Genomic DNA, 61,396 nt, shown 5'->3' with positions numbered 1-61,396 from the left:
CAACAAACGCAGCAACAACATGGGGAGTTAGCGTTACAGGTGCAACAACTCGAAGTGGCATTGCAACAACAAGGATCAAGTCCCCAAGGATTTCATAAAGAGCCGAAGATTGGACTTCCTGTGAAATTTGATGGAACGCGATCGCAATTTAGGGGATTCCTTAATCAGGTACGATTAGTCCTCCAAATGCATCCTTCCCGATACCCCACTGATGCATCCCGAGTCGGCTTAATAGGCACGTTGCTTAGCGGCTCAGCCTTAGCATGGTTCGCTCCGCTTCTAGAAAAAAAATCGCCCTTGCTTAATAACTTTGAAGATTTTATTAGTGAGTTCAAAGCCTGCTTTGGAGACACCGACAGCATCAGGACGACGATCAACAAGATCCGGCGATTGCGTCAAGGCGATCGTCCAACCTCTGCCTACGCGGCGGATTTCCGCCTACTCGCTTCCGACATACCCTGGGATGATCAAGCACTAATGGAGCAGTTTCGCTATGGCCTGCGAAATGATGTCAAAGATCTACTTCTAACCTTCCCCGAAGAACCAAAGTCTCTTACGGAGGCAATCAGTCGAGCGGTCTGATGTGACAACCGCCTCTTCGAACGGCGTTCGGAACGTCAATTACAGATACCACGCGCTAAGCCGGAGCCCACTTACGCCGCAGTCGCGGCTAGACCGTTTGCACGAGACATACCTCAAGCAAATACTTCGACACCGATGGAGATCGATACCATGCGTCGACGCGGCCCGTTATCGGAAGAAGAGAAGCAACGACGACGTGCAAATCGATTATGTCTTTATTGCGGTGGACTAGGGCATATCGCAATCAATTGTCCCCATAGGCCAAGAAGACAGGTAAATCAAATTGTAGCCTGTACTAAACCCGAGTCAATTCTTCCCTTAGGAGTGTCTGATAGTATTAATGGTACTAATAGAGTGTTTGATAGTATTCATAGTACTAATAGCCCAAGTATCTCAAATAAATTTGAAATCCTTAGTCAATTAGATGAAGAGTTAAACAATTGAGTCCAGCCAAAATAGGAGCCGTTTGGTTGGACAACAACCTTAGATCTGTACAACCCATTAGTGGTTCCATTCCTTCCAAGCAAGTTAGCAATGTGTTCCTAGCCCAACTCATTGTTAGTACTAAAAGTACTCCCCCAATACCCGTCCTAGCACTTTTAGATTCCGGAGCTAATTCCTGTTTCATGGATCGAAATTTTGCCCAAGCTTCTCAGATATCCTTAAGAAAACTTCCTTGTCCCGCATATGTAGTAGTCATTGATGGTCGTCCCATTGCTTCCGGGAATATTGTAGAAGAATCAAAACCCATTCAAGTTGTCCTAGGTAGTTTTGTGTGTGTAATATCATTTAATATAATTAGTAGTCCAGAGCATCCCATTGTCCTAGGATTACCTTGGTTTGAATTACATAATCCAGCCATAGATTGGAGAACAAGAGAAGTCCGATATCGCCCACCCCAAGAATCAACTCACCAAGTTTCGACCATTTCACTCCATCAACTACGTGAAGAAGGACCCAAGGAGGCAATGTTCCTATTTGCAATATCAGTACATCCTTCCAGCACTATTAAGAAGGACTCCTCAGTACAACTTCCAGCAAAATATCATCCTTATGCCGATGTATTTGACAAGGTAAAAGCCGGTACCCTTCCTCATCACCGTCCCTATGACTGTCCCATCGATTTACAACCAGGAACTGAGCCACCATGGGGACCAATTTACAACTTGTCACCCACCGAGTTAGAAGTCCTTCGAGCCTACATAGAAGAGAACTTGGCAAGCGGGTTCATCCACCATTCAAAATCTCCGGCCGGTGCACCCATCTTCTTTGTCAAGAAGAAAGATGGCTCACTTCCTCTTGTCGTTGATTACCGCGGATTGAATAAAGTCACCATCCGGAATAGGTATGCACTTCCTCTTATATCAAGTCTTTTAGAGCGAGTTAATGGTGCCAAGTTTTTTACTAAAATCGACCTACGAGGAGCGTATAACCTCGTGCGGATCCGACCGGGAGATGAGTGGAAGACCGCCTTTCGCACGCGGTATGGGCATTTCGAGTATACTGTTATGCCGTTTGGCCTAACCAATGCACCCGCAGTCTTCCAACACATGGCAAATGATATATTCAAAGACCTCTTGGATATCTGTTTGATCATTTATTTGGATGATCTATTGATTTATTCGAAGACCCAGGAAGAGCACGATTCTCATGTACTATTAGTACTAAAGCGACTCCGCGAGAATGGTCTTTATGCCAAGCTAGAAAAATGTAACTTTGACTGCAAGCAAGTGGAATTTCTAGGCTACGTCATCTCCTCAAAGGGCATCGCTATGGATTTAGCTAAAATCCAAACTGTACTAGAGTGGCAAATTCCACGGTCGGTACGAGATGTACAATGTTTTCTAGGTTTTGCTAACTTCTACCGTAAGTTTATACAAGATTACTCGAAGATTATTTTACCTCTCACACAACTTACGAAGAAGGGCCAAGCATTTCTTTGGTCCATAGAAGCATATATGGCTTTTCGGCATCTTACGAAAGCCTTTACATCAGCACCGATTCTAGCTCATGTGGATACAAGCAAACCATTCATCATGGAGGCCGACGCATCAGATGTCGCCCTCGGTAGCATCCTTTCTCAACGAGGCGATAAAGAAGAGTTGCATCCGGTGGCTTTCCATTCGCGCAAATTCGATGTCGTAGAAATCAACTACGAAATACATGACAAGGAGTTATTAGCCATCGTGGATTCATTTGTACAATGGCGGCATTTCTTAGAGGGCTCTCCACATCAGGTCATTGTCTTTAGTGATCATAAAAATCTTGCTTATTTTCAAAACGCTCGCGTACTAAATCGACGGCAAGCTCGGTGGGCGCAATTCCTCACGCGTTTCGACTTCAAAATCACATATCGACCGGGGAAGCAGCAAGGAAAAGCAAATGCACTATCACAACGTTCATATCTTGCACCTTGTCCTGGTGACGCAACATTTGATAATCAAAAGCAAGTAATCTTGGGACCAACACGATTGCACACGACGCGGATTTTTCACACCCCGATGGATTCACGGATTACCGATGACATACGTGCAACCTTGAAGACGGATAGTTTTGCTCAAGACATCCTGGCGCACATTGATACTTCTCGGGCATCCTGTTCTCAGTCTCAACAACCAGGTATTGACTACCGACAATTTGAATATCATGATGGTTTGTTATTCTTTAAAAAGCGTGTATATGTCCCCGATTGCTCCTGTCGCCTTCAAATCGTCCAACATTGTCACGACACCCATACGGCGTGACATTTTGGTAGTACTAAGACGTTGGAGCTAGTGCAACGATATTTTTGGTGGCCCCACATGCGCTGTTTTGTCGACGACTACGTTCGGACCTGTGATGCTTGCTGCCGAGCAAAGATGGCACGACACCATCCATATGGCTTGTTGGAACCCTTACCGATTCCAAGTAAGCCGTGGTAGTCTATTTGTCTTGATTTTATCACAGATCTGCCGGTCTTGAAGGGGTTCGATGCTATCCTAACCGTTGTTGATCGATATACGAAGATGGCACATTTTGTGCCGTGTACTAAAGCCATCACTAGCAAGGAAACCGCTGCTCTTGTTATGCGTGAGGTATTTCGGCATCATGGCCTCCCAGACAGTATTATCAGTGACCGAGGCCCGCAATTTGTCTCCAAATTTTGGCAGCATCTCTACAAGATGCTCAAGGTCTCCTGCAACCTCTCCTTCGGCTACCATCCTCAGACCGACGGGCAGGCGGAATGAACAAACCAAACGCTAGAGCAATATCTCTGGTGTTTCCTGAGTTATCAACAGGACGATTGGGCCGAGATTCTCCACTTTGCGGAGTTTGCGTTGTCGCGTTGTTACGCGCGTGCGTGGAGAAAGGTGGGACCACGGGGGTCATGGACTAGGGAGTGATGGAGCGTAGGAAGTCGTGCTTCACTGTTTCTGGGGCATCCCAGAGGCACACCGGAACCAACCGAAGGGGAGAGAGAGAGAGAGAGAGAGAGAGAGAGAGAGAGAGAGAGAGAGAGAGAGAGAGAGAGAGAGAGAGAGAGAGCGTGCTTAACACCGACTCACGCACACGCACACACGCACAACCCGACTCACGCCTTATGTACAGAGAACGCAGGAAAGGGTAAGCACCCGACGCCAACAACGACGCGAATATACACAGAAAACGTATATATATATATATATATATATATGAAGGGAAGAATATATTCCCGGCGTCGAGCCGGACCGAGGTAGGTTACAGTAGTCATCAGCTGCCAAGCGGCCGGTCGGGGAGCTCACGGGCTCGTCGCGCCGAGCGGGGTCTTGCGCAGGAGGCCGAACCAAGCAAACCCTAAGCGAAACACGCAGAAGGAGAAGAAGAAGAACCTAACTCTAAACCTAACGGTATACCCTCTAATGCAAAATGGGCAACCCTTTCACAAAGGGCGTTCCCTTCCTTTTATTGAACAAGGAAAGGGATGCGTTACAATGTGGGACAAATCTCGCCTTACATGGGATCGTCTGCCCCGACTTGACTATTCTTCGGCGCCATAAAGGCGCCCTTGATGTTCACACTAAATGTACATGGGTGCGTTCACACGCTGCACCCTCGCCGATGTAGCCAATGTTCCCGATTTCTGCCTCTAGCCGAAATTCTTCACGACAACGTATAATAATGCTATTCACTCCTCGACTCGGGTCTCCCCATTTTTCGCTTATACCGGTTTCCATCCTCGCTGGTTGGTGATCGACACTCCGGAGCTACCTACCAACCCTCGTGCCGAGGATCATTTGGAGAGGCTACGCAAGATCCAGATGGATCTCTCTACTCACCTTCGTCATGCTCAACACACACAGAAGACTTATGCGGATCGTCATCGGATTCCCTCCTCTTTTGCCATCGGAGATCGAGTATGGCTCTTACGTCGTCACATCAAGACTACTCGACCGTGCGACAAGTTGGATTATCGACGACTCGGTCCCTTCCGTATTACGGGTAAGATTAATGATGTCACCTTCCACCTTGATCTCCCTCCGCAGCTTCAGATACATCCGGTTTTCCATTGCTCTCTTCTTGAACCTTATAAAGCAAACACCATTCCCGATCGTGTGACACCACCGCCGCCCCCGCTGGAGTTGGACGCCGGCCCGGAGTATGAAGTTGCTGCCATCCTCGATTCCAAACTTGTTCGCAACAAACTTTATTACTTGGTCGATTAGCTCGGTTATAGTCCGAGCGAACGTACTTGGGAACCCGTCGAGCATGTTGCCAATGCACAGGATGTTCTTGCTGATTTCCACCGAAAGTATCCGGACAAACCTGGTCCGCAATTAGCGCCGATTCGTTCCACTCGTCGTCTTTAAGGGAGAGATAGTGTCATGATATGGCAAGACTCGAACCCATGACCTTATGCTACATGGGTCGAGCTCTTACCATTAGATTATGAATTGTAATTTGTAGGATATTATTTTCATTTATGCTTTATCATAGAAAATTGATGTATATTCCAGATCTCTCTGGAACATTCTAGAAGCTTCAGGATTATTCCTAAAAACACTATAAAAGGAGGCACAAGGCATTGTTTTGAACCAAATTGGTTCAACACCAGTCTTAAGCCTCTTAGCCGATTTGTACTTATCTTTCATATAATATAAGAGCTGTTGTCATCATCCTATCTCTCTCTCTCCTCTTCTCACTTCCTCTCTCTCGGGAATCTTACGCAGTCCCATCCTCTTAGTACTAATAGTACTACTCTTCTTAGTACTAATTCCATCTCTGCTTTAGTACTATTCTTGACAATTACCTTCTTTGAGTATAATGCATTGAATACTTTTTTCTTTTTCTTTTTCTTTTCCCAAAATGAAGCTACTTTCCCATTAGTTAGGAAGGATTATTACATAGAGAGTCTACAAGGAGACGTATACACACATCGGGGAGTCTTCCTTCGATCAAGTAAAAGAAGATGAGCCTACTTACAATGCCTTGCGGCCTAACTTAATGTAAGAAGCTACCTATATCTAAGGCGATGCCCTTCAATGTTGCCTAGTACGAGTCGGGTCTTGGGGCCTACAACGAAGAGAGGGTGGCAGGTGAGTAGGAAACAACCAGCGTGGGGGCTGGTAATTCCACCTCGGGCAACTCCCGCCTTGCATCACCATAGGTGTGTTCCTCCATTTCTGCCAAAAGCGCAACCGAGCAGAGATCACGTCGTTGGAGTGGCTGCAAATCTCTTCCAGTTGCCCTCGTAGGCAGCTGATAATCGTGAACCATATGTCCATGATCACTTCCTTCGGGGGCCGTACCGTACCTTGGAAAACCTTGAGGTAACGCGCTTTCCATATGTACCATAAGGTGAAACTTGCGATTAGCATCTAGATTTCTGGAAACCTAGGGGATGCGGGCTGCAAGCCTCTTTCGAAACGGATCTTGACAATTTTGCCTCTCGTGCATACATAGCACCAACTATCCGCATTGACGGTGTCTGTCCACCCTTCGACCAAGTGACCAGTCCATGCCGCAGCGCTCCACGAGGCTGTTCCTTCAACTTCACATGCTACAAGGAGGCAGGTCACTCTATCCGAGATCTTTTGAGCTTGAGGGCAATCCCACAGACAATGTCTCAGAGTCTCAATAGGTCAAGAGCACAGTGGGCAGCCTAAACAGGCCGCCGCGTTTATCTAGCCATTTGCCAACGGGCACCACATTATGACCGATCTGCCACCAAAAGAGCTTGATCTTTTCAGGCATGTGGAGACGCCAGAGACCTTTCCAAAAGGTAATGAGCGCCTCATCGGGGATGCCCAATGTTCGCCAGCCATTGCGAAGGGGGCTGCCTAGCTGCAGCTGCAAAGTCCGACCCAATTTAGTGGTGTAATCGAAGAAGTGTTGGAGTCTATCATCATGTTTCCATCTGAAATCCCCTGGGTCCCAATCCAGCTCGACAAGGGGGCGACAACCATATACCCTTAACCTCCAATGGGGTTCCACCTTAGCAACATCCAGGTCTGTCTTCCAGATGTTGTCAACCTGTGCCACCACTCGGATTGGGTGCCAAGAGCCCCTGCTCTGACTGTCCCCAAAAACTGTATCTCTCCCCGATCCGCTCACACCCTTTAGCGACTTGACCATTCCAACCTCGTCAAAGAGACCGAACCATGCAGGTTCTCTCGCCTCCCCCATCGGAACCCTGTCAACTGCCTCAGCTATCAGTCTCCGCATTTTCGTAGCTCCCTTGAGGGGAGGGAAAAGGTCCTCTTGGGCTCTTCCTGAAACAGCCATGTGTCTCCAATCGTCTATAGATAGGAGGCCTGTTTGTGCCAGTTTTCCCCATGCTAGGCCCTTAAGTTGCCCTAGCATCGTGTCGTCACTTGTTCGCACGTGAGGATTCCAAAATAGTTGCTATCTAGTCCATTTGGTCAATGTCTCCGGGGTGTGTTTGACCAAATGCTGTCGTAAATGGCACCATGCCCGCAAGATGGAGTTCGCGACCCTGTCTTCCGGATGGCAAGCTAGCTTGGGTGGGACTCCGCTCGTGCAGCACCAATTCAAGGAGTCGGGCCAAGGCCTACCATACTTGGGAGTCCCTGCTTGCAACCTGTTGCGAAGTAGTACCTTCCAGCACCCCTTACCTGGCAGGAGGCAGCGAACCACCATTTTAGCCAGCAATGAACGACTTTGCATTAAGGGGTCTATGAGGCCAAGCCTCCCTTTGGCCCGCGGTTGCGTTAACCAACACCATGACACTCTGGCAGCAACCCTTGGGTTGTCCTTACCTGACCATATAAACCCCCTGATGGCAGCCTTAATCACGTGCAGACCTGCAGGGTCCATAATCCAGCAGGAGACTGAGCGCCACATCGTAGCAAGCAGCACTTGGTTCACAACAAGGACCCTACCAGCGAAGGATAGTTTAGATCTACTCCATTGGTTCAACTTCCTGTTTATTTTGGCTTGTACGTGGGCCAATTGCGCTCCCTTGGGGATTGACCTCCGCATCGTAAATCCAAGGTACTTGAACGTTGTCCCATCAGGGACCCACATAAAATCAGCATGGGGTTGCCATCTTGGTTTCTCTTGTTCGCTGAACCATAGGCCTTGGGTTTATTCCAATTGATCTTGGCACCAGCCGCCTGACAAAAGTCCTCGACAAGATGTTCAGCCCGTTGCAGATTCTCCTCATCACCTTGCAAGAAAAGAACCGTATCGTCGTTATATTCAGATAACAACAAATCTTCAGTCGCATTGGGGATGGGCAATCCCTGCAGGCCGCTGGTTAGTGCTTGTAAGTAGGCGGAGAAAGCCTCGGTTACAAAGAGATAGAGATATGGGGCTAGGGGACAACCTTGCCTCACTGAGCATTGTAGTTGGAAGGCAAGTCCCCTAGAACCAGCCAACAGCATGCTACTCGTAGCTGTCCAATAGAGTGCAAAAGTGCAATTCCTCCATTTTTGAGGTGGGCCCAAAGCTCGCATCACATTTTCCAAAATGGGCCATAACACCCGGTCGTAGGCCTTCTCAAAATCTAACATCAGAATAGCCGAGCTCGATACGGAGCGGCCGGCCAATGCCATAGCTTCCCAAAGAAGCACCACATTATCAAAGATACACCTGTTCTTGACAAATCCAGTTTGATTGTCATGTATGATGTCCGGTAAGAAGCTTGCTAACCGTCGAGCTAGGACTTTAGTGAGTATCTTGTATGCTGTGTTAAGGATCGTGATTGGACACCACTGGCGCAACTCTAGGCTTCACTCTGACGCTTTGGGGATGAGATATATCATCCCCTCAGCCAAACCAATTGGCATCTTTCCTGAGGACCAAATCTCTTGAACTCCGGCTTCCAAAGACGGGATGACACATTCCCAATGAATCTCGAAGAAATCTCGTGAGAGACCATCGGAGCCAGGGCATGCACCCCTTCGCAATCCCCTAAGCGCCTCCGAGAGTTCTAAACGAGAGATGGGGCTATCGAGCACAACTTCCATTGCCTAGGTTACCTTGGGGTGAATGCAAGACATCACTCGATCAGCTAGCTCCGTGTGTTGCCTCACCTGCATAGGTGCGAGGAGGTCACGATAGTATTGTGTTGCCATTTCCAGAATCTCAGTCTTGTACTCCGTTATCGAGCCGTCTGGTTTTCGCAACCCTTGTCTACGTCCACCACCACCCTTGGGTGCCTTGTAGTGAAAGAAATGTCGGTTGACCTTGTCATCTTTTCTAGCCCACCATGCTGCATTTCTTCGAGACAACATTCGGTTCTTCTCCAAAGTCCTTTCCTGTACCTTCATCTTTGCTTCCTCCAGCTTAGCTCTAGACCAAGTGCAACCAGGGTCTACCTGTAGTAGCCGTTGCGCTACCGCAACGACCTTCCTTAATTTTGTTTCAATGGCTCTAACCTGCTGGAGGGCGCGCTTGGTCTCCTGTTGTAAGAAGGAGGAGGAGAGGGCCAATTTTTTTTGCAAATCTTCGCTGGCTGATTCACTGCCCATGGTGTCCTGCCATATACTTTGTAAATCGGCCTTCACCTCTTCACTCTTCATGATCTTTGTGGGGATCTTCACATTGAGACTGCCCTTGCTATCGTGGGGTGGGTTAAGGTCTAGTCTCACCGGTTGATGATCTGAAAAGGTAAGACCTGCCAAGATAGCAAAGGCGCCCCCAAGCTCTTCGAGGGATGAGCTGATGTATATGCGATCTAGTCGTGCAAGGCTACCGCCCCTAGCATTCCCGACGGCTCTGGAAAAGTGCAGCGAATGTGAGCTTCTCCTAAGGGAAGAGCCCCATGTATCCTTCACCCCGATTTTGCCAATTAGGAAAGCCCATGAATCCAGCTCCGCACCATAAATAGGCCTCTGGGTCCCTCCTTTCCTATCTCCCAGGTGTTTAGTCATGTTGAAATCACCTGCCATTACCCAAGCCTCGGCATCAAGTAATGTTGTCGCTAACATCCTCCAAAAGATTGCTCTCTCGGGGGTTGAGTTAGGGGCATAAATGTTTAGCACCCCAACCTGTAGGTGATTCCATTTCAGAAGCACGTATAAGGCCCAACCCTCCACCAGCGTGCCAGATGATGTTACTTCGTATCGGGCCTTATCGCTGATCGAGATGCAGACCCCTCCTCTTCGGTGGAGGTCACCATGTGCAGCTGACCACCATGTGGTCCACCCACCCAACAAGGGGTTTACTAAGCTCTGAGTTCGCTCTTGCGAGAGGTGGTGTTCCTGCAAAAGCAATATGTCAATATGGCCCCCTATATTAAGGGGATTCAACTCCTCCTGAAGTCTTCTGCACTCTTGGTGTTGTTGGCCTCCACCAAGGCCCTGTACATTCCACGTTAGGATCCTCATCCGAAAGCGGTGACGCTGACGCCCATGTTCGGGCCGATCCCCATGTTATGGGGCAACCTAACACCTATTTCGGGGGGTATGGTCTCCACAGCAGGCTGCAAATCCCCTGCAGGATTCTCAGCCAGTCGTTCCCGACCTGCTTCAAATAGATCCCGCGATACATTTGTGCTCCGAAGCAGTGGCACCTCTTGCATCCCTCTATCTAAGAGAGTCGTCGCCAAACTAGGTGTTGGTCGGCCTATCTTACCCTTTCCCTTGTCCTTGAGCTTGCCCGTCCGGATCCACGATTTCACTAATCTGAGGCCACTACCACATTCACGTTCCAGCGGGAGGGGGGCCTTTGCCAACTTCTCTTCCGGGGTGGACGGTACGAGGTGGGGTTGCATCTCCATCGGGGTAGAGAACACAAGTTCAGGCTCTCGTGGGGGAAGGCATGAGGAGTCGCATGGGGACAGCATTGCTGCCAACGCTTCTGGGTCGCCATCCCCTAACCCTTGAAGAGGTGTAAATCTGTTGGTAGCTCTCACCTGTAGGTCGGGTGCATCAGCACTACCGGAGAGGATCTTTACCCGTTTCTAGGGTTGCTCATCCGCGCTTGCTGGTGACAAGGTAGCGGGACTACTTTCAAAGGGGTGGTCATGAAAAAGGGTGGAAGAGGATGCACCTAGGCCTCCAAGTTTCCCCTTCTTCTTAACGGGTATCCAAGGAGCCTCGTCACCCTTGGTTGGCCCAACTTTGCCCGAGGGTCGAGGTCCCGAGCTTCCCTTTCCAGTCTTGCGAGGACACGCCTTAGCTAGGTGTCATGTCTGTTTGCAAATGAAACATTGCCACGGGAGTCCCTCGTAAACCACTTTCACCACTGTGAGACCTAGCTCCTCAGAGTAGAGTCTAATCCTTGATGGAAGTCCATGGAGGGAAGGCACCAAGATGCGCAACTTGGGCACCTCCGCAACTATGTCTGCCATTGACACTTTGAGGACATATCATCCCTATTTGTTCGCCAAAAAGAGGGAGCAGATGGCACAAATGAGGAGGGAGGCCGGGAAATGTTGCGATGATCACCCTAGGGTTGTTGAGTTTCCGTAACTCTTCAATCGGATTGAACCCTGGTGACCATGGCTGGAGCAACACCTTGCCGTACTTCAGTTCGAGTACCTTGAGCTTGACCAGTGGTTGCGCCAGCGAGCCATTACCTAATTCGATGTGGAAGGAGTTTTTCCCTAAACCCCTGACACTCTTGATCACCGGCATGTTCTCCATCACAACCACCTGGAACATGTCCCGAACCATTCCCCGACTTGGTCTACCTGCCAGAAACCTACATATGAAGGAGGTACGCCGTAGACGTTCGATTTCCTCCGATAAGAAACGATTGGCCTCAGGGGACAACGTAATGTCGAGATCTGATCCACCTTCTTCATCGAGCAAAATGGTCGTTGGTGGAAGCTCGATTCCTCCCTCCATAGCGAGTTATGTGTCTTGCGAGGCTATCTATGTTGGTCTTCCCTTCCCCCTTTGTTTTGTGTGTTTTTTAATTAATTAATTAATGTGCGTTTTCTGGTTGGCGGAGGGAGGGAGGATTGTGGGTGTGGGAGTACCTGGACAACAGCTGGCGTTGTGCTCTTGCTCCTGCTCTAGTGGACAATGCGCGCGTTCTTCATCGTGCACCTGCGCCTGCTCCTGCTCGCCCTGTTCTGCTGCTCCCACTCCACGCTCTGCTGCTGCTCGCGCTCTCGCCATAGTTCTTGGACTTGAATACTTTATTTTATGTTCTAACATGAAGTCTTAGCCTTGTTGCAATTACAATAACTTTGAAGTTTCAAACAAAATATTGGAACATTTCTTAGGCATCAAGAAAGGCAAGAAGTCCACAATGATTGTTGTCATTTAAATACCGTAAAAAACAACTTATGAAATGCACCAACTATAAGGCTCCAATATCAACAAAAAAGGTAAAAAATGCAAATAAATCTTTAACTGAGGAGGACAAAAATGTTACCAAATCTTCATTATATATCTTCAAATTCAATCTTTAGCTCCAACTTCTTCGAGCTTATAACTTGTAACTACATGATAGAGATATGACAGGGTTGTGTTGCTTCTTTAGAGATACAAAAGAGATGAAAAAAGAAAAGGGAAAATATTTGCCAACAAGGAAGTTGTAATAGTTGTGACTTGTAAGTGTTAGGTGTACATTTGAGTTTTTATTTAATAATTATGATACTTAGATTTTTTTTAGGTAAATAGATAGAATATGTATTCTTTGCACAAATATATTGACTCATGAGGAGCGAGCAACACATGTATTGCCTAACAATTTGTATAGAAGACCTCATGCTCAAGTACACAAGGGGCGTATCTCCGAGTGGATACCATTTGGGATATGAAGTCCTATGCTAGAAGCTAGAGGAGCATGGATGGATTTATCATGCTTTCCTTTTGTGTGGATCTTGTGGAAACGGGCAACCTATTAAGTGTCTTGGAGAAAACAACAAATAACCGATGTGTAATTGGACTTCGCTCACAACTACAATGGTGTTGTCAAAAATGATATGTATTTAGAGTAAGATATCCAAGATTGTTTCATAGGCAATGTGTGATCAAGCCCAGAGGAATATAAAAGGATTCCCATTGTATGGAAAACCAACCACCGATTTGGCCATAAGTCAATAAGTTACATTGTTGTTATTCTCTTTTTCCCTTCTTGGTGTCTCTTTCTTTCATCCAATTCGCCTATAGGCCAACGGACCTTGAAGGTGTGATCCCCCAGCTAATGTTGAATGCCAAGTGGCCAGTCACCCCACACACACACACACACACACACACCGAGGACAAGGTACACTTGAGTTAAGCTACATAAGCACATAATGCTAGGTTTGAAACCACACCATGGCTAGAATGTTACTTCTGTGGGAAAGTTTCCACCGTAGACAGTTGACAGAAAAGATGAAGCCCGGAAAATGTCCGGAAACTTCTCGACACACCGAAAATGTCCGGAAAACTTCTTGTGTCGTGCGATTGGTATCTTCTTCCATATGAACCCACCCTAATTCTCCTTTGCCAGTAAAAAGAAAACATCATCTGCAGCTCCCCCTTATCCCTTCTTCTTCTTCCTCCTCTTCTGCTTCTTCAATGGCTTCCTTCTCCCCTTCTCCTCTTTCCTTCCATGTCCCATGTTCCTATCCACAGAAACATCACCTTGTGCTCTGCCAAGCTTCACCATCAGAGATCAAAAGTCACCAAGCCGAGGGGCCCTCTTCATCTTCAGCTTCTGTAGAAGTGTCCAGGAAGTCGATTGGTGATCATATGAAGAGGAGAGATTTTCTTACTTCTTCGGCTACCATCTCTGCTTCAGCATTGCTTCTATTTGCTCCGGATCGACTCAGCCCTGCTGCCATGGCTCTTCTTGAAGCCGATGACGATGAACTGCTTCTTGAGAAAGTGAAAGAAGACCGGAAAAAGAAGATCAAACGCCGTGGTGAAGTGAATTCATTCAAGGAAGAAACAGGTACCAAAAGAAGAAGAACTTCATTTTGTCATAATGCACATAGATATGCATACGTATATGTATGTATATTTGCATAAAAACATATATGCGCCATACACATATGTATTTGCATACATATGCATTTATATATGTTTGTATATATATGCTTATTTATACATACATACATACATACATACATACATACATACATGCTTATTGTTGGTAATACTCTTCATACTATGTTTGGCAATGTTAACCCAAAATGTTCTTTAAATTATTGTTAATTTTTTTTTCTGTATATTGCATATATATTGTCCTTGCATGTAATGATTTTTATTGTAGCGAGAAGATTGGGCGAAAATGCTCTCTGAATCATCATTTTATCGATGCATGGAAGAATCAGGTTCTAAACCCATAATGTACATGTATTGGGTTTACAAGTAATTGTACTGAGAAATTTTGGTCAAGTGCTCTTTAATCATTATTTATCCATGGCTTTTTATATCAAATGATAGTTAATCATCGAGACATATATATGAATGGGCCATCCCCACATTCCATGCCCATATATATGGATGGCCAATGCATATGGTCTATCAACTCATGTCCATGATCATACATATGGCTCACTTCGCGTTGCTTGCCATTCCCACGTATCCATGCCCATATCTATGAATGGTCCATGCATATGATCTATCAGAAATATAATTACTGATATAGAATTGTAAATCAAGATCAACCCTAGAAAGACATGATCGCAGGTGGATCCCTGGCAGGGACCACCTTACTGGGTTCTTTTAGGGAAATGGGAACCAAGATTGCTTTATCGAGTATTAGATGGGAACTGCGTTGAATTCACGTGCATAAGATTTTTGCATTCCTGAGAAATCCATGCAACAGAAGTTCCCAAGTTTGAGACTGTTACACATGGAACTGTACCTCTTTCTTTGAATGCTTATATTTTCCTCTTCCGTTCAAAGATGCACAAAAATAATGAATTGAAATGTTGAAGGATGAAAGGGACAAGTGTAAAATTCCAGTGACTTAATTAAGATTGCTGCGTTAAAGCGAAAAGAAAAATGCTGCTTTGCTATGCTGAACTCCAATGTGATCTCGCCTTGACGTAGGAGGTTTGGCTTACAGAGAAGAGACCAACTGTTGTTTTCCCCAACCAAGAGGTGCACCAAAATAAAAATATTGCACTTGTGTCTGTTAGTTGACATATATTGGAGACGTAACCTTGATTGAAAGATAGAGCTGCTTGGAAAGGCCAACCAAGATCTGCAACAGCTCGTTTTCCACGAAATCTATCGAAGTGATGTAATATTCATGGCTTGAGGTAGAGCACTCAATGGGCTAGGTCATGACTTCAAGATGTCATTAGCCCAGTGCAAAATTATTGATCCTAGTTTCTGTGACCTAATATAACACAGTGATAAAATGTATACCTAGTAATTTTGGGAGATAAATCTTTATAATATCCTTAATGGTCTTTTTGGGTACTTTCAGCATCATTACAGATTGCTATTTATCAGTTGAGCAAGGCAGGCCAGGCTTTGGATGGAGATGATTTCACTAATGCTAGCCAAGTACTTGATGAAACTCTCAGTAAGGATTGGATTGCAAATGCAGAGAAAGCTCTATCAAAGGTATGAGTTTGGGAGACTATGTTGCTCTGATTCATGTGCATATGTTTGCATTTTGTGTGACTGTACTATGGTGTATATTCAAAAACTTCAAACTAAGCCAAACTTGTCGGGTACCAGCACCAGAATACCCCTCTGCAGTACCAGTTGACTTGCCACAGAAGTGTTTTGTAGTAAATTTTGAATCAAGTGATGTTCTGGTAAAACTACCCAACAACTGAGAGGTGTTTTGCCCTACTATCATGTTAAAAAAATGCGTTAATTATTTGTTACACAAAATACGTGATTAAGTATGACTGAGAGAGTTTCATGATGAAGTAAGAAGTAGATTCTGATGTAGGTGAGCTCGAGTTCAGAGGAGCAAAGTGAAGCTGAGACATTTTCTTCAGCCTTGGCCTCATTAAAGGCCGCTGGTAAGAAAAGTCCTGGGCAGACCTGGTTTTTTCTCTTTAGATTCTTACTTAGGCTTAATGGATGTTAAAAGACGTGCTTAACGAGTTTTAAATGGATTAGAATAGGAAAAAATTCACCTTCGACCTCGAAAAGAGAGAATTCTGATGGGTTAGAAACCACTTAAATTCCATAAAGCTCATGAAAATAGAATTTGTTTTTAGAAAAAGTTAGTACCTTGACAGGGGGTGAATATACTGATGCGGTTTACTAAAAAAAGAAAGTGAGGGGTGATGCAATATTTTACTAGAGTTTAGAAATAGAAATGTGGGTCTAAGGAGGCTTAAATGTGAGACTTAGTTTTTGCGTTTTGTTTTTTTGTTGTGGTTAAATAGTGAAGCAACAAGACTCAGTGCTTTCGAAGGCAGCTTTTGCCAAATCTGCGGGTGCATTGGAAAAATGGTCCTATTTGACTGGGTTTGCTGAACAGCTCAAAGGGCTGTAACGTGAAACAAAAGATGCTTTGGACCATGTGATGATCTGTAAGAATCTCTCTTTGTTAGGATGACTACATGGAGAGGGTCATCGAACTCGAGAGGAAAAAAACCCATTTTTCTTTTACTCATTGCATTTTCATTTGCAATTGCGATTGCATTTGCATTGAGAGGAGGGCATTGCCATTCATGATGTCGATGCTTTTGTGATAATCATTGTAAAGTTGGAGCAGTAAAATGCTGCATCTTGGAGTAATCATACATTTGTATTATTTTGGTTAATTACCACCTTGTGTTTGTATAATTTTTCTCAAGCCATGACAAGCTATTGATAACAAGCATGATTGTTCTTCTTTCACCTGAACATCAAATGGAATCTGTCTTTTTAAGTTAAAAAATCTCAACACCAATGTTCATCACCTATGCAGCGATATTCATCACATATGCTTCTGGATTTGTCCATCTACAAGGCATTGTGAAGATGGGTGAATGGCATGTATTATTATTATTATTATTATGAGATTCTACTTGCATTATCCAACGATGGCATGCTACTAGCTATCCTTGATTGTTGTAGGTTAAACGAGTCGTGAAATTCGTGAACCAATGCTACCTAAACAGAGGCAAGCAATGCACCACATTGCTACATCGGTCATACAACCAAAGTGAGGTGATCTACCACATTGTCATATTAGTCATATAACATTTTCGGTGTTATAAATTTCTAGACTCTCGTAAGCATATACAAAAGCTTCCACGTTTTGAAACAATCTCCCACTTTAAACTATGTGAATTAAGCAATCATCTATGCAATGGATAAGTTTAAATTTAGTGATATAACAAGTTTCTTAGGCTCTCCCATGTATATGCGAGAGGGAAAGAATTTCTAGCAAGTATATGTACTTGCCAAATGAGTTGGGGGTTTCCAGGCAAGCCTAGGGTTCAAAGACTCGAAGAAGGCCATGTATAACAACATGTTGCAAGGGCAAATAGAGCCAACCAAGGGGGGGTGGAGGTCAATTTGTTGCGTTTCTTCTACTCGAACCAAAATCGCATGAAAATTTACGAGCTTCTACATTTGATAGCCTAGCGTGATGATCATGTGTTCTACATTCCCCCAATAACATAGGCAGATGAGTGGGGGTTAAGGGAGATTTGAACTGAGGTGGATTACTATGAAACACGATTTTTGGCATGAGGAGTGTGAGATAAATAGAAGAGAATTAAAAAAACAGTTAACGAAAAACCAACTTAAACCTATAAACCCGAGTTTTAGAACCAATCGAACTAAAACCAAACTGATTAATAATAATTGAATCAAACCAAATCTTTTTATTATACTGGAACCGTTAAGCCGTTAAACCATGGATTAACGGTTCCGTTCAAGCCGAAACTGGGCCAGCAAAAGCTTCCTGGCAGAAGAAATGAAGAGAAGACCCCCGCCCCAATCTTTTTCTTTGCGTTTCCTTTCTTTCTTTCTTTCTTTCTGCCTCCTCTTCTTTCCTTCTGCTTGTCGTCGTTGGTTTTGCTCTTCTTTCCATACTGTTGTGCCTAGGGTTTCTGAGAAGGTTCGTTCCAAGAGGCTCGGACATGGCGACTAAGACGCAGGTTCAGGCTCAGGCTCAGGCTCAGGCTCAGGAAGAAGACACCGCTAAGAGGAACAGAATCCAAGTCTCCAACACGAAAAAGCCTCTCTTTTTCTATGTCAATCTCGCCAAGGTACGCCATGGATCCTTCATCATTTTTTTCTCACACTCCTGAGCATCAGAGTAAACCGTGACGGATATTGAAAATCATCTCATATCTGATGCTTTCCTGGCCATCCCTTTTTTTTTGTCTTTTTTCTATCTCAACCTCTCCACGGGACCTTTGTCATTTTATCTCACATTGCGGAGAGAACGACAGAAATCTTGAAGCACAGTGGGGAAGGTTTCTTGATCTCCTTCCTTGCTTTCTTTTCTTCCTGTCACACTCCTGTGCACCAGAGTAAATCCTGACGGATTATGAAAAGCATCTCATATCTGATGCTTTCCTGGCCGTCCAGTTTTTCTTTCTTTTCTATCTCAACCTCTCCACGAAACCTTTGCCATTCCCTCTCACATTGTGGGGAGAACGACAGAAATCTTGAAGCATAGCGGCGAAAGTTTCTTGACCTCTTTTCTTGATTTCTTTTCTGCATTTAATGCCGCATGGCATCTCCTGAAGTTTTTCATAGTTTCTGAACGTTCTCAGGACATTATTTACTTGATTAGTTGTTTTTTAAGTCCAGAACTATCTTTGGGTGAGTCCTTGGTCTCTCTTTTTTTCGTCAATCTTATCAATCATCTTTTCTCTCGCATCTCTCATCAAAAGAAATAACCAGTATAGATTTTTTTCTTCGAAAGAGAGTCTATTAGTACCTTAACTATTTCTAATACTAGCACCATCCTTTTAATTTCCTGGAATCTATTTCGGAAGCTAGAAAATGGTATCTTTATTTCTCTTCGAAGTAGACGTTTTCTGACCCGAAATATTTCGGGTTTTTTGCAGACGCATCTTCGTTTTAAATTCTTGGCATCTACTTGTGAAGGTAGAAAGTATATATTTGTTTTCCTTGTTTCTCTCCAAAGTTCACGTTTTATGAGGAAAGTGAATGAATTCTGATTGTTTCAAGACATGCCTTCTTTTAAAAATTTTGGCACCTACTAGTGAAGGTAAAAAATGGATCTTTATTTCTCTCCAAAGTTGACGTTTTCTGAAAAGGAATGTCTCTGGTTGTTTCAAGAAATCCGTTACTCACACAGTCCTTTTTTAAACAAGAAACAGACTATTCTTTCTGGTGATATCAAAAGATATACTGGCACGTACCTTCAGTCCTCATATTTCCACATTTCTGAGAAGGAAGAATTCTCAAGGAACTTTATTTCTCTCCAAGTTCACGGTTATAAGAAAATTAGAATGGTGAACTGTGTCAGTATTAGAAAGATATACTTGTGAACAATATGGAATGTTTCAAAGAAGGTTCTAGTCCTATAACTGGTTTTAACCAGGCTTCATCTTCATATTGTTTCATATCAACAGATCAGGAAGCTTGTCAATAAATAACAATGGCAATTGTGGTTCATGTGGATCCTTTTACTATATTCTATAATAAACAAGAATGGCAATTGAGGTTCATGTGGGTCCTTAACTTAATGCTTTCTCATTATGTTGATAGAGTGAAATGTAGCATTTGAAATGGCATGTTTAAATTCAGCTTAGCTATGATGTTCGTTTATAACTGTAAATGCCAAAGACTGATAATTCATCAAAATGATATTTGTACGTTTTAATTTTCATCTATTTGGTTCTGTATGTAACATGAAATTTATTAACCTTCTGTTAAACTCCTATTTGTAGAGGTTCTTGCAGCAATATGAAGAAGTAGAACTCTCTGCACTTGGAATGGGTATGTGGTAACAGCAAATCGTTATGAACATCACCAGATTCTGTTAAATGCATGTAATAATGTTTCACTTTTTCTTTCCAGCAATCTCAACCGTTGTGACGGTTGTCGAGATTTTGAAAAACAATGGGCTAGCTGTTGTAAAAAGTAAGTTTTTCTTGTGAACTGTAGGAAAATTTCTGAATGATTAGCTCACCGTACCTGCCAGGATATTGATCTTTAATTCACGATGAATAGGTCATGGTTTGGTTTACTCTTTTCACGAATTGAATTTGTTCTGTTTTCAGAGTGAACAAAAATTAAAGTTATTTTACCAGTGTGAAGTTCAATAGTTCTGTCAAGAATCAAGAGGAATATGTCTCTTTCTAAAGAGGAATATGAAAGATGCCTAGGTTTTTTGTTACAATAGACTCACATTTCATTAGTTTCTTGAGGTTTGGACCTCTCTATGTTGAGTTTGATGTTTGGGTTGTATGTATGTATATGTTATGGAAAGGTTTAGTCACACCATCACAATTTCACAGACCTCACAAGATGAGCGAATCCACATATCTCATTTTGGCTCAGCATTTCATGCTTTTGGCATGCCATTGCCTAGATTCTTTGCAGTCTGCAGTGTGCACTCATGGCACTATGGGTGTGGTTATAACTTGTGACATTATAAGTCATGTGGAGGGTTAGGCAGGAGAAACTGATTTCAAGTCTGGATGGTTGGATATATATGTGACACTAAAGAAATAAAATTGGAAACATAACAAGTGTCTGTTCTTTTTTCCAGAGATATATACCTCAACTATTGACATTGCTGATGAGGCTGAAGGGCATGCTGTACAAAAAGCAAAGGTGAATAGTAATTTAATCATGTCCTTGAATTGAATTTGTGGGTCTAACTATAAACTATGGTACCCTACCTAAGAAAAGTCACTACATTTTAAATGAGTGCAGCCTTATTTCATCTCCTACTGTAATGTAGAATAATTTAAACCTAAAATCACACTAATATGGGTGAAAATCAGGAAGAAAAACCATATTTGTGGAGTGTTATAGTTTCCCTGTGATGCTTTTCATTACATTTTTCTTCAAGTGAATGACATATCTTAACCTTGTTTTCACAGATGCAAATAATCCTAAAGAAGTCAGACCAATTCGATGAGCTAATGGCAGCTAGTACTGAGAATGGAACTTCAGAAGGTTATGAGCAGTAAAGATTTGCCTGTTTATGTAACATGTTTGCACATATATTGACCTTCTTACAAGGATGACATGTAATATCAGTTCAGATTTTTTTGAGGATTTTCAGCAACATCGCAACATGAGTATGATTGCATCATTATAATATTGAAAGTTATTCTTTAGTCCATCTTTGTTAATTAAAGTTTCAGGAAAGTCTTCTTCAAGATGCATATACTGACTGATGATTTGATCATTTCAGTTTGGGTATTCCTTGTTGAGGATGCTAGGTATATACAGTTATGAAAATCTTTGAAATTATTTTTGATGGGTCAAGAATGGATGTCCTCATTGAAGTCTTTTTGGCCTGATTAATTTTATTGGAGGCCTGAGAAAACGTTCCAAAGTATCTTTCACTATCTTTAGTTAGAATGGTTTAAAAACTAATTACTATTTATAGCTTCCTTTGGATTTGAGTATCTATTTTTGTAATTTATTACTAGGGTCTTCTGTTAGAGGATATTCAACTCTGTTGATTCTGGTAAAGTAGAATTAAATTATTTCAGTACGCCACAGTTACAATGTTAATATATATAGAACTTCTATATGTCATACCTGAGAAAGCACTGGGAAGGATTGGTTGATGAAAATGGACTCTCAATTACAGGCATTGGCCTAACAATATTTTATATGAATGGATTAGGTGGATTAGCTGCCAATTTGGGTATATGCATAGTCTGAACTTGTTTAAACTTCTATTCATGTATGAGAGGCCGCTTATTCTCTAGTTGATGCATTGATTCCATAGGAGTTTCAAATATTTTGAATGGGATGCATTGGCAAAGAAAGTAGTATGTTCAGTAATGTAAATTCTTCCTCTACTTTGTATCTGCTAATTCATTGGTGTTACTTTCAAACTGGTGGAAAAATCTTAATTTCTAGTGCTATTTACTAATGGTATCCTTAAAGAAACATGTTAGAAACCAATGAGTCAATTAAGAACATATTTGAAATCAAGCAGGATTTTGACACTTTGACCAAATACATTTTGCCAACGCAATATAGGTGTGTATCTCAAAGCTTTGAGCTTTCGGATGGTTAAAAAACTGATAAGAAAGAAGTTAGCAAGATTGTAGGAATAAATTAGATAAAAAACATCAATGCATGACAGAAGCTTGAGTGACCCTTGCAAGCCAATAAGGATCCATGGAAAAAGAAAACAAGCATTAATGTCCTTGAAGATCATGACGATGAGTAAATCGTATATATTATTAACATATAAAGTAATAAGGAAAAACGATCTCTGTCAGAAGTGGGATTTGAACCCACGCTCTCTCACGAGAACCAGAACTTGAGTCTGGCGCCTTAGACCGCTCGGCCATCCTGACTTACTTGACAACCACAACATTACACCATATTTTAACTTTGTTTAGAATGTCTGGGCAGCTAGCATTGACCGAGTTATCCACAATCTTATCCTTACCACCTCATCTTCCTTAGACAAGTCAGAGTTTCATATATTGAATATTGGTCTGTCATTGCCACTTGTTCATTTTGATCAATATTTTGTGATTCGAGGAGAAAAAAACATGTGGTGATCCGGTGGCGTCTTTTTCTCGAGTGAAAGAATTAAGCTTGTGGAGTGACGCCAAGCCCACACAATTGTAAAATAGTATAATCATAAAAATAATCCTAAGTGAGACATTTCTAAGTTAATAGGGTACCTAAGGGAATGGGGTCTTTGGTACCATAAAGAATTTGATGTTGTAAAAAGGTGTCTCAAAGTAGGTTTAGAAATTAGCGACCTAAGTTAATAAAATCAAGATCATAGATAGAGATTGGGCAAGTTTTTTATCCGTAACTCACGTCATTCATCCAAATATGCCTTTCGTAATGGCATCTAGCAATCGACTTGGTAAACTTCTTATGTAGTGTGGCAAACTTCTTAAATATATGATACACTCTTGGTGGTAGATACCATTAGAAGTACTCCACTAGGATGTGTATGTTTGTGCAACACACCTTACTTGAATGCATGGATAGTGAAAGTTGTCCACGTCATCAATCTAGTGAAGCCTCTTTCTCTAGCCCAACTTTTCCCCCTCCTATTAGAGCATTGTAAAATGACATTGCACCTATTGTTACCACAGTCCTATCATGACAAAAAGGATCCAAAATTCATTGTGATGTTATACTAAAGAGTGAGTGGAGGGGAGGATAATAATATTTATGAAGCAATTTGTCTCCATTTCATTAATAGCAATGCATTTAATGTACAATAGTTAACTCCTATACAATTCTTTCATCACCTCGCTTTAAATCCCTCTAAGGAACCATCATATTTCATTAAAACAACTACCACATCAATTTAGCAAGGCGTTCACACTTTGTATTGATGTCTCATCTATGCTCCAAATGAGGTTGATCGCATCGGTAAGTTTCAATGAATGTTTTGGCATCTAGCAAACTACAACTATAGTACAATGTTCGACTTAATGCCATTGCGCTCTAGTATTGTCCTACCTTTATAGTTTCTTATGTATTTGCAAAGCTAGAACATTTGTGGATATAACCTTTCCCGCAACAAGATGATATGAAGTCTTTGCTCTCTTTTGTGTCAAAATACTTATACCTTACACTTTTGCCATAAATAACTCTGCTTTTGAGATAGTGCAAGAAGTTATTGCCCCTTAGCTAAAATAAAGCATTTATACATTAGATCACTGCCAAAAAATGGTTGACAATATGTGGGAGTCGAAACTACGTAACTTCAATAGTCCACTATCTTAGTGCTATGTAAAAAATCAAGAAATGTGACGGAAATTGTACTGACACAAAATGCACTGACAACAAGGCATTATGTGCTGAAGGAAATTGTGAAAGCATGGTCTTTATAAATAGAGCATTTATTGCATTACGCCTTTTCTTAAAGGACTAGCCCTCAAATTATATCTTTAGAATCCAACATATGAGTCAACTATGTTAGAGGATTAAGCCATGCACAAGAAGTTGTATTTTAGACGCTAATAAAGAAAATGCACTTATTACAATGCATTATTCGCTAAAGAACAATATGAAACCATCATCTTTATACAATCTATAGGATATTTTGGACAACCCCTTTTAATATTGTTTAGGGATTCGATACACTATGTTATTGAACTTCCAAAACTTTGTCACATTAAGCATGTGATTTCAAGTATTAAGCAATAGGTTTAATGATTCCTTCATTAGTAAACTCTTCTAATTCTAGTGTTCTCAATGCATTCATTGCCTTCTAATATTAGTTTAGTAGTATTGCTAATCAGGCAAAGCGCAATGTCTGACGAGTCCACCAAATGAAGTATATGGAGGAATTAATTTACAAAGTACAACAACAAATTCATTGGCAACTTTTGGAAGAGGTAGAGTGACAACTTTAAACATCGCTTATGTTTCACTAGAATTTTGCCTTGTCTTTACTTCTATGTATGTACAAAGTGCATGCATTGGAGCGTTGGTGTTTTTTATGAGTTTGAATAAACAAAAAAGACCCTCACCTCAATGCAATGTCCTTTTATTTGTCTTCCATTCTTTCGTAATAACTCAACTCATTAAATACATACCTTGTATGGTTCTCTTTTTATACACGCATATTTTCATCTTTTCACTTTTATGCTTCCAAACACGGTCACCACTTACACATCTTGAACAAAAGGATTGTAAAGGCTTTTGGTACAATCTTCACTCTCTTGCCATCAATAAATTCATTGTTCTTGGAACCGTACATAATTTCGAATTGTAAAGATAATTCTTGATGTTTGCATGTTATATTCCAAGAGGGAAAGTGTGGATTTAATTTGAAAGAAAACCTTGAACTAAAATGGTTCTCTTTTAACAACAAAAGAAAAATGACAAATAAACATGACAACGCCAAAGCAAAACATGGAAATGTTGCATATGCTAAAAGATTTTAGACATCCCCAATTGTAGATTATGGTATTAGAAGTAAATTTTCAACCAAAACTAGAAGAAAACTAGTTCAACATTGAAGAAAACTAATTCATAACTATGACCCGAGAGGGCTTGTTTCCGAATAGAGCTACTTTTGTTGTTGTCAATGGATATGGACACCTTGCAATGTGTCTATGGAATAGCTTGTAATTATTGGACTGTTTTCTCTACTTTGGAGTACATAGATTTGTTTCTTCAGCCATTGTCTTACACAAGATGGGCTTGGAGAAAAAATACTTTGTATGTTGTAGCCGTGGCCCTTTATGACTTTTTTATATAACTAATGAAAGGATATTTTGTTTAGGAAAACATTGATAGTCTCTACAAGTGCCAAGATAGTTTATTAGAATTCCTAATTCTAGCAAAGAAGTATGCATAAACTAACTTGAGTGTGGAGTGAGATACATCTTTTTTAGGAAACATTCACTATGAAAATATGTCTTATACAAGTTGTGAATCGTGATGCACACGCTAAATTTGGCAACAATGACATTTGACTTTTCCTGTGTATTATGAGGTCAATAAAAAAGCAATAAGTTTGCCCTTTAAAATGCAATGCTAAAAAATAGGAATAAGTTAAAGTTTGGTACAATAGTGACAAAATAATCGTACTTACAACAATAATAAAAATCATGTAACACTTTCATCTTGGTACATATTCCTACACGTCTTCCTTTTTTTGTAATTTCAGTTTGAAACAATGAGAAACATGTTTTTTTTTTGGATTATGTTAGGATTGCATTTTTTCATGATCAATTGCTATTCACGCTTGCCTTAAAATATAATGATTCTGGTCATTGATTGAAACTATTATAATTCATGTAATTCCAAGATACATTTTTGGACAATTTGAAACTAATGAATGTGACATGTTTACTTTAGTCAAATGATAACATTATGAGATTTATTGGATGTTAATTATTGACCAACTAACTCGTTGTCAATGAAGAGAAGGCATACTATCTACGGTAAGCTAGTTGATAAAAACATTTGAAATAAAGAGTTATAAGACATACAATTCACATTGAAGATAGATGAAGAGAATGTCTTAAGAAGAGCAATAAAGACAATAGTTGGCATGGGAACAGTCTTAATAACTTGAAACTACAAATAATAATGGCATGTCGACATAGGTATCACTTTAGGATCTTTAAAGTTCATTGATGGATGAGATTTGTGTGAGGTATATACAGCCCCTTGATAATGTGTTTTTGGTTAGAAATGTGAAGTTTAAGGGATGTGGGAGAGAATGGAGGTCTTTTAGAAAATTTATCATGGTTAACTCTAGATAACTACCACCAAGGCAATGAAGATTGCCTATAAAGATTGGCTAAGGGTTTTTTCTTACTTATCTTTACCTAGAAAAATTGGCTTGGTGTCATTTGGCACGCTACACAATATTCATTGTAATATTGGACTATTTTGTATATTGCCCTTGGTCACTTTAATTTTAATATCAATGGAGGATATTTTTTTCAAAGCAGAAAAAAGAAAAAGAAAACTACCACCAAGGCAAGGCCCAAAATACGGACTGAATAAGCACATCACATAATATAGAATACATGTTTCCTTTATCTAGTGCATATCATTGGGTGTATTTCGTAGATGAAGTTTGTGTAGTTAATTTAAAAGAGGCGGAGATATTCAGACGAACTATCAAAGCTAGGGTTGGGAAAGGTGCATTCAACTGATACACAAGTTTCTAGTGTTCAAATGAGATGTCACAAAGAAACATATATGGATGGGAAATCATGAAGATAAAAGTTAATGATGTTGTTGGAGTACATAACTCTACTAAAACATAATTAACAATGTGAAACAAAGCGTCACAAGCACCGTCTATAGAGTGTTAAGAGAGAACATTTATAGAAAATAGATGTCATTCAGCGAATGCTAGAGATGGGGAAAGAGAAGGATAAAAATATACTAGCTACATTGGTTTTCACACTTGTGAAGTATTGAGAGAAAATGGAAATTCCACAAGGATGGATAAAACCTAGAGGAAAAGAGAGAAAGGCACAACTCATGGAATGATTGCACAAAGTTAGAACTCACATGGAGATAGATCACTACCAAATGATTCTTGGAGAGATTACCATATAAGGAACAAGTCATCGAATCAAACAAATGAAAATGTAGGAGAGTGTGTGGGAGAGAGAGGGACAAACAATAGAATTATTAAATAACATTAAGGAAGAGAAGGTAATAAGAGATTCCCTAACTTTAGTTGAACAATAAGAAACCTAGAAAATAGAGATTCTTTACTTTTTCTTCTATCTTTCACTATGTAAAAATAATCCTAAAAGAAAAAGTATTGGTATTCTATCATCTTTAATAATGAAATTATGAGATTACATGCCATTACCCTTGGTTCATACATTAAAAAGAGGTGAAAGAATCAAGTGGACACATGCTATCTTGCATATTGATTTTTGTTAAGGTTTGGTAGGGGGTCGTGCTACCACTCATTTTTCATCAACATGTATCCACTTTACTCATACATACATATATTGGTTTAAGAGTAGGTCATGGTTTTGCAAACCCAACGACATATTGTAAAATGTCAACTTCGTTTTTAGGCCTTAGTTTAGAAACCAATCACATTATATAAGCAGGATTTTCTCAAAAAAAACTCTTGACTTGTATATGAGTTGCCCTTAACTCTAAAGGTTTAAGAAGGGCATTTTATGCAAGCCTGAGAGATAAGAGTAGGGGCTTGTAAAGATTGGAATGTTTCTAAGATTGTTTTGAGTTGTTGGGCAATGAAACTGTCTTTCCATGAATTGATGAACGCAAATATTATTCGCATCCATAGCCAAATCATAGATTTGTCTCGATTGGTCCCAGTGGGGAAAACGTGAACTTTCATTTGATTCCAAGCATGAACCATTAGGGAACGTTTTGAATTATTTTCTTCTAATGATTAAAGCTCTATGTTTCACATTAGAAATTCAACTTGTGTGGAGGTGGGGATTCATAGCCTTGATATGGTTTTGATGTGAAATATTAAGTTTCAACCAGTTTGTAAATTTTAACTCAAATAAGTAAGTGAAGTTAAATTCTTCAATATGGCAACACGTCTTCACTACATGGTTTCTCCACCACCCATGCACATAACCTAAACCATCTTCATTTACAAGGAGAAAGCACAATAGACAGAATAAAAGATGGGATAATCTATGTTCATGTTGGTGTATATGTAGCCCTATACCAAGCAAAGCTAAAAAGAGGTAAGCTTGCTAGATTTAGTTGGAAGTGGTTGCGTGTGGAGAGGGTTATGCTATCCATAATCACATATATGTACATACAAATGTGGAAAACCCTTTATTGATTCATCATCATTATTGATCTTGAGGTCTTAGTTCCATGCAAAAAGTAGTGACATGCCCAACTTCATAGATAAGGCAATTGTCTTGTAAGCTATTTTGCCAAAAACATTATATATTGTGATATAATGAATCCTTGATAGTATATCCTAGTTATGCATTTGTATGATTGTACCTTGACAACTATATTTGTATGATTATAACCTAATGATAATGTTTATGCGACTAGACCCACATGACTGTCTTTGTCACGATTATTTGTAATGATACAATGTACATCTACAATATTTTATGCAGCAGAGTTATGGATCACATGCAAAAGAAAAGACGGGTGGATATATAAGTTGGAAATATTGGGTAAGCATAACACTTAGCAACAAACATTACATGCTAAAACACAACGTGAAATTATTTCCCACGTATTTATTCATGGCTTCATTGTTAATTCGTTTACATAACATATCAAACATTATGGTATAATGGGGAAGATAGTGTTGTGAAAAAACAGATTCTTTGTTTGATAACGATGAGTCATGAGGTTGGCGGGGGCTGAAGCATACTTCACGATGGGAGAGTAGACTCATTTTCTTTTTTGTTTTATGAGTGTTGATGTTGTGGACTTGGAAGCATTTTCTTGAGGGTCGACGAGAGTACATGCTTTGAAGCTTGCAGATTTTTAATGATATCATCACCCTTTACAATTGTCTCTTGGAAGCATTTAACATACAACAATTCAAGCCAAATGGGTTGTTGTCATTGGAAGACATTGCTCGACTCCAGACATTGGAATTCGTTGTTAAAGTGATCACATTACAAGATTTATAAAGCTGGTTGTTTTTGTAGGCCTTTCTGTTGTGAAAGGTTGAGGGCTAATGTGGAAAAATGAAGTTCGAAAAAGTTGGATACTCTGAGATGTTGTTTATATGTTGAGTATGGTCTTCAGTACATGTGTAACCAAATGCAAACATGAAGTTTTCAAACTACCAGCCAGGGTGGAAGTCGTTGATAAAGTGATCACATTACAAGATTTATAAAGCTGGTTGTTTTTGTAGGCATTTCTGTTGTGAAAGGTTGAGGGCTAATGTGGAAAAAGGAAGTTCAAAAAAGCTGGATACTCTGAGATGTTGTTTATATGTTGAGTATGGTCTTCAGTACATGCGTAACCAAATGCAAACATGAAGTTTTCAAACTACCAGCCAGGGTGGACAATCAAGAGCTTTAGCATATGCGGAATCAACTTCAGCTAACTTTGTCTGCAACAGGAATTTTTTAGGGACCATGACAAGGGTCAAAGGAAGATGTGTTTCCTACGCTTCTAACTACAAATGTGGCCATTTGGAATGAAATCATGATACAATGGACGTTTCGATGAAGCATTGACTGGTTTTTACATGCTGGAGATTGTTTTCACCTTTATATGTGGTCTTTCTAGCTTGCCGTAGCAAAGGCGTTATTGGCAAGGCTGAGAGTTGTATTCATGGATTATAATTATCCTTATCTTGCCAAATGCCAAAGCTTATATTTGGTCTTGTCTTTGATAATATATACTTGTGGAGACGAAACAATATTATATACTGCCTCTAGCCTTTTTTTTTCTTTTCCAAAAAAACCACTACTTCGCATTAGTTAGCAAACAAAATTACATCATAGAACTCTCAAAATTCCTCTCAACAACCCTCACTCTGGCCTTCCCACCAAAGCGGACATAGTCCCCACCTCATTTTCAACAAATGTATCCAAACAACTCCAATAACCTAGTTATTTGTACCATAACTATACAAATTTACAGCACATAGACGCTATTGGAAACTATTGGGGGAAACAGCCATCGGGGTGCTTGGTAGTGCCATTGAGGCCCTGATGATGATCTACCGACCATAGGAGCCTCTGGCCTTTTATCAATACCAATGGAGCATATGTTTTATGGAAAAAAGAAGAAGAAGATAGTGTTGTGAAGTAAAGTTGTGAGTTCAACTTCCAAGCCATGAGCAATCGGTCATCATTTTGAAATTTCTTCAATAATACATATGTATTAAGCATGAGCAAAAATATTATAATAGAAAACAAATGGTGCCAGGATTGGCAAAGCACGATAGTGGTACATTAGTTAAGCAGGCAAGCATGACCCCAATGTGATTGTCTATAATAATGGTGGCTAGTAGTTGCCAATGAATAATTCGAAAAAAAATGTAAATTTCTTTTTTTCTCTCCATGTTATTCTATTCATATTGTTTCTTTTGTCTTTTCCCTTTCTTTCTCGTTGGCATTTGGGAGATTTTTAGACTCCCTCAGCCCCCTCTCCCTCTTGCGTGTGCGTGCAAAAACAAAAGAAGCTACGTATGGTAACAATTATCATGTATCAAAGTATGGAGGGTCACATATACCTTCAAAGTACTCCCTCACCCAAATATATGGTTTTCATGCTTCTATATGTGTCTTGAGGTTTTGCAGTCTTGTTATGCAATCCATCTCTTTGGCTTAACTAGGTCCCTCATTATGTTGATGGTTGGAAAGGAATAATGAATGCTTTCACCAATTATATGATTGACCTAACAACTACACTTTTTTTAAGATCAAAATGTCGGCCTGCATGAACAATGTTGAACCCTTCACTAGAGGTTTGGTTCCACAAACTTAAGGTTGCAAACCACAAGATATGTCACGATACCATCCATCCATCCATACATAATACATACATATGTGATATAAGGTAAGCTCATGATTCGGTGAGCAACGGTTTGTGGGGTGTCTAATAATCTATCAAGATGTGCTTGTTTGTTCCTACCAATCTTTCTATAATTTATATTGCAAATCATGGCCAATGCCCATGAAGTTCACGATGATCACCCATTCTTACAAGTGGCCATATTAAACTAACATATTACCTCTCATTTGATGCGAACTTAGGATTTACTAGGTCTATGCAAGTGTACCAATGTCGATAGTTATGAAACATGGGGTTCATTTTGTAACTTGGTGGAAGGTCCCCAAGTGTACAAGTTAGTAGACTTATACTAGCAGATCTAGAAAATAGAGGAAAACACAACTAGGCTTTTGAAAGCTATGAACTTGATCCATGGTCATTCTATTCAAATTTTATTTTGTTTTGGGACATCCAATAATTCATTAAAGAATATGGCAATCTCAAAGCTAGAAAATGGTATTCTAACATGAAGAAGAGCAATAATTGAGCTAGACTTGTCATTATCTTCAACTTGCTTGACTTACATGACACCGTTTTATCGAAAATATTAGTTGTTTGATATCGTAGAACTCTTTTTAGAAACAACCTTTGTATCAAATTATATGCTATAGCAATATTTGTTTAAAACGTGAACGTGTTTTGATTAATATTTGTTTATGCCTAATTGTAGAACCGATGTTGGTTGTAATGACTATGATGTATCAATTTTCTTTATCTCGTGGTATATTGAGGACATAGAATATGGTTTTGGCCACATTAATGAGAACCAAGAAAATGGATATTGGGAAGCAATGTTTTGAATAACATGCCGCTTAAAAACATATACACAGTGCACAAAAAGGTGGAGGTAGACCCTTTGTGAAATGTGGTTGGATGTTTCACGGCTCATGTGAAAGGACAGCCCTTCTAATTGAAATGGATATTTGAATAATGAAATTTTAAATTATGTAGTTGTAGAATGAAATGTCATCGCTTGCTTCGAAGTGGGGCACAAATCTTGGTAAAAGCAAAAATGACCGAAAGTTAGGAATATATTAAGGTGGTGGGGCTTGGCGGAATTATAAAACTACACAAAAGTGTCTAACAAAAAGTTCATTATGACAAGGCACTAGCTCGTAATCGTAGTTGTGATACATTCGTAATGTCATACTATGGACCACGGTATCATACATCGCTCTTTCGTCACAAAAATGCCAAGTCAAAACTTCGAACTTGTTTTCGTTCCATGGTGACATGTCACCGAAAAAGAATGCCAAGGCCGTCACCACTTGCCAACATGATAGACAACTTCTTGGTTTCAAACATGTTCTAGATTCAACTAGAAATCCACAACCAAACACGATAGACAATTTGTAGCGTTGAAACATGTTCTAGATCCACAACCAAAACATACCTTCCTCGAGTTTTCACTTCATGATTTTCTTTTTAAGAGTCGAGATTTAATGAAATAAAACTTTTTTAGAAATGATCCCCCTCAAACTTGAAGATAGTGAATGCCCTAAATGCTTGCACACGTTGAGGCAAATTGCCTATTGAATTTAAAAACCGAATCATCCTGCGCTACCAAAATATGAAGCCGCGGCATTATGGACTCGAACAAGAGCACGAGGGGACAAAGAGCGGAGTTGCTACCCGGGACACGAAAGGCTCCGAGAAGAAGATGATGATGATGATGAAGACGAAGACGAAGACGAAAAGAGCGAAAGGCAAAGCCGAAGAAGATGATGATGATGAAGAAGAAGTTGGAAGAGTAAATGTGAGGAAAGGAATTATGAATTCACACCTGTCCGGACAAAGGAACAGATTAAGAGACATACACACATAGATAAAAAGACCTCTCTCTTTCTCTCTCACTTAATCTGCTTGTTTGTCCCCCCGCCTCACCTTTTGCTCTCTCTGTCTGTCCCTCTCTATGAGAGATCTTGCTGGCTAGCCATTTCTCATGAGCAATACATTCCACCCCCCAATAAGAAGGCAAACATGAATACAAGCACACCAACAAATCTCTCATTCATCATCTCCATCAATCTGCTCCTCATCACTGCCTCATTGGGTGCTCAAGAATTAGCAATCTTGCAGAGCTTCAAAGAACAGAGCAAATCCATTGATGGGGGAACAGGGCTATCCGATTGGGACATTAATTCCTCCACCGATTATTGCAATTGGGGAGGAGTGATTTGCTCCTCCAATGGATCCATAACAAATCTCGACCTTCAATCAAGAGGACTGAGGAGCCCATTACCCACCGTTATATGCACCTTGCCTAACCTTGTGGAGCTCAATTTGTTCAACAATTCATACAGTGAAGAGTTCCCAGTAGGCCTGTTCAACTGCACCAGATCCCTCTCAATCCTCAACCTAAGCTATAACAACTTCTATGGAAGCCTGCCCAATGACCCCAACACTTGGTCCAACCTATCAAGCCTAACAAGCCTTGATCTAGGAAGCAACTCATTCACGGGTCAATTCCCAACCACCATTGGCGACGATCTCCTTAGCTTAGAGTATCTCAGCACTTGGAATAACAACTTCAATGGCCTTATACCCCCTAACCTTGGCAACCTTTCCCACCTCAAGAACTTGTCCATAGCTTGGAATAACTACACATATGCCCCCCTCCCACAAGAGCTTAGCAAGCTCTCAGAACTCGTGTGGCTCTATTGCGCCGCCTGCCATCTGATCGGACCTTTCCCTGCTTGGCTTTCCGGCCTTCGAAACCTTGAACACATTGATTTGTCTTACAACGATCTCTCGGGACCCCTACCCGCCCAAGTTTTCCAGTGGCCTCTTGTACAAAGGCTGGAGCTCTATTTCAACAAGTTCTCGGGCACTATCCCTACCACCATTGGTAACTTGACCACACTAACTGAACTTGATGTGTCATGCAATCAGTTAGAAGGACCCATCCCAACTGAGCTTGGCAACCTCACTAACTTAACTCTCTTAAACCTATGGAACAATAGCCTCTCCGGCGAGATACCATTGGAGCTAGCCAATATCAAGAGTATGCAAGTCTTCCAGCTCTTCCAGAACCAACTGGTGGGCACCATCCCTCCAACATTAGGCCAAGGTGGAAGCATGGTCAAGTTTGATGTTTCCTCTAACCTCCTCCATGGGCTTGTGCCTCCTTATCTTTGTGATAGCAAGGCATTGATGAAGCTGATTTTCTTCTCTAACAACATCTCTGGGGTTATACCAGATGCGTATGGGCTGTGTGACACCTTGGTTCGTGTTCGGCTTCATACAAACCAACTCTCCGGTTCCGTCCCAGCGGGCCTCTGGACCTTGCCTAGGATGGTTATACTTGAACTGTATAATAACAATCTTAGTGGCTCTATCTCCCCTAGCCTAGGGGATGCCACACAACTCACCACTCTCAACATATTTAATAATGCATTCACTGGTAGCCTGCCATCTTCAATTGGCCTCCTCTCATTGCTTTTAACTCTCGATGCATCCCGAAACTTGTTATCCGAATCTATTCCCATCTCTCTACAAAATTGTCATTCATTACAGACCATCAACCTCCAGGAGAATGACTTCTCTGGGCATATACCTGATATCTTTGCAACTGTGACCAACATGTCAGTTATCGATCTTTCCTACAACCGGCTCACTGGTCCGATTCCTTCGTCTTTGGGGGTCCTCCATTTCTTAAGCTCAGTGAACCTCGCACATAACCATCTAAGTGGTGAAGTTCCATCTAGTCTCTCCAATTTGAAGTATATGCTAAGATCGTTCGACGTCTCCTACAACGATTTGTCGGGGAGTTTGCCGTTCGAACTTGGGGGAGCATTCATGGAGCAATCATTCGAAGGAAACATGGATCTATGCATTTCCAATTTAAAGCATTGTAGTGGTACAAAGGGTGGTCCCCAAGTTGGTTGGATCTCGGGCACTATGGGAGTTATTGTAGTTGTACTAGTAACTGGATTATACTGCTTTTACAAGCAAAAGAAAGAGTACCAAAGAATGAAGGAGCATAGTACCACCCTGTTACATGCAACATGGATCTTCACTCCCTTTGAGAAAGTGAGCTTCGACGAATATACGATTTTGAGCTTCTTGGATGAAGATAACTTAATCGGCAAAGGAGGGTCTGGTCAAGTGTATCACGGGAAGCTCAAGAATGGGCAATCCCTAGCAATCAAGAGGCTTTGGATGAACACTAGCTCTACCAAGTTGGGTGGTCATTCCTTTCTCCATAAGCATGACTATGGCTTCAAAGCTGAGATTGACACAATTGGCAAAGTGAGGCATGCTAACCTTGTCAAACTCCTATGTTGTTGCACTAATAATAGAGATACAAGCTTGCTGATATATGAATACATGCCAAATGGTAGCCTTGGAGATCTTCTTCACGGGACTAAGTCGGGGACCTTGGATTGGAACACGCGGTTTAAGATTGCTCTAGGTACATCTAGAGGGTTGGCCTATTTGCACCATGATTGTGTGCCCCCCATCGTGCATCGCGATGTGAAGCCCAACAATATCTTACTCGACTCTGACTATGAGGCAAGGATAGGCGATTTCGGGCTAGCCAAGGTGCTCCATGACTACTGGAGCCACAAGGGTTTCACCATTTCAGGCTTTGCTGGTTCAGTGGGCTATATGGCTCCAGGTATGTACTTTAGGCATGTACTTTTTATGTGTATAAGAAGCATGATCATATGTTTGTTGAATGATGAGAGAGTGACCGGTCTGTTGTTGTGGTACAAATGTGTAGAGATGGGATATGCCTCCAAGATCACGGAGAAGTGTGATGTATACAGTTTCGGGGTGGTACTACTCGAGCTTTTAACCGGGAAGAAGGCGATATCGGAGGAGTTTGGATTGGGGGTGGACATAGTGAAGTGGGTGACTGGGAAGCTAAGGACCAAGGAGGAAGTGATGGGCTCCCTACTCTTCTACAACACGACCAAAGGAGACATCGAGAATTCCGTTCCGATGCAAAGCAAAGCCGAGGAGCACGAGATGTTGGTGGTGTTGAAGCTAGCATTGAGGTGTACAAGTCCCATAGCTTCACAGAGGCCCAACATGAAGGAGGTTGTGACCATACTCGAGGAGGCATGGAGGCAAGGGGGCCATGGAGATGGTCTTCGCCACACATCGTCGTCATCTTCGTCTTCCAAGCATCTTCTGTATAATGGCAACAACAAATGGAAGGATCCTCTGGCCATGGAGCCACCCTCCCCTGGTGCTGTCTTTGAGCTAGAGTACTGCAAAGCTCAGTTGTCAGGTCGTTAGGAAACTGTTTGTTTATAAGGAAGGGCCTTCCACACTTAGGGAGCCCAAGTGTATAGCAAGTGATCCTTTTCGGCACTAGCACAAGGCTTTGCCTATCCTATAGGGACCATTTTTCCCAAGCCTAGTCGTTTCCCTTTGTATAAAACACACACCACTTGGTTCTCATTGTATCGCCATGGACATCACACGTTGATTTCTTTCTTGATCTGATGCCCACCCAAATGGGGGGCACCACTTCCATTTGTCATTACTAATGTCGCTTATGGTAGTGGTGCATATGCTTACCATACCATGTTTACATTGGCATATCTATGCTTCCCAATAGTTTTTTTTTTCCAAAAAAAGGATTTAGGGTTTAGGGTATAGTATTAGAATACGCCATAAGGCTAAACATACAAGATATCCACACATCCCCTCTATTTTTCTAAATTCTAACCATCGGCTTAAATAAATACTTTGGTGTTGAGTAAAATCACTCCACCTTATCAAAAAGCCATCTATAAAATATACCTATATCCTAGATGGCATGAAACTCCAAACGCTTAAGCTCCACTTGGTGCGTATTACCTTTTATACTATCCAACAACCCTATGAGATTATGCACAATCTCTATCTAAATTCCCGAAATTATTTGGGCAGGTCTTTCAGTCACATTTTGAAATACCTTCAAACATCGAGCCTTCCAAATATACCAAATTGTAATACTACTTACCAATTGCCATATTTGAGGTTTATCAGTTTGTATTTGTGGATTCAAAAGGATCAATTTTTTTTCCATCAAACCATGTCTCATCACAATAGCATCTGCAACCTCCTCCTGTTCATATACCATAGGTTTATCATGTACCCATAATACTGCACCCCATGTATACACCGCTCTAAGGTATATTGGAGTTAATAATTTTATGATTCGTTTCCATATGTCCATAGCAAAATCACAACTCCACAAACAATGTTTAGCTGTCTCTATTAAATCCATACAGAAAGGGCACATATTGTCTACATTTCCTTTTCGCCACCCATTAACTGGTATAGCTTTATGAACCAACAACCATCGAAAACAAACAATTTTCCTACTCATCTTTATACCCCATAGCAATTTCCAAAATTGTTTGAGATGTTGTGGAGAAAGTCCAATGATTTCGTCTCCAAACAACATTTGCAGTTGGTTCTTTCCATGATCTTTATGCAAACAAAACCTAAACAAATCATTTTCCTCAAAACTCATACATTCTTGTTCCCCAGTATAGGCTTTAACTCCAATTAAAACATCAAATGGAGTAAATAAACCCATTCACTTCTGTGTCACAGATCCAATTTGCATCTTAATATTAGAAAGGGCATTTTGTATTGCAAAATACATTATCTTCCCACCCCTTATATTACTAATCAGTATCATTTGTTGATATATAGGTTTAGACAGAAATGTTGTCCATGCACCTATAGACTGTGTTGGCCCACAATCTAATTCTGCCCATGCACATCTAGTACATCGGCCCAAAATTTGTCCTCTCTGGTCATTCAACCATGAATTCCAAATCAGGGGCTGTCTACGGAATTTCGATTCTGTTTTTGGCAATGTCTTAACTAAATCAAGAGAAACATCTTTCCATGCATTAAGAAAAGATCAAGCAAATCTGTCTTCCCAATTTGTGGCAATAGCCAATTTGTTATGTTCCGTAAAAGCCCATCTAAAACTAGGCCTCCAATCCCACCAGTTTTGGGACAAAACTTTTGCAATTCATAAAACAACCATTGTTTCCAAGGTTCTGATCCTGGCTACAATCCTCAAATCACCAATTTTGCCCTGATCGAATGGCTTAGTCCTCCCTGATCCAATGGCCTAACAATGGTGGACCAAGAGACCTTTGCCCTGGAATGGCTTCCATCATTACCAGACCACAAATAATTCTGGGTCAATCTTTGTAATTGTCCCATACATGACCTGGAAAAACTCCAATATGACATAATATACTAGAGGCTAGACAACAAAACTTGATTAACGATTATCACTCTACCCACAAATGATAGTTTAGCTTTACTCCAAAACAATAGTTTTTTTCTAATTTTCAATAGCAAAGAAGCAACTTGAATTTTTGAAGAAATATTCAAACCTACATGACATCCTAAATATCTAACGGAAGTGCCCTCGGGAATCCATCGGAAATCTAGATGAGGACTCCCTTGTGGAGTTGTGGATTTTGAACACAAAAAAAACCATTGATTTATTCCAATTAATTGATGCACCTAAAGCCATACAAAATGTTTGCACTGTTGTGTACATTTTCTGCTATGTACTTCGATGTAATCCGGTCAACGAATTGTGGTCGCGTAAGAGACCAGGGTAGGGCCGAGTAGGGGTTGGACGTTACACCCTTCTTGTTAGACACTCTGAGAATCGACTACAACGGATTCCTACTCATGACTTACCCAACAGATAGCAAAATTGGAATTGGAATTGAAAAGGAGACACGCACAGAGATGAACCCAAAAATATAAGTAATTGATTACTGAATAGATAATACAATGGTAGTACAAAATGAGTATAATCAGTTTCCCTCACTCTCTCAGTACAAAATTGACCTCTTTATGGACGAAAAAAGTTCTAATTCTAATACAGATTTTAATTCATATTCTTAGTTGCTCCGGCTCGCATTAGAGGTATCTTCTGTCTCTCTTTTTCTCTCGCCACTTCACGATTTATATAGCTCTCTCCTTCATCGGCGCACTCCAACTACTCTCTCCTGAGCCTCGGCCTATGTTTAGAACTGTTAGTGCTCGGATTCTTTTATCTTGACCGACTCGTCCCCTTTCACATTTTACTTTTACTATCCGTTTCACGCCTTTAACTTATTGTCCCACGGATAACTTATTTTCTGCAGATTATTAATCTGATCATCTAGATACAAACTTGTATCATCAGCAAATTTTACATCGACAACATTTGTCCCATCAAGGGGCATTGCTATTCCTTTCAATCCAACCTGTTCAACAATCAAAAACAAACTCATCGCTTCAGCAAAAAGCAGAAATAAATATGGTGCAAGTGGACAACCTTGCCGTACACTTTGGGAAATTTGAAACCCATCACCTTTAACCCCTCTTGCCAAAACAGAATTGCACGTTGAATTGTACAAAGAAGACACTCATATCACCCATTTCTCCGGAAAACCCAGTCTTACAAGAGTACCATGAAGGAACTTTAAAATCACTAAATCCTCTTTTTTCTTACAAGCCACAATTATCCAATATACTTCTTTCCTGAATAAAACCTGTTTGGGTGATATGAATCAAATCATGTAAGAAAGGTTGCACTCTCAATGACAATGTTTTTGCGAAGATTTTATATATTGTATTTAGCAAAATTATTGGTATCCATTTTCAAATATCATCTGATATACCTTCAACCTTAGGTATTAAATAAATCAAGCCAACTGCCATACTACGAGGCATGTACCTAGTGTCAAAAATTCTTTGATAAGCTTTCGTTAAGTCTTCCCCATATATTCCCAATATTTGAGGAAAAAATGTGCAGTAATTCCATCTTTCGTTGGACAAGACGTAAGACTTAAAGCTCTAAGTGCATTATGTATTTCCATAATGTCAAAGGGCTTCATTAATGCAACCTTCATTTCATTTGTGACTTTAGGCTTAATTTCATTTCATAATGCTTCCCAATAGTTTTGTCAACATCACTAGGGCAAAGGGAGTACGTACATGAAATACGAGAATGTATGTGGCAGTAGAAAGTAGAAAACATATATATATGTATTGGTTATCATATTGGAAGCTTATAGGCTTCTCTCGAAAGAAATGGTGAAACCAAGTGCATTTCACTTGAATGGTTCCGAAGGCATTACTAGGATACAAAAGATTGACATAACCATCATTTCTACTTGAGCATTTGTTTTACCAAACCTTCACCATCACATGAAACAGTGGTGGATCTCCACATTCCCAAAAGCTCATCTAAATGCCCCATTATATGGATGATCCACATGTATTATCGAATCTGTTGGGAGACAGGTCCCTCCGGATGGGAAGAGAGAAGAACAGTGCCGATGAACAAACTCGGCCGAGGCCGAAACCGGATGAGGAGTACCCGGCTACGGAGAGCCGGATGGTGCAGACCCGGTGAGAACCGAATGAGGAGTATCCGGCTACGGAGAGCCGGATGACGCAGACCCGGTGAGAACCGGATGAGGAGTACCCGGCTACAGAGAGCCGGATGACGCAGACCCGGTGAGAACCGGATGAAGAGACATATTCGTAAATATGTTTCTGAGAGTCCATCGAGGCTATATTTGTAAATAGCCGAAAAGTCATATTAGTATAAATATGACTTAGGGCAAACTTATAGTAACTGTTTTTTGTTCTTGTTGTTGTTGTCATTTTTCTTGTTGGTGCAAGAAGAAGAGAGAGCACGTAACAATGTACAGAGAGAGAGAGAGAGAGAGAGAGAGAGAGAGAGAGGTCGTTGCCTCTGTTGTAACTGCCGCCTGTGGCGAAGATCGTGAGCACGAGGTCGCTGCCTCCGTGAACTCACTGTTTTGTACATTCCAACATAGTGATAGTTTGCAGCCTGTGGGCTGCCGTGGTTTTTCCCTTAGTTTGGGTTTTCCACGTAAACATCCTGTGCACCTTTTCTCTCCTTTGTGTCGTGCTTTTCGTTTCCTGTTTTCTGTGTATGATTCTAAGCTCGGTTGTGCTTTCCCTAAGCATTTTAGTGTGTGATTCAGAGACAAATGACTCTAGGGAGAGCTTTGTGTGGATACAACCTTGGAATTATAAAGGTAGTTGGTGCAAGTATCAAAGCCCAAAATCAGCAAATAAAAATGTGACCCAATATTTAAAATGCACTGCTGATGATTTATCTACAAAACCATTAGAAAGCAATGCCCAACATTTAAAATGCAAAGTTCAAAGATATGTTCACGATATTATGTGTAAATTATCTTGAAATTACAGTCACAGAAACAGACTTCTTTTGTAAGAACATAAATTTATCAGTGAAATAATCATAGAAGTCTCTAAATAAGATTGCTCATGGGCTCTTAGAACTGCAGTGTCAAATGCATACATAGGTATGAGTATCATCGCTGACGGATGGGGGGGATACAATGTTTCAATCCTAGTTAGGAAAAATGAGGATGTGCAAGCCCAGAAAAGAAGTGCATACCTTTTAACACCACATACTCCCTAGGTTATATCTACAAATCTGTTCAGCATCTTCTCCCCCCATGGGAACTAGAAAATATTAAATCCTTGTTCCCTTGTAAGAACAAGAAATATTAAATCCTTGCGTTTTCACACTCATGGTCAATTGATTAGTAAAGAATTATGGCAAAAGGATCAGACAAAGGGATAACCAAAGTGGTTTGAAGTATCATGTTCGATGCACCCAAGTTCCAATCTATGGCCTATTTTAAGAGTAAAATTTGTAACACCTGCTGACCACTGGAACACATTTTCCACTGCCAATTCATACTACTCTCAACCTAGCCTTCGATAATTATTTCTTATTCGGCAACTCTTCCCCATCGTCAGGTTCTGACTTCATTATGAATGTTTCACTCTGCCTTGACAATTCAGCTCTTTGAAATGCTGACTTTCCATCTGATCCCGATGTTAGTAATTGCAAAGTCGCCATCTTTGTCATGGAAGGTCCCATGACTTCTCTTTCGGGATAAGCCAAACACATGCTCAATGGTTGTGCATCTGTAACTGGTGAATTTGCAGCTGCAGAGTTTGTAACTGTAAGAAATGGAATAACTGACATGACAGGTTCAGAATCCTTGTTAAGATTATCATCTTCCAATGATTTTTCACCCGCATGATCCTGTAGTGGCATTTGGCTTGACTTTGGAATTGATCTTGACGAACTAGATATATGTGGAAGAGTAATTGCTGTTATAAATGATCCAGAAATAGCACTAGCACTGAATCTTGAAGTTGGTGCCTCATGGTTGTGTTGTCCTTCATAAGTAGAAATTACAGTCACTTCATCTGTTGCGGATCGCTCAACATGTTTGCGGACAGTGCACCCAGGACTATGGCACTTGTAATAACTTCTGAAAACATCGTTTCAAAATACACTTGAGTATTAGGCATGCATCTTAACTTTCAAAAACATGCTATTGTAAACTATGAAGCATCACATAGAGTAAAGCTTGAGCTTACTATCTAAAATTCTTGATTTATATCGTCATTCTAGAGAAATGCATGGAGTAACAATAAGTTTTAACAATTTCCAAATTTGAAAGCACATATACTGTGTGTCAAATAGGAAAACACACACTGCAAATTACTATGATAAAAAAAACGGAGCTCCATTCATTTTGCAAACCAAGCCATTCCAACTTCTAAAGAGAGCGATCATCCCAAGTCGTACACATTGAAAAATCTCAATTAATAATTAAATTCTAGCGTCTAAAGCATAAATGCCAACCATATGATCTAGTCTACAAATTCAAGTATCTTTGTATACAGATATCCCTCTACGAAAAAAATGGAAGCATCAACAAACGTGCAGAAGCTTCATCTTAAGTTAGCATGGCTGTATATGTATAATATATAAACAATTGTACAATCGAGATATGAATTGCTGGAGAAAAGAACCTTACACTCAACATGCATTGCACAGAAACTGAGAACCTGCTATAACTCAAAGCAGAGAACATCACATTGTACTGAAGAGACATCCACCATTTTTCATGCATTAGAGCCATATCTTGTACTACTCCCGCAGAAATTTGAGATCAGAGGACATCACATTGTACTCATGACACATCCGACTTACACAACATATGTAGGTGTATGTATGTATATATTCATATATGCATACATAGATTATCAACATAGTTATCAGCATTTTAGCACAGAAATTTGCATTAAGGACACGATTTATTGGAGATGGGAACTACAAAAAAGGTATGGCATAGTAATGAAAGCAAATTATTATGTCAACCCAGTGGAAAAAAATAAATATCTATATATATTGCTTCCTAAATACTAGTATATAACAGCTGAGATAGGGTTTCCATACCGAGGATGAGGATTTCCTTTGATTGCTTTTTGCCCATACTTACACCACCGATAACCATCATCAACAACATCAGAGTAACATTTTATTCGCTCAACATGACGTGGCTCATGAAAGGTTCGTAAGGATAATTTTGAAGCTGTCTCTCCTACTTTCACCTTCTTTCTGAAAGAAATAGATATAGATTTTATCATCGTCCTTGGAGGTCAAACATCACTTATAGTGCCAAAGGTAAAACTTTTTACAAGCTATGTGTGGAGTTGAGTGGTGATGTTCAATGTTCAAGAGTTTACTGAAAAACGTTGCAATCAAGCATGCACATTAACATGTATATAGTAATAATTTATAAATATATTGAACTAAATTAGAACACCACAGCTTTGTTACCTGGACTTTGGACCATCTTTGTCATTTCCAAGTTTGTTCCTAGTTAAAGCTTCTCTCTCAAGAACTTTGGTCCATTCTGTACCAGCTCTCCCTTCAATAATAGAGGATGCTGAAGAGGGCTCTGATATGTGTGTCAATTCACTGGGAAGTTTTGGCCCCTTATCTCTTTTCAAGGATGCATCTATAATATGATCCAAGGAACTGTCAACTCTAGAAGGTAAAGCAATAGAACCCTCTTTGCTATTCCTACTCACAGATTGCAACGCTCCAGTAGGCAATTTTCTTATGAGTTGTGGCTTCGGAGGGTGATTGTGTTCCCCTCTAATAACAACTTTAGACTCCTCCACCATTTTCTTCACAGGGCAACTTGGATAAGCACATCGAAAATAGCTTCGCGGGAACTTACTGTTCTTTACCAACTTCTGCCCATATTTCCTCCAACTATAACCGTCTTCCGACGAAATCTCCAAATTAAGAGTCCTGCAAGTTTGCATAACTAACTGGTCTTGCTTGACATTATCTGAAGCTTGATGGGCTTTTTCTGATGCCATCCTAATTTGGGGAGCCAAGTCTGGAGAAGGCACTGATGTTGATGCTTTGGTAACTGTCATTGTGTCTTCTCTGGTGGAAAGAGAAGAGAACCCATTGATTCCAAAGCTTGGTATCGGCTTATATATGATGATTTGAACACCATCTTGAATTGTGGTCTTGTCTAGAGAGTCCGATGGGGACTTAACTGTTGATATATTTCCATCAATGATTGGAGGGAGTGGAGACGTCCCAGTTGTTGGAGATGCTTCTGCCTGCTAAGAACGAGAAGAAAGCTCCGCTTTTACCATTGATCTGTTAATAAAGAAAAACTCTAACTCAACATTGCTGCCATCTTTTTTCTTTTTTTCTATAATTAGGGTGTTTGCATATTTCCATTCATTATTTATAAATCGATGTTAACCTCTTTGATTAGGGATCTAATCAGGAAAGTATTATTAATACATATTAATTCAAGATGCATTAATGCCTTTGATTTGGGATTAACCATGAATTTATTAAGAAGATGTGTTAATCTCCTTGGTTCCGGGATGTAAGAACATTCAATAGAAATAAAAAAAGAGGAAACTCAACTCACCTGATCTATCGGTGGTCGTAGGATGGGTGAATCAAGTAAATCAGAGGGCTTGAGACCCAAAGGGATAGAAATTTTTGATGACTTCCATGTTGAGAACCTGGAAGGTTTCATTTGTTTAAATCGAGCTGTCCGAACAGAGAAACTTGGCCTCTCTTCTTTGGTTGAGTATCTCCCTTCTTCATCTTTTTGGGTTATAATAGTGCTGACGGTGGAATTCTGAGAGGAGATAGAAGAAGCCATGACATTTACCATAATCTGTCAAAAGCTCTTCTAAGTTTCAACCTCTCGTTTCTCCTCTTCTTCCTTTAGAGGTAGTTTCATCAGATAATACCATAGTCACCCCTCCTGCCACAAACAAACAAAAAGTAACATGAGTAACCGATAACCATAAATTTCCTTCAGGAAAATTCGACTTCCTGCTAACTAAATCTGATGCAAGCAAGGATCTCTAATGTTATGAGATCCTAAATTTAAAATATCAGATCAATTTTACCATAGCCACCACTTCTACCCTAAAACAGACCCCTTTCAGGAAATAATTTTTTCCAGAACTCAGGTTGTTCTGCAAATGAACCTTAAATTTACCAAACTCCAACTTACCAAACCCTCATTTTGGGTAGATCTTCGCAATCTCAAAAGAACAGAGAAAATAGAACACTCTTTCAGAAGATTGGGTTTTTTGCAAGGTTCCAGCCTGCTGATCCTAATGCAAGAAATGATACTCTAATCACAAACCTCTTAAGAAAGAAGAGGTTCTCCCAGATTCCAATGTGCTGATTTTCTGATATCAGAAATACAACCCTAATTTTGTGAAATTCTTATCAGACCACTCTTCCGAGAAAATTAGGAACTTCTTTTCCCAGAGCTCAGGTGTTCTATTTTTTCAAATGCAAACCCTAATGAGAAAGAGGGAGGATTACCAGCATTACAAGGGATGAAACTCCAATGATGCGAATTATTCCAGAGAGAGATGGGAAGGGAGACAAAAGACAAAGACAGAGGAAGTCCGGATTCACGCATAAAACTAGGAGAGAGAGGAGGGGTAATAACCTGTTTCTCTGTATTCAATGGAGACTTAGTCTGAGCTCGGAGAATCAGAACAAAAATAGAAACTATGAAGTCAGAGAACAAGAAGATGAGGAGGAGGAGGAGGATTGATGAGAAGAATCAGAGAGGAAATAGAGTTCTAACAGCCATGTATGTATGTATGCATGTATGTATGTATGTATGCACGCATGCATGTATGTATGTATGCATGCATGTATGTATGTATGCATGCATGCATGTATGTATGTATGTATGTATGTATGTATGTATGTATGTATGTATGTATGTATGTATGTATGTATGTATGTATAGAGAGATGCATTTCCCATTGTATGATTCCTTTCCTTCCTTTCCTTCCCCTGCCATATACATAAGGATGAGCTTTCCTTTCCCATTGTTACTACTACTATATGAAGAGATATAGATGACCCTTTATTTACTACCACTACTAGTAGTATGTATGTATGTATGTATGTATGTATGTAATGTAATGTATGTATGTATGCCGGCATGCAAGTATTTTGTATTGAGCCTCGGACATGCCTTGCCTCATAAGCGAGGTATGATGATAATGTGGGTAATGCATGATTGTTGACCGAACATGCACCGGACACATCCCTTCACTCTTAACAGCATTTTGTCCATTAGAAGGATTACCAAATTAGATTGGTAATCTAATCTTTGTCATGTTGTCCTTAACAAGTAGACATGTCGGTTACTTGGAACATGTGTGTGTTTCAATCCACCATCTATGCAGCTTATGGGTCAATACAAGCACAATTGCTTTTGGGTATGTGACCTTGTCGTCATTTATGCATGTCATTATAGTGAACATTGAATGTAATTCAAGTATGTTCCTTCCATTCAAGCCATTCATGCCCATGTCAAGGATGATAAGTTGTCATGCCCTTTGGGGGAAGCAATGGTAGTAATGGAATATGTACTTCAACCTCTTCGTTCACACAATCTACATATACATATCTTAATGACCACATGAAATATTATCAATTGACAAGTAGCATTGACTTAAATGACCAATTTAGTTTTTCAAGTCAAGGACTTGTGTGTGAATAGATATCACAACCCTATCACCTTGCATGAACTATAGATAAGATCGACTTCTTTGCATCGTCATAAACAACTTGGTTTTGGGGATGAATGTCATGCAATACATGTAATTCAACCCTCATTGCTCAACGCATCGCGCAAAACTAGGCATTAGAATGACTATCACTCAAGTGTCTAATAATTTATTAGATTTACTAAACTTAGTTGTTGAAGTCAAAGAGCTCATGCCTATAAGAAATTGTCCCTTTAAGGTTGGGGTGTTTTGATTTGAGGATGCTCTAACTTTATTGTATTCGTCTAGTGTATGGATAAGATCAAGTTACAGTTGTGGTCACATGTAACCTATTCGAGGGAATGGATTATGGGATGTACCAAACACAAATTGACCCCTCTAGCAAAAACCATCCATGCATATCTCACTAGCCTTTGAGGGGATGAGTGAATGCATATGTATAATATTGTACAAAATTAACCAAAATTAGCTTTTTGCAACAAAGGGGCCCATGTATACAATATTAATCCTTAAATTTAGTTAGATGACACCCTATCGATATTTATCCCCGTCAAGTTAACTAAGCAATGACTTGCATTTTTTTATTTAAACACCTACCAATATTGCTCCATGATGCTAAGGTATGTTGAGGTTGAGCATGTGACTCTCTTGTCTTCAACCTAGAACCTAATGCAACACTCACCATGGGGTTAAACACCATCCTACATAGGCCTTCCATCATCATGGATGTAAGATCATATTTATCCATCTACCTTAAATCGATAGCATATTATCCCATGTGAATCAAATAAAAACGTTTCAAAGCCACAAAAGCAAAATTTTGGGTTCTTAATAAATGCAAGATATGAGCACATGGTTTGGAAGGTTTGATGCATTTGTCATTACACTAGTCGTAAGATGCATCAAAAGATTCCAGCATGAATGTGACTATTTTGTATTGCTAATGTATCACAACTTAGGTGAGATACGGAGGTTCACATTTCACACTTTATATTACATATGTTGCACCAAACTACAAAACCACCATTGCTTCCACATTATCTTTGAGATGGGGTATCATGCACAAGGAAGAAAGCTTATCGACTATACATAATTTGCCCTCAACAATTTGTGAGTTTGAGTTTGAGTATCAAACTCTATTACAAGGCTCCAACTTTGATCACATTCAAGTATTAATATGCACTCTCAATTGCAACACAGTCACTAAACTCCACAAGTACTACCTAAAAATGTTTCATGTTTTTTATATGTACATTTCTCAAGTAATATACTAAGGTGTATCTTTCTTTCTTTTCTTTTTTAAATGTTTCATGTTTGGTCCCATAAGTCGTATTTGATCTACAATAACAATAACAATAACAAAATCTCTCTCTTATTTTCTCTCTCTTAATTTCTCTCTCTTTCTCTCATTTCAATCCTTGCCATGGGCATTGCCCAGTCTCATAAATCACAATCAAATTCTTGTGGATGATAAAAATATTTATTTATCTATCTATCCTCCCTATTGCTCATATGTTAATTAGGTCAGTGTATTGATTAAGTTCTCTCTAATGACAAGTCATTTTTCATTTGTTACATACATGCGTGCACTATATAAGTCATGGTATGTGATTTTAAATTCTACATGTAAATCACAACATATTGAAGTGTAAACTTCATTGGTAGAGCCAAGTGGTGCATCAAAAGTCATGCGTTAGGTAGAACTTAGAAGCTATCACATTCATCTTCGAATGAAATCTATAAGTGATGGGATGTATTTCATAACTTCAAGACACCGCAATTTTTACATTAAGGTCATACAAACCTACAAGTTTCAACCACCATTTCAAGAAAAAAAGGGCAAAATTTTATGTTGGTATGTATTTGATATAAAGTTTTATGTAACATTTTCATTAAAACCTTGGTTAGCTCAAAAGGCTCAATATCATTGAATACACATGAGTATGGGCCCTCTATGACGTGACCACTTATTGGATGTTGTTGTTTGTCCTTCTTCCTTGACATCTTTCGTGTTGCCTCACTTACGAATGTAAGTAGCACAATGTCTACGGTTGTGTAACTTGAACATAATATTAGTCCCAAACTCCTAATTTGTGATGTTTAACCAACACTAGTTTCCATTTGGTCATGGTTTATATAAGGAAATCACGAGCGGTGTTAGGCCTCATATACATATAACTAATGTCCTATCTGTTATTGTAAACAATGTTTTATTTTTTATCAATATAGATATTCACAATTGCTCCAATCCCAATGGTAGCCAAATTTTGGTCAAGCAATATGTTTTACAACATGTTTATGTTTGTTCACTTATGTGCAAATGGACTTTGGATGTCAGATAAATGGGAAGTTGGTTTTAAATGTCATGGGGTGTGCACTTGTGTCATATATGTCCATACTCAGTAGTGCTTTACCAAGTTGTGCCAACACACAGAAGAGTGTTTGTCCATAATTAATATATGTCTTCAATAAATCCAAAAGTATCAATGAATACTATCATAGAATATAAATCTTTACTATCGTTATCTTAAGGGAATACCAAATATCAAAGCCACATTTAGGTTATTCTCTCATCCCAACCACTATTTTTTTCTATGTAATGTCAATATTTTTTGGTTTTGACACTAATAGAAAAGATCGAGAATATTGAATGAAGTGATGGGGTGGTCAAAAAGTCGAAGGTGGGGTATTCTCAAAGTTTTCGTACATAAGTTATATTCCTTTGCAACCATCAAACTTGAAGACAAATTGTTTCCACTGACAAATTAGAGATTGATCCAAATTTACCTAGTTATAAAGCTTGTAAAAATAGATGGATGAATGTTGGGACAACCTTTTACAAAAACCGGAGATTGACACAACTTTACATGTTAGTGGTCGTTGCCTCTCTTTGTCTTTCGGGTTCCAAATTGCCATCAAGCATAAATGACTTTTGTTATTTGCTTGTAGGACTACAATGCTAACTCCTCTCTCAAGGATGTTTTATATTGCACTATAGAAAAATGGGGTTATTCCATATCATGTGATTCTATATCTCTAAAGTGAAAATAATGCCCTTGCTTCAAGCGTACCTAGGTGGCCAGGTGGCAATGCATCATTGTTTTTTTCAATCTCAAAGAAGGCATTGACATTTTTGGGGAAAAAAAAGAAAAAGAAGGCATTGATAGCTTATAAAGAGGGCAAAGTGGGGGGATACAATGTCACAAAAAAGTTAAAGATTGAGCATACCATTTGTTGTAAAAGGCATTAGATCGTGTTGTATTCCTAAATCTCTTATTTATCGTACAACACTTCCTCCTCTCTCCTGTCAAACTGCCCAACCACAATAAAATTTTAAGATAGTAACTCACAACAAAAAGTTGCCTTTTCGCAAGTTTTCGAAGGATGGTTGAGGTTAGGTCGACAAACGTGCAAGGGAAATTTCGGAAAAGATTCAAACTTTTCCTTTGGACAACACTAACGCGTCTTTATATGTTTCTATTAACTAGTCATTCTCACATCTCAAGTTGTGCATTTAGTTGGCAAAGTCGAGGGATTCCCAATGACCTCATGGACCTTGGTCTCCATGAGATATGTCATTGGCACAAATTAATACACTTCATGGCAACATCTACTAATCTCATATGCATATCACAATAAATTTATAAAGAAAAACACTATGATGTTCATATGTCAACAAAATTTAATGGGCCCAAAGATTTTATTCTCACATCATACTAGAACGAAAGGTCACATTTCAAAAAGAAAAAATTGGCAACACTCATTACTGGGGCAATATGTTCATTCCAAAAACATTATATATATATATATATATATATATTAGGTTACAGGTACATACTCCAAAAGTGTGAGCTAGAATTGGGTTTACAATGCATTTATATTGCATGGTTTATTCCCAATAACACTTTTATTTATTTTTGTGGTTCTTAATCGCTTTCTATCATGTAGATATATATTTTTTGTTTTAAAGGAACTTTAGTATTCCTAGCATGAGATCAAAACCTCAAAACCCTCAACAAACCCCTAGGAACTCATGAAAATACTAAATGGAGACCTGATGTCAGTTCCTATCTATGAGTCGAAATGGTGAAGATAACGTCACATTCAGCACACATATCCATGATAGTGGTGCTCACATATGTATTGTCTTTATTTCAACTGAGGCCAATAATATCACTATTTGCATTTGACATGTAGGGTCAAATTCAAGGTTTTTTTTACTACTTGATAGCATGGAATTGTAATTTAAAGACACGTTGCACTGAAGTTATTATACACATCATTAGAAACATAATGTCACTATTGTGAATTAAGATTAAACACAAAAACACCATATAATCATATGGACTTAACTATCTTAATTAAGCTTAATATATATTTAACTTAATAATTTAACATAGAATCAAAGTCATTTCTAATTAATTAGATTAATAATTTTCATATTGCCTACAACAAATCCAAAACCTTGAGACATTCTTTATGTCTTGTGATGCTTTTGGTCACTCCTAAAAGTAAATATATATGGGCCTTTGTTTGCCTTTTTCTCTTTTTCTGAGTTGTGTTGCGCATAAAGAAAAAAATAACAAGCTAGAGGTTGCAATGGAGAAATAAAAGAGCAATTTGAAGGCACGCTTATTTATAGATCAACCTTTCAATAACTTCGTAAAAAAGTAAACATATCAAGCATGATTTTGTTGCAAACAAAGTGTTGGATACATTTTTGCCAAAAATAGTGGGAGTTTGAAGGTCTTGTTGTAATAATGAGTGCGGTATTGTGGTTTACTCGATACCATGAGTGAGAGTGAGTTAGAGAGAAGCATGACCTATTTGGAAAGAGGGAAATGTAACTCATCATTGGGCAATAGGCATTCATCAACACTAGCTCCTTACCAAAGGTTTATTCTTGTGAATTTCATCTCACAAAGGAAAATGCTAAGGGACATTGGCGAAATAATGATAATTTTGGGCCACTAAGGTAATGAAGAAAACCGAAAGGTATTTCAAAGGTATGAATGCATTGCTTAATTAAGTATAACTCTAACCTTCATCTCTATGCATGTGAGGCTTTGTAAGGAATAGATATATGGATGTGTTGTATATATAGTGTAGTATGTAGTTTATACATGGATATGTAAGTTGGATGGGTAATTGGCGGCTACATGAACACATGAATAGATAGGTTGTCTAGGTATACACATGATGGAACCAATTTGTGGAACTTCCAAAGGGTAACACTAGTTGAAGTACCAATTTGATGTCATCACAACAAACGAATGCAAGTATCTAATGTTATTGGCTAACATCTCAATGTTCAAGGAATGATGTCCTTACTTGGTTGGGGCAAACCATACAAATCTCCAACACCATCACCCTCTTAAATTGTAGGAAAGCTCACTGGTCTAATTTCCTAGACGATTTCATTTTGAAAGGAACCTATGGCCAACAATCTCAATGCCCACTAAGCATGAAGAGGTTATTCTATTTGCAACCTACACAATCCCTATAGACAGATCAATGATCACAGTTCTCATAGCAAAATTGGACTCTAATTGGCTAGCTAATGAGATCAAGGTATCACAAATGATCTAATCAAACACTTCAAATCCGAAGCGCGTTTAGGGCATACATGACAATGATGGAGTCTATGATGGAGGTGGAGCACGTGGAGGGGCTGTGGTTGGTCAGGAGTGGTAATTGTAATGATGATGGTGACAATGTAAACAAAGAGCATTCCATGAAAGAGCTTTTGCTCTAAAACTCCCACATTTTAATCTATATGCTAAACACTGTAATTTAGGCTCATAAATAAGAGCACTAAACTATATGCAGTAATATTCAGCACAAACACTTCTAACGATTGATTCGAGAAGATAAACAATGTTGTGGAGTAGGCCACCACATTTCTATGGATTTGATTCGATAAGATTATATATTTCTACATTGATATCGAGTAGGTGTAGCAATGACTGTTCAATGTCATAGGCAAACTAAATTGCATGGCAAGAAAAAATAACTTGCGAAGAAATCCACGAAAATTTGACATCATGAGAAAAAATCACAAGTAAAAGGGTCAAAATATTCCACACGTTTTTAAGAATTAGAATCAGAAAAATACACAGAATGGGTACTTTTCAAAATCAGGAATAGTGAATACACATGAAGAAACAATTACCATTATGAAGGGATCGATAATGCACACACATATGCTGTCACCTACCAGAAACTAACCCAAACATTTCTAATGAATTGGATGGACTATGCCAAAAGCACAAAATACCATAATGTGAAGACAAGTTCATATAGAGGATGCATTTAAATCAACTAAACTGTAAAACTAAACTGTAATTAAAATTTAGAACAACTTTCCTTGCATTAACTTAAAAGACATGTATGTTATTAATCTGTCATAAGTTTGTGAAAATCAGACTTGGTATAAACATGACCTTAACCTCCGTTAAGTTCTGGGAGAGTCAAAACTCAGCAAACAACCAGAAGAAAATAGAGACGTACAGGAGTGCTGACTTATTAACTGTCTTAAGTTCTGTGATAGTCATACTAGAAATATTCTGGCAATGGCTTATTAATCTGTGTTAAGTTTTGTGTCAGTCAAACTTGGCATGTACACACTCTAGAGCCTAAATAGAAAACAAAATGCTTTGCACTAATACTTCACCAAGAAGAATTTGTTCCTCTTGAATAGAATGGCTATCTAGCATGTTGCAAGATATTTCTTCCAATTATGGGATTGTCAAATACCCCCAATTCATTCGAAGCTCTTCTCTGAATTCGCTGTGGCAATATATGATTTTAATCTGTCTGTGTTACTAGCATGACAGGACCATACTCAATATGGGTGCATAACCAAAAGATTCAGCTGTTCATACACTGAGGAAAAGATATCCATACACTGCTGAATGAAGCATCATCGACCATGAGAAAGTGATATGGCGATGGATCTCATGAGTCTTCTCAAAAGAAACTGCATTTCAAATCATGCCATATTCATTAGAAACCAAGGTAGCAGGCCTTAGGAGAATCGGAGAGGGTAGGAAACCTAATTTGCTCAATCTGAAGAACCTGGTTGATTATAAATTACTCAATTTGAATAACCTGACAGCGGGATATACAGTATATTAGAGGATGGTGCAAACACATTTACTCTTCTTGGGCTTTTTGGATGCCGGCTTGTCTGGAAAGAAAGGCAGGAATCAAGAATAAATGAATTGAGTTCCTTTATCATTACACAAGTTTTAATATGTGAATACAAACTAAGCAAAAATCATGTATTGATGGATGATCTAGACATGAATGAATAAGTTTAGTTAGCAAATCAAATGAATAGTTAGTTGTATATGTTCTTAAAAGTTTAAAATTTTGTGAGATCCAAGCATGCAAGACTATGTAACAAATTAAATGATATAAAGAATCTTCATTGTTCAACCCTGGTGCATTCAGTTGCGACTAAGAATATAGCTTACATTGCTGAGATCATTGGAGTAGGGGTATATTAAGAACCTCCTGACTTTATGATGGCCAAAACTGTTCCTATTTGTTTACACCACATAAAGAGCCTAGCTTACTCAAGAAGCTTCCATATAATCAGCAGTAGGAGACAATTGAAAAAGAGTTATTTCAAACCTGGTCATTTCCATAACCTAGCATATATTTCTGAAACGATGGTATATCTACTGAAGCATGCATGGATAATATACTCAGCCATGACAGATCCAAACTTCCTCTGTGGGCATACACAGGCTAAGGTAAATCTAGAATTAAATATCCGGTGACAACGTCTACGACAGGAAAAAGGTGTCCTATTGATAATTCCTCGGAACTCAATTTTCACTCATTCCTTTATTGCGATTTCACAATTAACTTTTTGCCATTTTTGTTCTCTTAACAATGCTTCATGCATGAAGAAAATCTGCTGACATGGGAACCCCAATGATCAACATTGACCATATGATGCATGACATTGAGGAAAGTTATGGTTAATCTCACAAATCCCAAAAATATCTATATATTGAACATGTAATGTAAGCATTCTAATTATCATTCAAATAGCTGGAAATGGCTACATGAACAATCTACTTACTTTTTGAATCTCGCCAAAAATATCTATATATTGAACATGTATCGTAGTAAACATTCTAATTATCATTCAAATAACTGGCAATGGCTACCTGACCAATCTACTTACGTTTTTAAAGACGTGTATGGATGATGGTTCTATCCATCATTACTATAACATGAGAAATATATAGATGATACAAGAAATGGGCATTCTACTGAAAGGTCTTTAAGAAAATAACAAAAATGTTCCCATTCCTTGGACGATTCTTCCTGAAGATCAAGCACAAGAGAGTCTAGTAATGGGCTCTGCAGTGATAGGATTGTAGCACATTGACACCTTTGAAGACACTCACTGATAGCACTATTAAGAGACCAGCCAGCTGAGAATGTTCACTATAGTTAAGGTAGTCAATCTATGACATTTACCATTCTATCAACACTTTCTTCAGAATAAAATCACTATTTCCTAAATACCACATGCAAATCTTTCCAAGTTCAGCAGCATCTCCACCTAGGATTATCCTACAATAAAGATCTTAACAAACAGCATTCATATCAGTGAGTGCCCAATTCATTAATTGACTTCGTGCATATTCTAAATTCTTTTTGCGCTCATATTGGAAACTTCTGGCAACACCAATATGTTGCAACCCTCTGAAACAATACTGTATTATGGCTTACCTACAGTATATTACAACAGGGAAATTTCCTAAATCATCATCTTAAAGAATATTGAGCACACGCAGAGCAAAGCTAACGTCCTAAAGTTTAAAATTAGAAACTACCTACAAGTCTACGTCCTAGAATGAACAGAGAAACTAAGGCAATATGATAGAATACTTCAAACAAAAAGAATAGCTAAAAAGTTCAAATTATAATCAGAGTCAAACATAACATTACTTACCTGGCACTCTGTCTGCCGCAGGAGGTCGCACGACCACATGCATAGTTATACTTCCACCTGGCATTTCTCCAAAAGGTACCCTGGATTCTCCTAGGGTCTTGTTATTCTCCAAAATTTTACCAGCATTAATCAATTTTAAATCATTTATAACTTTAGGGTTATGTTCCTTGTCTGCACAGAAAAGGTTTCCAACTCACAACATGAAGAAGAAGAAAAAACAATCTAAAATAAGAAAGGACGTGGAAAAATGCAAAAAACAAGTTCCACCTTTAGGCCATTGAGAAAGAATGCTCTCTTTGAGGCTTGAGATTGTAGTTGTTAGAGCATATTTGCTTGGACCAATATCGGTGCCATCGTACAACCGGAACTTTACCTCCAAGAGTTCTGTTCCCATTTCTTTTTCTTCTATACACTAAGCTTTGAATCAACAATCTCTGCTAATCTAGCGGGTAATCCTTGAGGTAACTTGTTACAGTTGATAATATTAACAAGAATTCATTGGAGATACAACTGAAAGATGAGTAAAATTAAGTCATAATCATATCAGCTACAAACAAACGATTGTCAACATATGTGCTTGAGAAATCTTGTTATGGAACACATCCCTAACGACAATCTAGCCAAAATATGCCTAAAATGCCATAATTGATAAATATGTTACAAAGTTACAAAAAAATACAATCATATGTTTTTGAGATATCTTGTTATAGTGGCCAGAATTCAGCAAAAATTGAATGAAAAATGTGAAACGTCAAGTTTAAATTGCTTAATTGATTAGTCTGTTATACTATGAATGTAAGTTATATTGACAAGAATTCACCCCAAGATAAGAGTGAATGATTGGCAAAATGAAGACAGAATTGAATGGCTGTTGACTTTGTTTTATGACAGTACAAATGGGCCATTCTGCATAATCTACCGTACAAAAGAATATAGGCCTGTATTCAATTACAGATCTTCTCACCTGAAGACTAGGACTTCCTTAACATTCACGGGATGTATTAAGACTAGTATACACAGGTCCCTGTGATTACACTTAAAATATTACTTGTGATTAAAACTGCTATCCTCCTACTACTCATAGGTTCCTCAGGCTTGAAAGACTAAACTTTTCCAAATATTTTATTAAGACTCGGTTTTTCGTAATCTCCATCATGACTAGGCATACAGAATTTTCGGATCTTCACAGGTTTGGAGGACAATGTTTCACATTGTTCCATGAAACTAATTTCAATAGCCATAGAGAAATGGTACATATGCAAGTAAGTCCATAATCAAACAAAACAAAAGGTGAATCAAATCACATAAAGAAATATAGAGAGAGAAATTAACTAAAGTATGTCAAGAATCTCTTGATTTTAAGGAAGAGCTAGTGGCCAAAAGTATGCTTGGAGGCATATAAATCCGTCAAGACCCCACAAACTGAAAAAAAACTGAATGATTTAAGACCTTATCTTGAGAGACTGAGTGTAATGGAAAAACAACGAACAAAATTCTCTTACACAGAAGATCGAGGGGAAAGAAAGAGAAAACCCCTCACACAGAAGACAAAGGGAAGGAAAAAAGATTGGTCTTTACGCAGTCCTTTCTCCCATTCTCTCCCTCTCTCATCCTTCTTGCATCTTTCGTCGCCAGAAAGAGTGAAGAACAAAACTTGAATAACAAAAAGGGCTCTATGTCTCTTTCTCGACTTTTCCTGAGCGCTTGGACATGAAAATACCGCAGACAGACAGATATCAAAACTGAGATAAAAGGGAATTCGTGTCTGGTCTCTCTCTGGGTCTAAGTTAGACGTGAAAACATAACAAATAAGAGGGAGATGAGACGGAGATATCAAAACTGTGAGCACGATGCACGATCCATGGATGAAGAATCCATGGTGAGGGAGAGAGAGAGAGAGAGAGAGAGAGATCAAAACTATGGCAGTGATGCACAATCCAACGGTTGAAGATGCCATGCGAGAACGATGCATGATCCATGGATTAAGGAGCCATTAGGGAGAAACAGATATAAAAACTCTGAGAGCGATGCACGATACATCGATGAAGGTGCTATGAGTGAGAGAGAGAGAGAGAGAAAGAGAGATCATCAAGAGCGAGAACTATGTACGATCCATGGATGAAGAAGCCATGAGAGAGAGAGAGAGAGAGAGTAACCTGTGAGAACGAAGCGCGTGCCATGGATGGACGAATGGAACCATCAGAAGAGAGAAGGAGAAGATGTGCCGAGTTTTGTGGTGGACATCGACACCTTCTTCTGTGTCGTAGGTTCTTCTTCGTCGTCTTGGGGGTGTGCAGACAGAGAAAAAGGAAAGTTAAAATAAAAAGGAAGAAGAAAGAGAGACAGAAGCAAAAAAGGCTCAGAAAGAGAGAGAGAGAGAGAGAGAGCACCGCAGAGAGACCGTTTTTCATCTAAAAACTCTCCGGCCGCTTGCTCATGTGTTTATTTGCTGATATGCATGGAAACACATACATACATACATACATACATACATACATACATACATACATACATACATACACATACATGCATACATACATACATACATGCATGCATTCATATTGGTATATGTATATTATCTATCCATCACATGTTCATGCGTTTTGCTTGCTCACATTGAGACATGGCCATACACAATCATCCCTAGGACCCCCCCCCCCCCCAATCATATGTCGAATGATATGTACATACATTGAATCGTGAAGTTGTTTGCATTTTTGCATGCGATTTTTATGCCTTTCGCGTCGCCGGCTCCCTCCCCCCCCCCCCCCCAAATCCACATATAGTAGTGTGTAGGGCTTGCGCTTTACAATATAATGGGTATGATTATTGGTTTGCGAGTTAAGCGATGGGTTTCTGTGCTGAGATTACCTCCTCGGAACATGACTTCGGAAATTGTTTCTCCCACATTGGAAGTAATATCTAATATGGTCTCCCCAAGCACCTCGGATGGGTCGTGAGTTCATGCATTGTTGATATGTAGAAGAAAGGGCCAACATACAATAGTAGCAGTGGCCCTCATTAGACAACTACACGAATATAATATTAAAAGAAGAATAAATCAAACGAGGAAACTAAAAGGAATAGTACATAAATAAATAAAAATAGAAGAAAAATACTAAGTTAAAGAAGTTAGCAACCCCCCTCGGAACATGCATCATGGAAGATCAAGATTAATGTATATTATATCGAAGACGTATCAATAGTAACCATCATGCCTCAACGAAATCACCTTGATAGCACGTACTTGTTATGTTGCCCTTCAAACATTATAGTATTTATGATAGTTTCAAACATGTAGCATATATAATGCATAGGATTTCTTATGTGCAACAACATTTCCAAACTTTTTGAGTGCCACATTAGATCAACTATTTGGTACTTTTTACTACCAATTTATTATCTAGTATTTTATTAGAATCATAACTTTCTATTTGTGTTCTAGAATTGAGGTATAATGTATCTTTGTAGTTGTACTACATTTGATTGAAGCTTAAAATATCAAGCACGCGTTAAAACTTTAATAATGACCAAAGGCAACCAAATATTGAAAGATAATAGTTCGAATGGTTGTACCCACTATTACAGCACAATATATCTACTACAATACTCTTCATCCAAAATCCAAGAGGCATTCATAGCTTTGGTTTTGAATAATTCATCAATGACATGCAAAAGTTTTCCATAAACATGCATTACACACTTGTCTCCATTAAAGTTCTACAGGGAATCACTAGAAATCAAAAAGTGTGTGAATTACATGCAAACAATAAAAATAAACTATTCAATGTTGTTTTTCAATGAGATATCAAGAGTTTGCTCATATATAGGCTAATATCAATCCTACCACTTGTAGTTCTTGTAATATGAATTCCACCCTTTTTGTTTCTCATGTAACATATACCCTTCCTTAAAGTTGACTCGGATTTTACTTCATTTATGATCAATCTAAGAATGAATAACTTTAATAAGGGTAAGTGAACTATTTAAGCGGATGGCCTGTATACTAGCTCTATATCTTGTCATTGTAACTCCATTGTAATCTTATTAGCACAATGTCAAATGGTATTCTTGTTCAATTGTCTTTTGTGTGTTTGAAACAAGATGAAAGTGAAAAAACCACTAACCAATGGCATAATTTGATGTTTATTATAACCATACCAAACCCGATAAACTTAATATTAGCCATCAAGGACACTATAGATCAATTTGTTTTTGCAAGTTTCTTGTTTGAAGCAAAACCCAAATTATACTTATCAAACAAGAATCAGAGCCAAAAGCAAAAAAAGAATCGAATAATTCAAGTGTAGCAATTGGAGGGTCAAATCTTAGAGATGCAATAAATAAGAAATGACAAGTTTGCTTAGAATAATTATGGCTTGAAATTTGATATAATTGTTCTAATAAAATAATTGAAGCTGTAGCATGAAGATGTTGTCATTAGCGGTTCAAGAAAAGGAAAGACATTATTGGAACTGTGTGCCTTGCGACAATAATGTGACAATAGTGTGTATGTGTATAAAATTAAACTGTTCATGAATAAGTAAAAAGTGAGGGTTTTGTGACTTGAGTCTTGACATTTGTATTGCATAAAATTGAACTTTATATGCCAATATACTCGAGAATAACGTGTTGTCATCCAAACACTCTTAGTTCTCGAAGGGGTCATATAATGGAATCGAATGAATTCATTATGCACTGATAATGTTACTTTAAATTTCAAGACTATCACGATTTTACAAGTATACCACCAATCATAACTTAAGTCCAAGGATCCTAATGAAGTACAAGTGAAGAGAACTCTTATGTGATAGGAATCAAAAGAGAACTTGTAGTGAAGGGTTTTCTTGGAGTGCCAATGAAGGGAAATGTTTCTGGTGCAAAGTAACATCTAATCTATTGTACACAAACATATCTAGATAGTAGATGGTATGTATTATATTCGTGTTCATATGTTCATGTCTTTCCAAACACATTTCACGTAGACTGAACACAACTAGTTCGTTCAAAAAGAGGCAATCTAAGTTCCTTAATTCATGAAGGTATGCAAGAACACACAATGAACACAACTAGTTCGTTCATGGTTTATATGGAGAGAAAGAGGCAATCTAAGTTCCTTGATTCATAAAGGTATGCAAGAAAACACTGATTCATTTGTGACTACGCCTCAACAACTCAATGACCCACTTGCTTCTTAACAAAAACATTTTCATCTTCTACCGTGGCCATTTTTATGTCGGGCTTTAAATATTGTCAAGTTGCAAAATAAAAGCACAAAATAAAAGAACTTGACCAAGAGAACGAAACACAAGAGCAAGCGAAGAAATCGATATAGTTAAAAGGACGTTTTCCTAAAACAGTGCACACATAAAGCAACAAAAGAGAACAAAACCAGAAAAGCAAGATAAGTAAATAAAAATATGAAAAATGATATACCAATGTGATCAAGGGCAGTTTTTGTAGA

The 61,396-nt window shown here is 39.3% G+C and overlaps 5 protein-coding genes, 1 long non-coding RNA gene and 1 other non-coding gene across 10 annotated transcripts; 3 read left to right on the top strand and 4 right to left on the bottom strand.

The window, feature by feature from the left end:
• The first annotated feature begins 13,484 nt into the window (after positions 1-13,484).
• LOC147868438 (chloroplast thylakoid lumen protein) lies at positions 13,485-16,712 on the top strand. The gene is made up of 4 exons (XM_087319199.1): positions 13,485-13,899; positions 15,388-15,527; positions 15,865-15,937; positions 16,310-16,712. Exons 1-4 carry the CDS (start codon positions 13,524-13,526, stop codon positions 16,417-16,419), a joined length of 699 nt encoding a protein of 232 aa, XP_087175325.1. The 5' UTR covers positions 13,485-13,523; the 3' UTR covers positions 16,420-16,712.
• A 1,158-nt stretch (positions 16,713-17,870) lies between these two features.
• LOC147868437 (uncharacterized) lies at positions 17,871-18,988 on the bottom strand. Its single transcript, XR_015529750.1, has 2 exons — positions 18,381-18,988; positions 17,871-18,162 (listed from the first exon to the last, which is right to left on the bottom strand). It is a non-coding gene; the product is annotated as an uncharacterized LOC147868437 (long non-coding RNA).
• On the top strand, positions 17,880-21,190 carry LOC147868436 (uncharacterized protein At2g34160-like). Its single transcript, XM_087319177.1, has 5 exons — positions 17,880-18,127; positions 19,787-19,835; positions 19,917-19,979; positions 20,611-20,675; positions 20,948-21,190. The coding sequence occupies exons 1-5, from the start codon at positions 17,999-18,001 to the stop codon at positions 21,035-21,037; spliced, it is 396 nt and encodes a 131-aa protein (XP_087175303.1). The 5' UTR covers positions 17,880-17,998; the 3' UTR covers positions 21,038-21,190.
• Positions 21,191-22,306: 1,116 nt separating this feature from the next.
• Positions 22,307-22,390, bottom strand: TRNAL-CAA (transfer RNA leucine (anticodon CAA)). The gene has a single exon. It is a non-coding gene; the product is annotated as a tRNA-Leu (tRNA).
• A 10,513-nt stretch (positions 22,391-32,903) lies between these two features.
• On the top strand, positions 32,904-36,594 carry LOC147868434 (uncharacterized). The gene is made up of 2 exons (XM_087319166.1): positions 32,904-35,646; positions 35,752-36,594. Exons 1-2 carry the CDS (start codon positions 33,006-33,008, stop codon positions 36,270-36,272), a joined length of 3,162 nt encoding a protein of 1,053 aa, XP_087175292.1. The 5' UTR covers positions 32,904-33,005; the 3' UTR covers positions 36,273-36,594.
• A 4,693-nt stretch (positions 36,595-41,287) lies between these two features.
• Positions 41,288-46,032, bottom strand: LOC147868433 (putative WRKY transcription factor 20). 3 transcript variants are annotated; one of them, XM_087319139.1, is made up of 5 exons: positions 45,878-46,032; positions 44,828-45,172; positions 43,702-44,507; positions 43,318-43,479; positions 41,288-42,343 (listed from the first exon to the last, which is right to left on the bottom strand). In XM_087319139.1, exons 2-5 carry the CDS (start codon positions 45,077-45,079, stop codon positions 41,785-41,787), a joined length of 1,779 nt encoding a protein of 592 aa, XP_087175265.1. In that variant the 5' UTR covers positions 45,080-45,172; positions 45,878-46,032; the 3' UTR covers positions 41,288-41,784. The 3 variants fall into 3 exon arrangements, with proteins under 3 accessions (XP_087175265.1, XP_087175281.1, XP_087175273.1); XM_087319155.1 differs by having other exon boundaries at positions 43,702-44,504; XM_087319147.1 differs by lacking the exon at positions 45,878-46,032 and adding an exon at positions 45,748-45,847.
• A 7,314-nt stretch (positions 46,033-53,346) lies between these two features.
• LOC147868432 (membrane-anchored ubiquitin-fold protein 3-like) lies at positions 53,347-58,237 on the bottom strand. Of its 2 annotated transcripts, XM_087319128.1 has the most exons (5): positions 58,089-58,237; positions 56,200-56,442; positions 55,933-56,103; positions 54,066-54,144; positions 53,347-53,934 (listed from the first exon to the last, which is right to left on the bottom strand). In XM_087319128.1, the coding sequence occupies exons 2-4, from the start codon at positions 56,324-56,326 to the stop codon at positions 54,089-54,091; spliced, it is 354 nt and encodes a 117-aa protein (XP_087175254.1). In that variant the 5' UTR covers positions 56,327-56,442; positions 58,089-58,237; the 3' UTR covers positions 53,347-53,934; positions 54,066-54,088. The 2 variants fall into 2 exon arrangements, with proteins under 2 accessions (XP_087175254.1, XP_087175246.1); XM_087319120.1 differs by having other exon boundaries at positions 53,347-54,144; positions 58,089-58,236.
• Between the last annotated feature and the right edge of the window lie 3,159 nt (positions 58,238-61,396).

The sequence above is a fragment of the Azolla caroliniana genome, unplaced genomic scaffold (assembly GCF_043228905.1).
Source record: "Azolla caroliniana isolate FFs.n. ecotype wild unplaced genomic scaffold, voAzoCaro1.0.p SCAF_1, whole genome shotgun sequence".
Classification (NCBI taxonomy): Eukaryota; Viridiplantae; Streptophyta; class Polypodiopsida; order Salviniales; family Salviniaceae; genus Azolla; species Azolla caroliniana.
Note: the sequence above shows the minus strand (reverse complement) of the source record. Positions and strands in the feature narration are given on the sequence as shown.

Coding starts and splice junctions, on each gene's coding strand:
- LOC147868436 (XM_087319177.1), top strand. CDS start 17,999: ATGGCGACTAAGACGCAGGTTCAGGCTCAGGCTCAGGCTCAGGCTCAG. Junction 19,836..19,916: donor ACTCTCTGCACTTGGAATGG/GTATGTGGTAAC, acceptor TTTTCTTTCCAG/CAATCTCAACCGTTGTGACG. Junction 19,980..20,610: donor TGGGCTAGCTGTTGTAAAAA/GTAAGTTTTTCT, acceptor TCTTTTTTCCAG/AGATATATACCTCAACTATT.
- LOC147868438 (XM_087319199.1), top strand. CDS start 13,524: ATGGCTTCCTTCTCCCCTTCTCCTCTTTCCTTCCATGTCCCATGTTCC. Junction 13,900..15,387: donor TTCATTCAAGGAAGAAACAG/GTACCAAAAGAA, acceptor GGGTACTTTCAG/CATCATTACAGATTGCTATT. Junction 15,528..15,864: donor CAGAGAAAGCTCTATCAAAG/GTATGAGTTTGG, acceptor ATTCTGATGTAG/GTGAGCTCGAGTTCAGAGGA.
- LOC147868434 (XM_087319166.1), top strand. CDS start 33,006: ATGAATACAAGCACACCAACAAATCTCTCATTCATCATCTCCATCAAT. Junction 35,647..35,751: donor AGTGGGCTATATGGCTCCAG/GTATGTACTTTA, acceptor ACAAATGTGTAG/AGATGGGATATGCCTCCAAG.
- LOC147868433 (XM_087319139.1), bottom strand. CDS start 45,079: ATGGTAAATGTCATGGCTTCTTCTATCTCCTCTCAGAATTCCACCGTC. Junction 44,508..44,827: donor TACGACCACCGATAGATCAG/GTGAGTTGAGTT, acceptor TCTCGTTCTTAG/CAGGCAGAAGCATCTCCAAC. Junction 43,480..43,701: donor AAAGATGGTCCAAAGTCCAG/GTAACAAAGCTG, acceptor TATTTCTTTCAG/AAAGAAGGTGAAAGTAGGAG.
- LOC147868432 (XM_087319128.1), bottom strand. CDS start 56,326: ATGGGAACAGAACTCTTGGAGGTAAAGTTCCGGTTGTACGATGGCACC. Junction 56,104..56,199: donor TCTTTCTCAATGGCCTAAAG/GTGGAACTTGTT, acceptor TTTTCTGTGCAG/ACAAGGAACATAACCCTAAA. Junction 54,145..55,932: donor TGCGGCAGACAGAGTGCCAG/GTAAGTAATGTT, acceptor CTTTCTTTCCAG/ACAAGCCGGCATCCAAAAAG.